Source organism: Stylophora pistillata, chromosome 2 (assembly GCF_964205215.1).
Source record: "Stylophora pistillata chromosome 2, jaStyPist1.2, whole genome shotgun sequence".
Classification (NCBI taxonomy): Eukaryota; Metazoa; Cnidaria; class Anthozoa; order Scleractinia; family Pocilloporidae; genus Stylophora; species Stylophora pistillata.
In genome coordinates this window covers 24,348,210-24,414,889 of record NC_142520.1, presented here as the reverse complement: position 1 = coordinate 24,414,889, position 66,680 = coordinate 24,348,210, and the positions used below count along the sequence as shown (strand labels likewise).

Sequence of the window (66,680 nt, the reverse complement as noted above, 5' to 3'; positions counted from 1 at the left end):
TTAGCAATTTCTAGATCACGTTGATGGTACCCGATTGCTGTTTTGAACTGTCCTAGACCTTGATAAGCGCAGCCGAGATTGGCATAACTTCTTCCCTCTCCGGCCTTGTCTCCCACTTCTTTAGCAATTTCTAGATCACGTTGATGGTACCCGATTGCTGTTTTGAACTGTCCTAGACTGTCATAAGCACAGCCGAGACTGGCATAACTTGTTCCCTCTCCGGCCTTGTCTCCCACTTCTTTAGCAATTTCTAGATGACGTTGATGGTACCCGATTGCTGTTTTGAACTGTCCTAGACCTTGATAAGCGCAGCCGAGATTGGCATAACTTCTTCCCTCTCCGGCCTTGTCTCCCACTTCTTTAGCAATTTCTAGATGACGTTGATGGTACCCGATTGCTGTTTTGAACTGTCCTAGACCTCGATAAGCACAGCCGAGATTGGCATAACTTCTTCCCTCTCCGGCCCTGTCTCCCACTTCTTTAGCAATTTCTAGATGACGTTGATGGTACCCGATTGCTGTTTTGAACTGTCCTAGACTGTCATAAGCACAGCCGAGACTGGCATAACTTGTTCCCTCTCCGACCTTGTCTCCCACTTCTTTAGCAATTTCTAGATGACGTTGATGGTACCCGATTGCTGTTTTGAACTGTCCTAGACCTTGATAAGCGCAGCCGAGATTGGCATAGCTCCCTCCCTCTCCGGCCTTGTCTCGCACTTCTTTAGCAATTTCTAGATGACGTTGATGGTACCCGATTGCTGTTTTGAACTGTCCTAGACCTTGATAAGCGCAGCCGAGATTGGCATAGCTACCTCCCTCTCCGGCCTTGTCTCCCACTTCTTTAGCAATTTCTAGATGACGTTGATGGTACCCGATTGCTGTTTTGAACTGTCCTAGACCTCGATAAGCACAGCCGAGATTGGCATAACTTTTTCCCTCTCCGGCCTTGTCTCCCACTTCTTTAGCAATTTCTAGATCACGTTGATGGTACCCGATTGCTGTTTTGAACTGTCCTAGACCTTGATAAGCGCAGCCGAGATTGGCATAACTTTTTCCCTCTCCGGCCTTGTCTCCCACTTCTTTAGCAATTTCTAGATCACGTTGATGGTATCCGATTGCTGTTTTGAACTGTCCTAGACCTCGATAAGCACAGCCGAGATTGGCATAACTTCTTCCCTCTCCGGCCTTGTCTCCCACTTCTTTAGCAATTTCTAGATCACGTTGATGGTACCCGATTGCTGTTTTGAACTGTCCTAGACTGTCATAAGCACAGCCGAGACTGGCATAACTTTTTCCCTCTCCGGCCTTGTCCCCTACTTCTTTAGCAATTTTTAGATGACGTTGATGGTACCCGATTGCTGTTTTGAACTGTCTTAGACCTTGATAAGCGCAGCCGAGATTGGCATAACTTTTTCCCTCTCCGGCCTTGTCTCCCACTTCTTTAGCAATTTCTAGATGACGTTGATGGTACCCGATTGCTGTTTTGAACTGTCCTAGACCTCGATAAGCGCAGCCGAGATTGGCATAACTTTTTCCCTCTCCGGCCTTGTCTCCCACTTCTTTAGCAATTTCTAGATGACGTTGATGGTACCCGATTGCTGTTTTGAACTGTGCTAGACCTCGATAAGCACAGCCGAGATTGGCATAACTTCTTCCCTCTCCGGCCTTGTCTCCCACTTCTTTAGCAATTTCTAGATCACGTTGATGGTACCCGATTGCTGTTTTGAACTGTCCTAGACCTCGATAAGCACAGCCGAGATTGGCATAACTTCTTCCCTCTCCGGCCTTGTCTCGCACTTCTTTAGCAATTTCTAGATGACGTTGATGGTACCCGATTGCTGTTTTGAACTGTCCTAGACCTCGATAAGCACAGCCGAGATTGGCATAACTTCTTCCCTCTCCGGCCTTGTCTCGCACTTCTTTAGCAATTTCTAGATGACGTTGATGGTACCCGATTGCTGTTTTGAACTGTCCTAGACCTTGATAAGCACAGCCGAGATTGGCATAACTTTTTCCCTCTCCGGCCTTGTCTCCCACTTCTTTAGCAATTTCTAGATGACGTTGATGGTACCCGATTGCTGTTTTGAACTGTCCTAGACCTCGATAAGCACAGCCGAGATTGGCATAACTTCTTTCCTCTCCGGCCTTGTCTCCCAATTCTTTAGCAATTTCTAGATGACGTTGATGGTACCCGATTGCTGTTTTGGACTGTCCTAGACTGTTATAAGCACAGCCGAGACTGGCATAACTGCCTCCCTCTCCGGCCTTGTCCCCTACTTCTTTATCAATTTCTAGATGACGTTGATGGTACCCGATTGCTGTTTTGAACTGTCCTAATCTGTTATAAGCGCAGCCGAGATTGGCATAGCTACCTCCCTCTCCGGCCTTGTCTCCCACTTCTTTAGCAATTTCTAGATCACGTTGATGGTACCCGATTGCTGTTTTGAACTGTCCTAGACCTTGATAAGCGCAGCCCAGATTCGCATAACTGCTTCCCTCTCCGGCCTTGTCTCCCACTTCTTTAGCAATTTGTAGATCACGTTGATGGTACCTGATTGCTGTTTTGAACTGTCCTAAACTGTTATAAGCGCAGCCGAGATTAGCATAACTCATTTCCTCTCCGACCTTGTCTTCCACTTCTTTAGGAATGTCTAGGTGACGTTGATGGTACCCGATTGCTTTTTTGAAGAGTCCCTGGTCTTGGTATCCACAGCCGAGACTGGCATCACTGTTTGCCATAACTTTTATTTTAGCATTAGATTTGCTCAGTAAATGAACCAGGGGTTTGCTATTGTTTTCAATCTTAAAACTTGTCAAAGATAAATAAATTATGAATAGATTTGCGAGAATGTGGTGGAATTGTGTTATTTATCAATTTAGAATGCGAGATAGAACCTTAGGAATTGGAGCGCTAGCTCAAACTTGAGTTTTTTTTGGAGACTTGGTCTCTTTGATTATCTTAGAGTGAACTAACCAGCTCTCAAGCGCAATTATTCGCTTAGAAATGTTTGTTAAGGTGATGTTCGCCAGAGATACAGATTACGGGCCATCAGTTCGAAATTTTGCATGAATTTTTGAAATGAAATGTTTTAAAGTGAGATTTGCGCAGTAATTGAAAGAGCCCTTTGAGAATACTCCTAACAACTGCTCAGTGCGGTATCAGTGAACATCGCTTGCATTACTTGTTTAGAATCTGACTGTAACGTGTTAAATTTCTCGGAAATATTTCTTGCGTAGCCTCTTGTATCACGTTTGAAACATTCGTGAAAGGATACGGCCAATCCCATATGAAACCAGCTTCTTGCTTCTTTATACAAGGAAAGCTCGACACAAGCACTGGCTCCTAAAAAGAAGGCAGCAGTCGGTGGTGCAAGGTAGTTATTACCGTCAAGGTACAAACGTATGCAGAAAGCGATTTGATTTTTGTTTAGCTCGAAAACAAAAATTGTGATAAAGAAGAAATTATCAACAGTGGAAGAACTTAAAATGGACTCTAAGGAGCTTATACAAAGCGGCTTCCAACGAAGGTTCAATTGAAAGTTTATTGACGTTTAATAGTGCTTTTTACCTTTATAGCAGATATAAACACAGCAGATATCATGGACACCTGGGTTGATGTATCCTGCCGTGATCTACACTTTTCACTTTTGACGAAATCAAAGAAAGAGTTTTGATGAATTATGGCTGAGAACCCACCTTTTTTGATGGCTTTAATTAAAGTGGGTTCCAATTGAACAGCAACTGCTGCATCATCGAGACACTCTTGGTAGTTTCCTATGAAATTTGGGGAATGAGTTTTAGGTGGTCATTACATGCAAATGCAGAAAAGAGGCCAAAAAAAATTGCAATGGCTTAAATCGAGGTCCATCTGCGAGGATCATTTCTTTAATTGATTTTTATGCGGTGTCATGAAAAACGAAATTTATTTCATTTAATGTTGTGATCAGATTTTCTTAGGGAAAAAATAACTGTAAAAAATTTGCCTCGCTCCTAACCTGTGGTCTCCAATCCCCGCTAGTATCTGGGATGCACAGGGTTCGGCTTCTTTAATGCAATTTCTTAGATTCAGGCATGGATCCAGGGGAGGTGAAATGGGTTGATTTCCCTCCCCCCTCCCTTTTGTCAGCCCCGTTCCTTCTTTTCTTTTTCTTATCCCTCAAATATTGAAATAATATTTGATTTCTCTGATTTCTCTGATTTCTCTGATTGAGGCGGAGAATGTGCATAAGGGATGACTGGCTCTGCCAATCAATCTATTCATTTTGAACCCACAAACACACTGTCCAGCATGTAATCCAAAAACGCCTCGTTTCCATGTTTTAACGACGTTGCGTTGTCGTCGTCCAGGCCATGTCTGTCTACTCTGCCATTCCGACGACGTGCGATTTCGATTTTTAGATTCTGTTTATAATTCTTAGGTTTTGCTCCTCCATCCACAATGCAGCGCTCAATAGCTGGCTTTTTTACAATTCTAAAATAATATAATTGGCATTTGCGTTGTCTAAAATTCGAAAATGTTAATTATTCATGGGAAATCAATCATGCTGATGTACAGGCCTCAAACACCTCAACCAGGCTTTGGTTCTATCACATTATTACAAGAATTCACCCCCATTTCATTATCCTGGATCCGCGCCTGAGATTGTGGTCCACTTGCGAGAATCACGTCTTTGCTTGAAGGAGATTGTGCATTCCATTATCTATCGCTGCACGACAAATTTATAAGTTTGAAATAAAATCCTTACCCAAATGGAAATGAGCTGCTGCCCTGTTACTATAAAGCTTGGCGTTAAGCCGTTCATCTTTGCAGTTGACTTGAAGTCCTTCAGTGTAGGAGTTTATCGCGTTATTAGCTTCTCCTTGTCTGTATTCTTTGTTTCCTGTCTCGAGACATTCTTTTGCTATCCCTGAAAACAAACCGGGCTCAGGGTCGGTTACTTTGTTTATTTTTTTATTCATTTAAATACTTGTTTAAAGATTTGCACACAACTTACAATGTGCGAGTAGAGCAAACAATAAGACATCATGTCCTCTACAAGACTCGACTAACAGGCCAGCCCCATGGTAATAGCAATTTAATAAATATTTAAAAACAAGAAAAACCCTTCACCAATCCCGCAACAACAGATAAATAAGTTAATTGATTAATTAATAATTAACAAGTGCATGTACTATATAAATTTACTCTTCTACATTTGGGACGAATAATCATAGATGAAATCTTAAATCTTAATCTTTTTTCTGATGGTGACAAAGCTTGAAATCCGAGGAGTTATACTTTTTTTGTTTGTTAAGTTATTTACAGAACATAACAAAAGTTAATATAAATGTGCCAAAACTATACTGGGGCGTCTTTCAAGAATGCACTTTCACCTTGTTTTCTCACCTCTTAAAGTATCAACGTATGCACCCAATTCAGGGTCACATAGAGTTACGTGACTTTCCTCGGTCGCTGAAATTAACAAGAAATTATTTTAAACTTATCAGTGATCACAACAATATGTAATTCCAACTGAGCGAATTTTCAGATTTCCAAAACCTTCAAGTTGAAATTTTCTCAAATAACAACCCCTTCAAAATTACCGTAAAGAGGACTTTCCCTTTTTTATAAAAGCCTTTGAACTATGACTCCTCTTTTCTTCGTTTAATATATTTTCACCTATTCGAGGAATGCAGAGCGCAACATATCTTTTGTTAAGATCTCATGGAGATAAAATGGACTTTCGGTTTGCTTTCCGCGGCAAAAATTTTAAACACTCATGCGGAAACACCAATAATAAAAGCCTGGAGCCCATTACTTAAAAGCCTAGAATTCGGACCAACTCGCTAGCTAGAGAAATCTCATTCACAACCGTTGTTTGGTCTCGTCACGCCACAGGGGAGAGATCAGGTTGCGTGACGAGATCACACAGCGGCTGCGAAGGAGACTATAGTAAGCGTGGCATCATTGTAGTTTATTTCGAGTCAGAATTGTTCAGAGAACAGTGACAACAGACCACAAAATACCTGTGTGTGATCTGATTTTATATCAATGAGAAGGGTCTTTTTTGCTCTTTCTCGTGAACTATGTTCTTGTTGGAAACTTTGAAAGTGATCTTTTTCTTGAACAAAAAAGGAAAAAAAGTGTCCCATCCGAACCCACTTATCCAAAAATAATACCTCTTGTATGCGTTGCAAGCCTATGTTTCTCACCTGTGGCCAGGAACTCATGTTTTACATCCAGTTCTTCTCCCGTTGTTGGGAGGGTACTTTCCGCCATAGCTGGAAATAAAATAGAATCGATTGTACTGTGCTAGAAAACATGGTTAAAAATCAAAAGAGGAGAGTCACACAAAAGTAATTTCAAGAGAACGTCGAACACATGTATATTTAATTATAAAGAAAGAACGAGAATCTCAAAGTTCTCATTATCACACTATTGTTGCAGCACACTATTGATATCGCAAAACTAAGGAGAACTTTGAAAATATTAGTAGACGCAACGCTGAAAAAGAAAATATGTTGCTGTATAGTTTTGAAGAAGATATTTTGGAAATTTCTATTAGCTGGTGAGGTGATCTCGTCTCTTAGAATCAGATTCTGCACCATCATAAGCATTCATTGAGCCCACGTTTTAACCTTTTAGCTTACGACATAAATAAACAAGCTCAATATGTACCAAATTCAGTCTGTTACTGAGCAAAAGATATATCTACCAAAACGGAACTCCAACTGAAAACCAGTCCGATATAACTTGACTAACCACCTTGTAGATACGTAGTTCGAATAGTTGAAGACAAAAGTCTAGTTCCCTTGCAAAACCACATTAATAACGGGTCAAGTTCGAATGATGTTGGCAAGCCTTCAAAGGAAAAATATTTAATCGCGACGTTAGCGAGGTTTCGTTTTCATACGTGATCAAGATTCATCGGATTTAGAAAAAAATAAACAGGAATCGAAGGAAGGAAGTAAATGTTATACCCATACCTATATCTCGAATTAATGACACGTTCAGTATCCGAGTTAAGAAACCCAAATGATTAATCGTGACGTTGGCGAGGATTCGTTTTCATACGTGATTAAGAATTTGTAGTCATTGTGGTTTCTAGGGTAAAAATTTCACTTTTGTTAGGTTTGTCACGTTTATCAAATATTCCTTGTTTTAAAGCGTTGGAATCTGCGAGCGCGGAGCAATATTAGGCGAATCCTGTGCTCGCACCGGCTACCAAGGAGGACAAAGTGAGTCGTCTTTTAATTTGATTCCTACTTAGATTACGCAAAAAAGGAAAAAAAAATTGCTTTTAGCCGATTTAATACCTCGTGTAATGTCTAATGACACCACTTTGTATTTATGTGACATGAAAAAAATGTTTTTTGACAGTTTTGGCTACAACGGAATCACAGTTACGTCTCTCGTAAAAACAAAGAAAATCACGAAGAGACTCGCAGATTCATGTAGTAATTCCATGGAGCGTGTAAATATTTTTTTTCATGCAATAAATTCTTTATTGACCAAGCTTTCGTCTCGGTTCTTCAAAATAGAGTGAAGGAACTTAGCCAATACACAGCCTTCTTAAACTCACATTTGGCCAGTAATGACATAAAGAGGCTATTACATAGCTGCACTTGGATACGAATTTTCATTTATCATCGAATGTAGATCATATCTTTAACTCCTTCAAACAGAAATCTTAAACTAGGGGGAAAAAAATTCGTATTAAAAAGCGAACGTATATGATATTGTTTATTTTGTCGATATTGATTGCAAATTTGAATCAAAGACAATTTTGAAACACATTCGAAGAGCACTGAATGCACAGATCGCTATGTATGAATGGCGACTTTATCAAGGAATGAAAATTTGCAATTCATTGATCAACCTGACAAAGTGGCGCGAAAGGCGAGTGACGCGTCAGCAGCTGATTGGCGATATCAATCAATGCAGCTTACATGAAAGATATTTTTCCATCATCTTTCTCCTTCAAACAGAAATCTTAAACTAGGGGGAAAAAATTCGTATTAAAAAGCGAACGTATATGATATTGTTTATTTTGTCGATATTGATTGCAAATTTGAATCAAAGACAATTTTGAAACACATTCGAAGAGCACTGAATGCACAGATCGCTGCATCGAAAACTCAGCTCGCCCGAAAACCACTTTAACTTTCGGCATAAAAAATATAACGATTTCTCATTACAAGGACTATTTCCTTTAAAACATATTGGGTTCAGTCTTAGAATCGCCCGTTGATGTAAACAAAAGCCTTGCATGGAAAGTGAAAGCGTTATGTTGATAAATCTGGTTGTGGTAACGAAATTGACATCTTTATATGTGACGATATAAATGGTACCCTTACTGCGTGCGATGAAGATGCCATGGTTTCGAAACAAGAAGAAATATTGAAATGTTTGTATTTCATCGACAACTACATTACCGTTATTATCACTATAGATCGTGGATATTACGAAATCAAGACTGTTGCTGTAATCTATAGACATGGAGCAGGTACGCAGGAATTTTGTGACTTCTTCCTTTTTTAACCTAAGGCTTTGTTTGACACTTCGCTTCATTTTTGAGAAATATTGTTTGGTTTTGACATTGACGTGAGTTCTAATCAAAAATAAAACGTCATCTAGCTCTGTCACGCGCTCCGCATCACGCGCTTTTGCTGCATACTGATCACGTGCAGTTAAAGCTTTAACTCCTAAGATCTGATTGTTAATTCTCCGCTCTTGCTGCTACATGTTTCCTTCTAAATTACTCACGTGAATTTGGTTTTATATTAAGATAACAACTTTTACCTGATAAGCTTGAGTATTCTCACTACCTGTTCGCTGGAAAATGTATGGATATTGCAGGGAGAATTTACATGTTAATCACTTCTGGGAGTTAAAGGTTTAAGGAAATTAAAACGCGCGCAGACTATTTAGAAGTGAATTAAATGAGAGAAACCAATAAAAATTTATTTTCGTGATTTTTGTGAAACATTTTCCGATCTGAAAACAATAAACCAGGAAAATCTGCTGAAATTATATTTAATTCAGTTGTCAGGGGGTAGAAACATATGAATACGCGCTTCCATAAATAACATGAGCTTTAAACAGCTATCATAAATTCCAAAATAAAAATTCATTTGTACCTGTCAAACCGTTATCCTCTGAATCTCTCTATTCTCCAAAAGATGCCATTTGTTATATCTACGTGCCTGAAAGTAACCAGAATTAAAATTTTGCTTTTCAACAATTTTTATTCCTATTCATATATTTCTGTGCGTTGCAAAAATATTTGAAGCTTAATAGCCTCGAGTTTACATCGTAATAAATATATTTTATTAGACGTTTTGTTGTGTAGTATCGCTGAGTATTTTTACGAGTTGTGCCGTATTGTGCATATTGCCATATGGCCATATGGCCATGTGGCAATCTGCGGTCTTTTCTTACACTTAAGTAGCACGGAAAGCCGTAAAAATCTTGATCAAAAGCTCATCTTTCAAACCGGCAGTCTAAATCCCGCAGGGATCAACGAACGCTTTCCATTCCACTAATTTATTCTTGTTTTTCTCGTTGCCATGTTCCCACCAATAACGTGGCTCCATTTTCTGCCTTTAAAAGCACACACAACCCACAATACCTCTATTCGCTCCGACGATGGGCTAACGCTCGAAACGTCAGCATTTGTAATCGTTACGGTGGCCAATTTACTACTTCAACTTTGTTGATATATCCAAATTATTTCGTTACTCCCACCGACGCAGCCCCAAACAGTTTCTTTCGAAACTATCAGCCTTTATTATTTTGTTTACTATGTATGAATGGCGACTTTATCAAGGAATGAAAATTTGCAATTCATTGATCAACCTGACAAAGTGGCGCGAAAGGCGAGTGACGCGTCAGCAGCTGATTGGCGATATCAATCAATGCAGCTTACATGAAAGATATTTTTCCATCATCTTTCCATGAAAATGCATTACTTTTTTTTCCAAATTTTCAATTTTCGCTTTCACCGTTACAACGTTATAAATCTTCTAAAATGATAAAGGTGAACTTTTTTCTCATCAATAACTCCCGCCGATGCCGCACCAAATATGTTTGCAGCCAAAAGTGAAAAGTCTCCAGTGAAATTCAGTGGCGCTATAGATCTCATGCCAATGCAATCAGGTTTAGAATGGTAAAATCTGTTCTCTCCGATTATGAGAATGATTTTGATTTGCATAATTAAAAATTTGGTTTTTTTCGTTCGTAATCGAGTCCCGAGAAAGATTGAACGGACATCAATATTATTTATGTTCATTCGCTGACTACCTCTCACATGGAAGGAGAATTTGGTGTGACATCAAAATACTTCCCTTAAGAGGTAACTTTCTAGGTTCTCAACGATCACAATTTTTTTGTTGGTGGAATCAGTTGCATTGATTTCTAATCTGTGAGAACAACCTACACATGTTCATCATCGGAGGGAAACGTAAAGCAAAAAAACATCCTATCCACAATATAGTAGCCTTTTTGTATACTTTTTTTGCACAATTTTCCGATTTTTGATTATAACATGCCCTATATTACTTCACTTTCTTTCCTTATCCAAAGAGTGCCGCAATTAATCTCCAATAAAACTCTTTTGCCAAGGATACTTGACTTCTCGTCGTAACTAAAGGAAAAGAGATTTAAAAAATCGTTACCGCTGAAGTTATTCAAGTGTTTTTTTTTTATCTGTGTGTGTGTAGAAACCCTCGGTGTATCTTACAGGAGTTTTTATGAATAAATTGTCATTGAACCACTTGAAAATGGATTTTAAGTCCCTCTCTCTCTTTGATCCACCTTTTTTTTCTTGTGTTAAGATGCAGTAAGGGAGTTCATATATTATGGTTCATGTAAGACAAGCAGTGCGCATGACACTGGAATCAGTAATGTTGCATTTCATAGATCCTCGTGGACAAAAAAGTCAGCTACTTCAAGGTCCATTAATATATTCTTAATGTCAGCATTGAGAAATAAATTCTGTTGGTTTAAATGATATGAGAGATGGGCAATCTTTTTAAAAATTCTTTTTACATCTGTCACGATGGAGCTCGAAATATGTTTGCTTTCGTTACATAATTTTTATACATGACACTTTCAACATTGATGATTGCAAATTTGAATCAAAGACAATTTTGAAAGACATTATCAAAGAATTAATACAGAGATCTGCTGCATCGAAAACTCAGGTCGCCCGAAAACCACTTCAACTTCTTTGGACATAGAAATTCAACAGTTTTTCATTACAGGGACTACTTCCTTTAAAACATGTTCAGTTCAGTCTTAGAAACGTCCGTAGATGTAAAAAAAATCTTTGCATGGAAAGTAAGACCGTCATTTTGATAAATCTGGTTGTGGTGACGACATTGACATATTTACGGGTGAAAGTACAATTGGTACCCTTACTGCGTGCGATGAAGATGTCATGGTCTCGAAACAGAAAAAAATGCTGGCATTTCATCGACAACTACATTACCACTATTACTATAGATCGTGAATGTTGTGAAATCAACTGTTACCGCTATCTTTAGATATACATCAGAGACGTGGGCATTTTGCATATTTTTCTCTTTTCAACCTAAGGCTTTGTTTCACACTTCACTTCATTTTCGAGATATATTGGCTGGTTTTGATGTTGAACAGAGCTAAAATTAAATAAGCGCGCAATCTAGTTCTCTCACGTGCTCATCACGCGCTTCTGCCGCATACTGATCACATGCAGTTAAAGCTTTAACTCCCAAGATCTGATTGTTAATTCTCCCCTCTTGCTGCTACATGTTTCCTTTTAAATTAGTTATGCCAATTTGGTTTTAGATCAAGATAACCGCCTCCCGGTTAGCTCAATTGGTATAGCGCTGGACTGTTGTGCGGGAGGTCGAGAGTTTGACTCCGGCCGGATCAACACTCAGTGTCTTTAAATAACTGAGAAGAAAGTGCTGCCTTTGTAATAATATCTGCAAATGATTAGACTTTCTAGTCTTCTCGGACAGGGACGGTAAATGGAGGTCCCGTCTCACAAGCCCTTATATGTGATAAAGATTGTGGGACGTTAAAGAACCCACGCACTCTTCGAGAAGAGTAGGGCACGTAGTGCCCGGCGTTGTGGTCTATCCTTGTGTAGTGTCTAATCTAGGGTGAATTGGGGAGGGAAGGTGAGATCAATACATGGACTGAAGTGGCTGCATGGTGACGTCCGATCTCACCTTAACTGATTGTAAAGCGCGACTGATTATCTATATAATAGTTTGCGCTATATAAATGTTAAATTGTTGTTGTTGATAACAAGTTTTACCTGATAAGTTTGAGTATTCTCATTACCTGTTTGCTGGATAATGTATGGATATTGCAGGGAGAATTTACATGTTAATCATTTCTGGAAGTTAAAGGTTTAAGGAAATTAAAACGTGCGCAGACTTTGTTTTCGTGATCGAAATTGCTGTTTTACCCGAAGAAAGTTATTGTGGTTTTTTTGTTGTTTTCTATTTTTCATCTTTATGATTTGTTTACATTTTTCTGCATGACGAGTGATTCATTGTGCGATGTAGATTCAGCTATTTCCCTTTCAGCGGAAAACACTTGAAATCCGTGAAATTCTTTTTCTCTTCAGAGCAGGACGTACACTGAGTCGAAAAGGATGAATTCATTCCGCGAGTTAAATTTCACCAATACAATTTCTCTTGGAGTAATTAACTCGATATATCGCTCGTTCGCTCCGCTCTCGGAAAATTAAATTAAAATAAGATTAAATGGACGTCCATCTATCCGATGGTTTCATTCGGTGACTGCCTCCCGCCTGGAAAGAGAATTTGGTGCTACATCAAAATACTTCCCATAAGAGATAACTTTCTCGGCTCTCAACGATCACAATTTTCTTTTGACTGAATCAGTTGCATTGATATCTACTCTGTGAGAACGATCTACACATGTTCGTCTCCAGAGGGAGACGTAAAGCTGAACAACATCCTATCAACAATAAAGTGGTCTTTGAGTGTATTTTTCTCACAATTCTCGAATTCAATATACTACTTCAATATCTTTCCTTACCCAAAGAGTGCCGAAATTAAACTCCAATAAAGCTATTTTCCAAGGATACTTGACCTCTTGTTGTAACTGAAGGAAAAAGAGATTAAAATCATTTCCGCTGAGCGTATTCAAGTGTTTTGTTATTTGTGTTTGTGTTTAGAAACCTTTGGCGTTACTGAACCAGTTGTAGGCTGGGACCATGAAGAAGAAATCTAAGCACCTCTCTCTCTCTCGTTGATCCCCGGAGCTTTTTGCTGCGGCTGGGATGCAGCAAGGGAGGCCATATATTATGGTTCATATAAGACAAGCGGTGCACATGATACTGGAAACAGTAATGTTGTAGCTCTATAGATCCTCATGGGTAGAAAAATTCAGCTAATTCAAGGTCTGTTATTATATTCTTAATGTCAGCATCGAGAAATAATTCTGTCATTTTAGCTACATGTGGGAGAGCTTCAGATCGTACAATCCGAAGGCCTAAGACTCGAATTCTCGAGAGGAAAGACGATGTTTTTCTCTCTCCCACGTTCGTCACGAGTAACTAAGATCGATATTTTCTCATTCGTTCGTCTTATGATCCAAATCATTTATATTTGTATATCTAGTCAATATCCTCTTATCTCATTCACTGACTCATTAAGTTCTCACCTTAACTCCTGTGATATGGTGATTTGTCCCACAAGTGTATAACAGAACAGTGTACTTGCTCACACCAGCAGTAACGAGGAAGCTGAATATCGAACTCGAAACAGAAAATCTGGTATCATTTGTTTATTTCGTGGTACATGATTATTTTTTATGATTACACTGTTTCACTATTTTTACGTCAAGTTAGAACTGGGCGACGTAACATTTTTCAGCTTTTCATTTTCATTAATCCGGATAACATAATAATAACAATAACAATAACAATAACAATAACATAAACTTCCCACTTAATATTATTCAATTTTTTTTGTAGCCCTCTGGTTATTATTCTATTTTTTTTTTTTTTGTTTTTTCTTCTTTGAGGTGGTCGTTAGACTTCCGCTTAGTTAGGCTGATGTGGCTACGAATCAAACAAACTCAGCGTCAGTAATACACATAAAGGTGGTATTACATGGCCGTACGTGTGGATATGAGTTTTTATTTGCCATGGAGGGTAGATCATATCTCTAACTCCTTCAAAGAGAAATTTTAAACTAGGTGAGATAAATAAGTATTAAAAAGCGAACGGATATCATCTTGTTTATTATGTAGACGTTGATTGCAAATTTGAATCAAAGGCAATTTTGAAGCACATTTTAAGAGCACTGAATGTAAAGATATGCTGCGCCAAAAACTCAGCTCGCCCGAAATCCACTTCAACTTTGAAGATAAGAATGTAACAATTTCTCATTACAAGGACTATTTCCTCTAAAACACATTACTTTCAGCCTTAGAAACATTCGTTGATGTAAACAAAATCTTTGCATGGAAAGTAAAACCGTCATGTATGTTGATAAATCTGGTTGTGGTGAGGCATTGACATCTTTACATGTGAATATATAAATAATACCCTTACTGCGTGCGATGAAGATGTCACGGTTTCAGAACAGAAAAAAATGTTGGTATTTCACCGACAACTACATTAACGTTATTATTACCGTAGATCGTTACTGTTGCGAAATCAATGCTGTTTCCTCCATTTATTGATATAGAGAAGAGACGAAGGCATTTCGTAATTTTTTCACGTTTTTTAACCTCAGGTTTTGTTTCAAACTTCGCTTCATTTTCGAGAAATATTGGTTGGTTTTGATCTTGCAAGGAACTATAATTAAATGTAACACGTCATCCAGCTCTGTCACGCGCTGATCACGCGCTTCTGCCGCACACTGATCACGTAGAGCCTGAGTTAAAGCTTTAACTCCCAAGAGAACTGAATTCAGAGATCTACTGCATCGAAAGCTCAGGTCGCCCGAAAACCACTTTGACTTTGGAAATAAAAAATTCAACAATTTCTCATTACAAGGACTATTTCCTCTAAAACACATCAAGTTCAGCCTTAGAAACATTCTTTGATGTAAACAAAATCTTTGCATAGAAAGTAAAACCGTCCTGTTGATAAATCTGGTTGTGGTGACAACATTGACATCTTTACATGTGAAGATATAAATGGTACCCTAACTGCGTGCGATGAAGATGTCATGGTTTCAAAACAGAAAAAAATGCTGGTATTTCACCGACAACCACATTAACGTTATCATAACTATAGGTAGTGAATGCTGCAAAATCAAAACTGTTGCCGCGATTTTCAGATATAGAGTAGAGACGTAGGTATTTCGTAATTTTTTCACGTTTTTAACCTCAGGCTTTGTTTAATTTTCGAGAAATATTGGCTGGTTTTCATTTTGCAAGGAACTATAATTGAATGTAACACGTCATCCAGCTCTGTCACGCGCTGATCACGCACTTCTGCCGCATACTGATCACGTACAAGATCTACTGCATCGAAAACTCAGGTCGTCCGAAAACCACTAACTTTGGACATAAAAAATTTAACAGTTTCTTATTTCAGGGACTATTTTCTTTAAAAAAATATCAAGCTCAGTCTTAAAAGCGTCCGCAGATGTAAACAAAATCTTTGCATGGAAAAGAAAACCGTCATGTTGATAAATCTGGTTGTGGTGACAACATTGACATCTTTACATGTGAAGATATAAATGATACTCTGACTGCGTGCGATGAAGATGTCATGGTTTCGAAACAGATAAAAATGCTGTTATGTCACCGGCAACTACATTACCGTTGTTATCGTTATAGATGGTGAATGTCGCGAAATCAAAACTGCTGCCGCAATCTTTAGAAATACAGGAGAACCGTAGGCATTTTGTTTTTTTTTTTTTCTCTCTTTAACCTAAGGCTTTGTTTTACACTTCGCTTCATTTTCGAGGAAATTTTGGCTGGTTTGATGTTGACAAGAGCTAAAATTATATAAAGCACGTAATCTAGCTCTGTCACGTGCTCATCATGCGCTTCTGCTGGGCTTATACTATTTTGCAAAACGAAACGAAACGAAATTTTGCGAAATGGCGTTTTTTCGCCTTTATTTAGCAAATATGTCCTCTTCGTCCGAAACAAAATGTTTCCACCAATAAAATGATCAATATTTCTAAGAGCCTGCTCACCTCTCATTTTATTGAGCATAACAGAACTCGTTTCGCAAAGTAGTAATTTTGACAGAATTACTATTTTGCGAAATGGCGTTTTTTCGCTTTTATTTAGCAAATATGTCCTCCTCGTCCGAAACAAAATGTGTCCACTAATAGAATGATCAATATTTCCAAGAGCCTGGTCACATCTCATTTTATCGACCAAAATAAAACTCGTTTCGCAAAGTAGTAATTTTGACAGAATTACTATTTTGCGAGATGGCGTTTTTTCGCCTTTATTTGACAAATATGTCCTCTTCGTCCGAAACAAAATATGTCCACTAATAAAATGATCAATCTTTCTAAGAGCCTGGTCACCTCTCAATTTATTGACCATAATAGAAACTCGTTTCGCAAAGTAGTAATTTTGAGAGAATTACAATTTTGCGAAATGGCGTTTTTTTTACCTTTATTTAGCAAATATGTTACAAATATGTTAAAAATCAGGCCTGTACGGGACTCGAACCACTGACCTCTGCGATACTAGTACAGCGCTCTACCAATTGAGCTAACAAGCCAACTGGGAGCAGGCCGTTATGTTGATTCGTAATAAACCCGTGAAAGTGATAAATGAGATGCAATGAATATATGAAGTTCATAAATAACGCTATCTACTGCGATGATCGCACATCATACGTATCTAATACCGCAGTTCAAAATATATGAACTTCATATATTCATTGCATCTCATTTATCACTTTCACGGGTTTATTACGAATCAACTTAACGGCCTGCTACCAGTTGGCTTGTTAGCTCAATTGGTAGAGCGCTGCACTAGTATCGCAGAGGTCAGTGGTTCGAGTCCCGTACAGGCCTGATTTTTTTCAGGTCTGATTTTCGCTATTGCATAAATAGCGCTATCTACTGCGATGATCGCACATCATACGTATCTAATACCGCAGTTCAAAATATATGAACTTCATATATTCATTGCATCTCATTTATCACTTTCACGGGTTTATTACGAATCAACTTAACGGCCTGCTCCCAGTTGGCTTGTTAGCTCAATTGGTAGAGCCCTGCACTAGTATCGCAGAGGTCAGTGGTTCGAGTCCCGTACAGGCCTGATTTTTTTCAGGTCTGATTTTCGCTATTGCATAAATAGCGCTATCTACTGCGAGGATCGCACATCATACGTGAAAATTTACATGTTAATCACTTCTGGGAGTTAATGTGTTAGGGAAATTAAAACGCGCGCAGACTTTAAATTCCATATAAATAAAAACTTGAATGCTCCAGTCAAACTAAAAGCAGCAGGTGTATATGGACATGTAAAATATAAGTACAATAACAAAATTAATGTACATTTCACTAACACGAGATTGGTACTCTTTTGAAATTTTAAAATTCCTAACCATTATATTCCTGACTAGCACTCATCTTCCTCGAGTTTAGTTGCGTGAAAAGTCTGAATGAATTCCATGACTGTTAGGGGATTTTTATGAACTGCACTAACCCAGTATTAAGGACCTTAAACCTCTACTAACTATGCTTAAACAGAGGCGGATCCAGGAAATTTTGATTGGGGGGGTTCAAACTTTGGTTCACAAAGGACTGTTGGACTCTTTGAGGCAAATTACTTCTCCCCCACACACCCTCCCACCAGTCGCGGTTGCATGTTATAATTCCTTGGCCGCTTACCGTTTACTTGGATTAAGTTAAAAAAATCAGCCAGTTAAAAGTGATATACGATCCTGTCTTAAAGTTGTAAGCGTCAGGTTTGATAGGGGAGGGGGGGTGTCCAGACCCCCCGACCTTCCCCCTGGATCTGCCACTGTTAAACAGATAACAACAGTCACAGTAACAAGGAGGTGAAACAAAAGATTTGATGAGTAGAAAAATTGCTCGGCTTATGCATTTTCAAACTTTCTATATTTCTTGGCTTCCCTCTACACAGCAGCAAGAACATGAAATCAACTACATTTGCATGGGCTGAGAACTGAAACGCAAGCAGCAAATTATTTATGTTTCCATTTGGAACACAAGCTGCTCACATAAGTTACGCTGAAGTTGAGGTGTGGTGATGCAAGAGACGGTAAAGACACACAGCCATTTGCGAAATTGCAGCTTATAATATACATTAATTTTTTATTTACTAATTCTTAAATCCTCAGCATTTCTTGTCCTTAGTGCTTAAGTTCCTTATTAGAATTATATTTTCAATTGCCTAAATCAAACGTACGTGCTAACAGTATTAAGTTAACAACAATGACTGCAAAGTGCAACGAATCTTGTCCTTTGGTGATTGGGTTCCTCATAGTTCAAATCCTGTCCAGGAACCAGCTTAAACTTGAACAACTTCAGAAACCGTGACATGAGTACCTTGACCTCAAATTCAGCAATAGCCTGACCGATACAGTGTTGTGGGCCAAGTGAAAAAGGAATGTGGTAAAAGTGTCAATGTCCTACTTCATTTTCATCATATAAGGTTGAAAATCACTCAGGATTGAATCCCTCGGGGTCGTGCTGTACTTGTAGTACTTGGGGCTGTTGTGTAAAGTAAACACACCAATATTTATCAATATTCCTGCTGGTATTCTGTGCCTTCGTAATTCACAATTCTTATCCATTACTCAGGTGAAACCAGGGATGCTGGGGTGAAGCCAACGCGTTTCTTTCATGGCAAGACCTGTATAACCTAGTTTGCCGTGGTCATCGCATGAAACATACTGACGAGAACCAAAGATATCATCAACCTCTTGCACTAACCTGTAACAAATTTGAAAGGATTTTATCCCTGATTATTACACAATGTAGAAATTGTTGAAATGTGGTGGTATGATGACTGTGTACTAGATGGAGAAGAGGTCTGTGTAATACTTAACTCACTTGTTCTCAACTTAAGGATTCTTTGCTGTTTCAGCCAACATAAAGGACAAAGCTGCTGAAGTGGTTTCCTCACCTAAGAAAAAGAATGAAAATATTGAACAATTTGCAGTATTCAGATGCATGAAACTACCTGTGCGCCAAATATTTTCTGGGTTTTCTTCCCCTTGAATGGGGCGCGATGCCTTGAGATAGATTACTATATCTGATACATGTAACTAAAGTAGAGAGGAAATTATAGTTGTTACTGTGCTTTTCCATGACATGTCAGCTTTGAAATTTTAATTCATGTTAAATTAGCACACAAAATGTAGTTAAGTTTTAAGTGTGGGAGGGGACAAAATTGACTTTTTTGCAGTGAACAGATCCCTAGACACATGAAATTGGCTGTCCAAGGTTCTGTCACTGAGAGGAGTCTTTGGCAAGCTGGGCCTTCGACTGAGTTAATCAACGAGTGACAGTGTGTTGTCCTGTATATGGCTATGGTCAGCAATTTTGCAAGCACCATGTTTAGTAAAGAGTAAGAAAGATAATAAAATTACCAAGAGACTTTTGAGGATTTTGGCTAAAATATTGAAAACAAAACTGCTTAAGAGGACACTGGAACAAGCTTTTGATTTTTATTATACATAATTTGATTTCAAAAGCTGTTCCAAGCATCATTTTAATTTCAAACTGTGTCATAGCAAACAAGCATTTCCTACAATGTACATGTTATGCAGTGCTTGAAATTAGCGGTTGCCTGGTTGCCTGAGACAAATAAAACTTCATTCATTCATTCACGCAATCAGACTTTAGAGTAAGTAAAGGACAGGTTGCCCCAGAAGAATTCGCCAGACAACCCAGGAAAAAATTGAAGTACTTACATCACTTTGATGCCTAACAGAATAAAGCGTAGAAGCTATAAACTTGAGAGATAAAAATAGCCTAAAATGTGAGGTTTATCCCTGATACTGATGGATGGATCTAGCCAGAAAGGTTGTGGAAATTAATTAACGCAGTTTGCTTGATTCAATAAGTAAGGATGGGCTGATACTGATACCAAATATTTGATACCAACGATACCAAGGTCAGATCGAAAATTATCAATACTAGCGTAGAGTATCAATTCTTTCAATACTGCATGCGAGATACCCGTGCTTAATCTATCACAAATAACCACTGACAAGTAGCCGAAGGGCTCGAGATCATGCATGAGCACAACCAAGTTCTCATCAGGGCAACCAAAGTCAGGGGCTTGGTTGTCTGGCAATTGCCAGAAGGGCGACCTGGATTTTTCCTAATTTAATGAGCACTGGTTATGGTATTGTTAGTCATGTTGTACCTGCAATAAAAACGCGAGAAAATGGTCCAACATCTCTTCATAATCCAACTGAGTGTCTTCAGGAACTGACTTCAGGATATAGGTGAGAATATCTGATGGAACATCATCGCCATTCAATACTGCCTTTCTTCTCTCATCTATAATCTTCTTGCCAGTATCCTGTAAAAAATGAACCGCTGCCACAACTGTGTTTTGATAGCCATAGGTTGTGAAGTCAATAGCATGAAGAGGATGGGATAAACACCAAATTGGAGCAACTAAACACTCTTTAAAGGCTTCTGGGAACAAGGAATCAGAATCATTGACAGCGTTTAGATCAATTCCAAATGCCACCTAAAAAGGAGAGAAAGTACAAGCTTTACACTATACATCATCATGCAGAAAGGTCTCTAGTGTTATTGGCGCAACTCCAAAAAGATACTGAGTGGACTAGAAAAAAATTTTAGATGGGTCAGCCATGGGCTGAAAAAATAACAATGTATCCAGGGGTTTCATTAAGGGCCAGGCACCGGGCAAATTGACCGGTTGTGAGGACGGTTTTGCCCACCTGATTTGACGGTCTGGAGGAAAGTTATAATCTAGTAAAGAAGTTCAGTTCAAAGAGTTTTGCCCGCCTGTGAAAACCAGTTGCCCTCCTGCAGAAAACATTAATGAAGCCCCTGTGTATCTGTACCAGTAGACAGGCCTCCCATGGGGGGAAGGTACTTGATTCAATTTTTGCTGGGTGCAGTGTATGTGCTTCTGGTCTCTCAGTTCTGCTACCCTATTAAAGTCTATTCTGTGGCCAATTACAGACCCTTCTTAGTTACATTTGGAAATAAGGTAAAAACTTTTTAACTGTGAATTTCCCCAATTCTATTTCCTTTGTTAATTTCCGGGTGGGCACAAATAAAAAAAAAGTATACCTCACTATTCGTTATTGGGTAGAGTGGTGAGTGCATTTGTATCTCCTAAATGTCATTCGTATCCTAAAAATTCAGTTGCATCTTAACTGCGAAATACACCCCTTACCTTCCCTATTAAATCCAAAGTTATCCGGTTAAATTCATCTGCCATTTTCACTTCAGTTTTACCATTAGCTAACCCAGTCAGTCTTGCCAAAAACACATCACAGCTCAAGTTAAACTGTTCCATAAGCTCCTTTAAATACTTCCTGTGAAATGCAGGATTGATCGGCAGCCGTTTGGATTTCGATTTTCCAAGAACAGTCTCGGAAACAAGACCTTTACCCATAAACCTCTCCTTGAAGAGGAAACCGAGCTGATCGTAAGACCAAGCATCTTTGGGGAGATTGGAGGTTATCAGCACTTCTTTGATTATTAAAGATCTGAAACGTAGAAAAACGGGATGTGAAAAATCCAGACGATTATTACAGGGCCGTACTCTTGGGAAAGAAACTTAAAAACTTCGAAGCCGTTGGTGAATCCATGCTGTTTTTCAAGCGTTCGATTGTCTGTATGTTTCCTCGGAAAAATTCATCTCGTTTAGGGCCTGGAATGTGGTCAAGTGTCTTGTGTTTATGTTGCAGATAAAGCACGAAGCAAAGAACAAGGGTAAATACAGTCATACACAAAGTTATAAAGATTAATGGCGAACAGCGAACTAAAAGGACGCCATTTTGGTTTTCTGAAGAATCCTTGTCAACAGTAGTAGGGGGAGGAGAGTTATTCTCGTAATTTCAGACCATTGAAAATGAAATAAAGTCAAGCAAAAAAAAGCTCTGGGTCTATCACTGCATATTAGAAGTCCTGGTTCTATTTATAAAGATAAAAGGACCAAGATTCCTCGCTTTTGAGATCATAAAACGCAGACGAAAACAAACAAAAAAAACAAAACAAAAAAAACCGAAAAAAAAAAAAATGGGTAATGCACCCACTCCCTGATAGTAAAAGTCTTGACAACTCGCCCCAGTGCCTTTGCGTGAACCAATATGGCGAATGGCGGGCTATTCGGGTTTAGTGAAGACGACGTTAAGAAACTTTACACCAAAGTAATTGGCAGAGAGAATGAAATCGATACACTTTTAACTCTTTTTGGGCAAAGGAAGACATTCTCTTGTCCAGCGATCTTCATTTGTGGACACATCGGTACAGGGAAATCATTTGTTGTGCAGACTTTGCTAAAAGATTTTGAGGTGAGTACAAACGAGTATAATTTGAGAGAAATCACATCAACTGATTGTTGCTAAGAAAGAAAAAGCTTTTCGTAATATTGATTTTGTGTGTTTTGACGCGAAAACAGACTGTGCTATCTTATGGAGGGTAACTAGAATTTTAACAAGCATAAATGTAATCTCCATTACTGTTCTTTATGCATTTCCTAAGGCACTGACAAAGAGAATTTGTTGAACAATCAAGAGCATCTTGCAATTGGTGATCATTTTCTTTTTTCTCTTGACCTTCATATGTGATTCAGGGGTGATATTGTAAGGAGAAATTAGATTCTAGTCACTCTTTGGTGTCATAGGGTTATTGACTGAGATACTCAGAGAGGCTGCTGGAGGCTCATGACGGCCGGGTAACCTTTTATCATTTGACTACCCACACAGCTGTCATTGAATGGTCCAGCTGTATGCTCTTGATTTGAATGCAGAGGTGCATTTTGTATACAGGCCATACTGTTTTATCTCAAGCACTTGTGCGTAATCTCGATCACCAGGATGCGACAGTATCAGTAATGGTAGCCAACTAGCCACAGACTAGTAGAAATTCAGTTTGGGCGAGTGGTTTTCGATTTACACTAGCCAGTTTGGCTAGTAAACAAACTGAAATTGTTGTAACCAACCACTTGGTTAGTAAGTTCAAGAGTTTGTGCTGAGCCCACATCAGATTGTGAGCCATTTGTGATACTTTGTATTACTGTCTAAAATCTTTTGAAAATCTTGAAAATCCAACAAGTAAAAGAAGTGGTCCAACAGTTTGAAAAATTTCTTTCACCTGTTGTGCCTAAAATATGAGAGAGCACTGCTAATCCCTCACATACAATCACACTACACAATTGCCTCTTAATCCTTGGATCAAACCATCAACTGATAGTAACTCTCTCTCTCTTTTTTTTTTTGTTCCTCTGATATAACAGCTTCCACATGTGCTAGTTAACTGTGTTGAGAGTTTTACAGCAAGACTGATATTTGAGCACATCTTATACCGGCTACAAGATCTAGATGAAGATGACAATTGGAATGCCCCTCCTAAATGTGAAAATTTGACGGAATTTTTACGCCACTTACATTCTTTATCAGCAAAGGAACTCATGAATGAAACATTCTACATTGTGCTTGACAAAGCAGAGAAACTTCGAGATATCGAGGCAAATGTTCTTCCTGCCTTTTTAAGACTTCAGGAACTAACTCAGCTAAATATTTGTGTCATCTTGCTCAGTCAAATTGTTTGGGAAAAGTTTCAAGTTGGTACTGGATTCTGTGAGCCCTTTGTCATTCTCTATCCTGACTATTCAAAGTCTGAATTGCTGGAGATCATGGCAAGAGACAGCCCATCTTCATATCCAGTGGAATTTTTCAAAGCATACTGCCAGCTTCTCCTGAGTGTGTTCTATTCTGTGTGTAGGGATTTGAATGAGCTCAGACATCTGGTAGGTGGAGGATTCCTCTAAAGGAGAAGCACTGTGGTGTTATTGAGTAGGAATCTGCATATCAGAATTAAATTCCTCTCTCTGTAAAGGTTAAGAAAGAAATGTGCACAGTCACCATAAATTTTTTTTTTTATAAAGGTGGCTGTGCTCATAAAGTTGGGATTTTGTTTTTATAACCTTACACAGAGGTGAATCTTTACAAATGCAGATTACATGTCAATTTTGTTGGAACCTTTTTTCTGGGGGGAGGAACAAATTTACCTAGTTTAACAACATTAGAAATCATCATCACCTTGCTCAAGTTGGAAATTGGAAGGAAATGGTTATTAATTAATTTTTTTAAAGTTACTTTTCAAAAGAATTAAATTCTTACTGTTGTGATACGTGTAGGCTCTTCTTCATTTTCCAAAATATTGTGAACCAATAACATCTGGTGAAGCTCAATTGACAGACAGTCACAAGCTGTGGCGAAACATTGAGCCTCATCTCAAGAAAGCTCTCCACACAGTCTACCTTAGGGAGGTGTCCAGTTACCAGTGGGAGAATATCATTGGACAGGGAACACAGACAGGCAATGAAAACTTTGGAGCCTTGGGTAGGAGATTGTTTTCATTAATTCTGTGTTTCTATAATTTGTCATTTCTAAATTGAAAAAGTAAATACAGCTCTGTATTTGGCTGGTGCTGCTCATCTCGGTCTAAAATAATTTGGAATTAACCTTTCCATTGCAGTGTAAAGGATGTTTGATCATAGGTCGTAGAGGTGGGGTTTAAAGGAACTTTTGAAGACCAGTAGCTTGATTGCTAAATTTTGCGTCAGATATTTTTCTACTATGCAGCAAAATCCCTAACAACTACAGATGTCTAATCCAAGAACTGCGATTTTTGCAGGAATTTCTGTTCGTTGCCACATGGAGCTACCATTTTATGCCAAGTATCTGTTGATCTCAGCATATTTGGCATCGTATAACCCAGCTCACACAGACAGAAGGTTTTTTACCAAACAGGGGAGAAAAGGATTAAGTAACCGAGCAAAAGCTGCTGCAAAAGGGAAGAAATCCAACACTCAGCTGACAGGTTAGAACTTTTCTAGTCTGAAGCGTGTGGTTGATAGATGTTTACAACAGAGGGGTTTTATTTTTTTCGTCGGATCTGTACATCCCCACTTAACCTTATACGAGAAAAAGTTTCGTTCAGCATCGTGCTGATTGCGTTCATCGGTAACCAGTCATTTAGAGTAGAGTAGACATCTATATTTATACAGGATAGCCCCTTCAGTGTAGTGAACACTGGTATCAACGGGGGTCCTGTTACCCACCCATCCCACCCCAGGGGAGGACATCCATCACGCAGTAATCTCGTGCATGGGAAATTAACGTCTCCTGCCCCTAACCCTGCAGGAGACGGGACCTCCATGTATTCGTCCCTATCCGAGAAGACTAGAATACCTAATCATTTCTTGATGTTATAGAAAGGTAGCATATTCTTCTCAATTATTTTAAGACTCTGAGTGTTGGTCAGGCCGGGGCTCGAATCCTCGACCTCCCGCACAACAGTCCAGCGCTCTATCCATTGAGCTAACCGGGAGGCCAACGAGTCAGTTAGCCAACGCTACAACACCTCTTTCTAAATGATCCAATATTCGCTCGTGAAGCAAGATATCAGAAGAAAATGTTTGATTTATAAAATGGAAAATGGAACCCGTGAGAGAGGTGAATAAAACAGTCAAACTTGCTCCTCTGTCAAGATGTTGGATGGAAATGTGTATCGTTTGACCGGTCTCTTTAGAACTACACTACCCTGGAAGATTCTTGAAGCCATTGAAGGCTTTCCCAATCTTTTTTTATGTTCCTGAAACTACAAAATGAAGTGAACTTCATTTAATAACCGGTCAAGTCACCCGAAAGTCATCTCGCCCGAAAGTCATCTCGCCCGAAGTCATCTCACCCGAAAGTCATCTCACCCGAAAGTCATCTCGCCCGAAGTCATGTTGCCCGGAACCGGTCATGTTGCCCGAAACTCATAGTCATGTTGCCCAATACTCTGAGTCATGTCGCCCAAAGTTTTCTCGAGTGTTTAAACTTGAAGAAAGGTAACATCCTAGGTAAATTGCAAAGAATAAACTCTTAAAATGTTGACTCGTAAACTGTTTTCGTCCGCTAACCTATGCAAATATGAAGTTAAAGAAAGACTCAGATAGCGCTGTTCATTTCAGCGTTGTCCGTTGCTATGAACTAAACTGATCATTCTACAGCACAGATTCTAGTAATTATAAGCGGAACACTTTCAGTTATCAGAATTTTTCGCACATATCAGAAAAATACATCCTCAGCCACCTCAATCCGAGATAATCAGCTCGCTGAAACACGAGATTGTTACGCGTACGCAAAAGAAATATACAATGAGCCATCATCCCTGTATCGAGTGCGAAAATGAAGTTCGAGCGCGCCAGCAAGCCCTTCAGTGCGACAATTGCGGTTTTTGGCAGCATCGTATCTGTAGGACTGGTACCGACCAAACCACCTACCGTTTGGCTCTGTAATCAGAGGAAGAATAGATTGGTTGTGCGTTGCATGTTCTCTTGCGGCATCGAACTACAAGTCGAAGGGGATTTGTTCGACTGCTCTCAAATTTTGACAGTAGCTAGTTTTACATATAAACAACAAAAATGTGTCTCCGAATTTTTTATTTCTAAATACTTTTTTTTCAAGAGCGATTTTTATACGATCACTCCACATTTTTTTAATCCTATTTCAAAAATGTTCTTTAACTTTTCACTGAAATTGAACATGGCAAATCGCAGACACGTTTTTGTAGCGCTTTGGTCCCGGAAACGGAGGAACAATTTTTAAATAAGCGAAAAACAAAATTCGCTCCGACACATAATGTTCAAAAGGTGATTCGGACGCTCGCATTTAGAAGTCGTGAAAAATTCGTCAATTAATTTTTTTTCAAAATTTTTGGTATAGTCTGTTAGCCAGTCCTATAAGCCTTAAAGGCTGATAGTTTCGAAAGAAACTGTTTGGGGCTGCGTCGGTGGGATTAACGAAATAATTTGGATATATCAACAAAGTTTAAATGGTAAATTGGCCACAGTAACGACTACAAAAGCTCACGTTTCGAGCGTTACCCTTCGTCATTTTTTGTAATCGTTACGGTGGCCTATAAGCCTTAATTTGATATAAGGGTTTAGATATCTACAGTTTAAACCGGACGCGCTACATCGCTTGCACACGAGACACCCCTGAAGGTGCACGGTAACCTTGAGGAAGCTTGAGACTACAGCTTTCCGCATGTTCCTTAGCACTGAGTTTATTCCTTGCGATTTACTTAAGAATTTACTTAAGTTACTTTTCTTCAAGTCTAAACACTCGATAAAATTTCGGGCGACATGACTAGGAATTTCGGCTAACATGACTCAGGTTCGGGCGAGATGACTTTCGGGCGACTTCACCGTAAACCTAACTAGACACCAACCGATAACGACACAGGGCGACCGAAGACTAAGAGTACGATCCTCGATGCTTACTTCCTTTAACGAAAATCCAAAATCCGTAATGAAGTTTTCAACGTTCAAGCGATCCAGGGTATTTTTGCATCCGCCTTAGAAAAACGTGTGATCCAATAAAATTTCAGTGAAAGGCATCATAACTTAATAATATTAATTAGCCATATTCCACCCCCTCCCCCCGCTATTTCTTTAGTCCAATCCAACTGGCCCAAAATTGTTTTTAACCGTCAGTAATCTCTTTTTCGTTTTGTCCTGTTAGGTCCTAAGAATTTTCAAATGGACAGACTAATGGCCATATTTTACAGTATTGTGGAGGATAAAGTCGCTCCAACCGCGAACATCCTTTGTCAGATATCATCCCTTGTGTCGCTAAATCTCTTGGCGCAAATTACAGCAGATGATCAGATAGATTGTCCTAAATACAAATGCCTCGTGAGCTTCAGCACCATCTCAGAGATCGCGAGACAACTTGAGTTTGATATTATTCAGTACTTGTACGACTTTGTTTGACAGACCTCCTTTCCCCCCCCTCCCCCCCTTGTCTAATACTTTTGCCAGTATAACGGACGCCAAGTTAGAGATTGGTTAAATATATTTTCCTGCGATAAACGAGAAGCGGTATTGAACATTATCCAGAAAGTATTGAGATATAATAGATGCATCATCCACGTTTTAAGTTCTCCCCTTTCGTCAATGAACCCGCATTCCACCTTCTAAAATCCAGTCTTTCTTTACTGGGGAAGGGGTTAAGGCTCATTTTTCCGACCAATGGCTGATCATCAAGCCCTCGTAAATACGAATTGTCAGTTGTAGTCATTTAACGATTTGATGTATAGGCATCCATAGGCCAACACAGCTCATCATAGCCCCACACAGGTAATCGCGATTTACCTCGTTGGCGAGCTTTCACCATGATAAAAGCGACCATTTTGTTTATTTGTGCGCTGCTGTCGCATGAAAATCATGCGTAATAAGGATGTACAATTAAATGAATATTGTAGTATTACCTAAGACTGGATAGTCGTAACAATTAACACTCGATTCATATCGTGGAAAACTTTATTTTTATAAGACTGCAAAAGTGCAAAATCTCTTTTCCATATAAAAATTCCCGAGTACACAAAGCTCGTAAGGGATATCAGTTATTTACAAGGATATTAGCTTATTAGCGAGTGTGTATTTCGGCATGAGGTTGGTTGAAAATGTCCGAAGGAAAAGTGTCCTTACCCGCGAACTTTCGTCGAATTGGACGAAGAGGGGACGAATAGTTTGATCCCACCGGAGGTGCACGTTCACTAAGAAATTTGAGACGTGATATTACTGGTAACGCTCGGTCGAGTCTGAACTTATTAATACTATATCAGTTGCGAAAAAGTTAGCTTTGGAACGATACTTTTCCCACAAGCCTGCATTTAAATAGTGGTTTAAAAAATACTTTGAAGATTTTTTCAAATCATTTGAACTACTGAAGAAAATAAACACGGTGAGAGGAAGATTTTGCTGCTTCTAGCTCTTATAGGACAAATATCTTAAATAAAGTAGACAATTGCTACGATTAACTCTTTTAAAAGTAAACCTGTGTCATCAAATGTTGTCATGAGCGTAAGCATGTATCCAAAATCATGGTATAAATAATTCATCTATTCAAGAGATAAAAAAAAGTCTTCATAATTCCTTGATCTATTCCATTAGGCCTTCTAAGTTTCTTCCACACAATTTTTTCGTGTTAGTTATTCATATATTAAATAACTTTCGAGATAACATTAAACCAATTAGTGGAGTCTATAATACAATGAGCTCTCGTATTTTCGAGTCCTGGGACTTGGGTCGTGTCTCAGAGAGTAAACATGTAGATTTCAGGTAATGAACTTCCTTTAAAATATTGAGCTGCTAAATCATCATAGAGAAAAGGCATTTCCCTTGCGTGTGAACAAGCTGCCGTTTTAGAAACCCAAGTATGTGCTGGGGCTGCGACTTCTTATCAGGGCCCTATCTATCGAGTCGTTTCGGTCATATTGCGCTAAACTTTACTCAAAGTGAGTCTTTTCAAAATGTCGGAGGAAGTCTTGTATCTGGAACATCATCTGGTTCAAGGTCACCTAAGAGACTCTCAGAAACTTTCCCTCTCAAACGGCCAGTGTGCTGCAGGAAGAAAGACGAGTATTTAGAACATTCTGAATCCAGAACTTGAATCGTAAAATTGAGTGTCGAAAGTAATCCGGGAACCTTTGTTTTTGCTTTACCTTTCTCTGTGATTGGTCCAGAAAACTCATCCTCTCAACCAATCAGACACAAAACAAAAACCAATCGTAGTCAGCCGCGTTTTCCCGCGCTTTTGGTTGCTTGCCTGGTTTAAATATTAGTTCTCATAGGCAACTAATGATGAAAGCCTTTATTGCGAGTTGCTGTAGTGATTAGATTGATTTTAGTTTTTCGACAGTCAGATGAAAACTGCTTCTATTGCTCCTTTTTGCTGTAGTTGTTTCGGATGGAAGCTTTTATTTTCTTTTAGAACAAACATTTACTGTGACATGTTCTTTAATGGGAAGCTATTATCATTATTCATCTCGATTCTGAAGGTCGCAATGACTTGGGCAAAGAATATCGTTCACTAATACTTACAGTTTTTGGCCTTTGAATTTTGGGAGGCGGTGAATATGAACCACTCACTGGAAAATCAAGAAAAATGTGAATTAGATGCTATTCATTCGATGAAATCACAAGACATATCTTTGTAAACTATCGAGTGAAAAGTGTTGTTCCCACCTTCTCAAACATGTCAAAGAAAATATCAAGCAAACCTATTGCTAGAGTAAATATGTCTCACCAGGGTCTGGTGTGGTGGATTGTCTCTGTGGAAAAACAACAGGGGGTGGCCAAAAACCTCCTCCAGCTACTGGCTGCACTACATTGACAGGCTTAGATGGACGGGAAGATGGAACGAACAATGGAGACGCGGCGTAAGAGTCGGGCACGTTCCGGTAAGAGGACAAGGGGCGTTTGTCTGTGCGAGATGCGGATCTCGAGCCTGTGAAGAGTGACCAGACTAAAAATTCGTCTCATGATTCTTGTGCAGTTACTAGAACGTCAGCACTGAGACTTTTTCATTTTGTCACACTTGTCCTTTTGTTTTGCCCTCGGGCTAAGTGGCTGACGTTGCCACATTACGGTGATTATCCCGTTTCCACAGTGAGAATCAACTAGGAATGAATCTATCTAAGTTATTTCTCCCCCCCCTCCTTTTTTTGCCATGTCCCCTATTTGCCACAGTCTCATTGAAATCCGGATATCGAAGCGCAGAAGATTCACTCCTAGCATGATCATTTTATTCTCTGGCGGCTTCTAACCTCCTTCAAGGATACGGATAAAATCCAGAGCAGGCGCTTCAAACCAATTTACAGTTATAGTAAATTTGTATTCAAAACTGACCATTTAGTCAATTCAACTTAGAATGCGGGGACTAGCGATTCTTACGGAGAGTAATCTTGCACGTCAAAATAGCAACAATATTGGCATCACGGACTTCCTTTTAACTCGTATGTTTTTTGTGTGCATGCCATAAACCATACCTGCTCTAGAGCCTGGCCTTGATAGACCGCTGGTCAGATGTTGCTCGTATTCATAAATCTGAAAGGAAAAAAAAATAGAATATAAAGAGGAGCACAAAATCAACTAGTGTACAGCAGAATGTCTTTGAAATGCTATGTTATCTGAAGAAAATAAGAAAAAACAAAAAGGGATGAACCTGTCTCTGAAGATCTTCCACGCGTTCAAAAGCGTCGAGTTTCAAGTTTCGTTCATGATCCAGTTGCTGCATGATTTGTTTTAGGGCCTAAGAAAGTGAAATAAAAGTCAGAGGTAGAAAACGAGGGGAAAATTGGGAGATAGAAAAAGAGTGGGAGTGTTTCTTTATCGCATCGTTTGTTCCAGGATTCTTCCTGTGGATTGCAGCTTCTCTTTTGTTCACTCGTACTGCGTCCCGTAAAAAGAACGAAAAGAAGGGGGAGGGAGGAGTGGGGAAGGGGAAATTCAGATTCAAAATACCTTCTTGGATTGCTCTTGCGCGAAAAGATTTCTTCGTTGATCTCTATCCAAGTTTTCTATGTAAAAAAAAGAGAATCAGATGACATTCATTAAGTCTTAAAATTGAAAAGAAATCAAGAGAAATGGAGCGAAATAAAATGAAAGGATACAAATCAAAGGACATTAAAGGATAACTTACGCGTAAGAAGACGAAGCTGTAGTTCTTTCTCCTCCAGATCTGCAATCTAGAACCAGAGAGAGCAGTTACAATCAATTTCCTGAACTGCTTGCATGAAAATCGTTTCGAGTCCAAATAGATGTTATGAAAAAAAGAAAAATCCTTAATAACTTTCAATCTCTGCTTGAATGGAATATCATCGCTTCAGCACGCTCATCCGCGGGAAAGTTTGAGTCTTTTAGCAACGTGAGTAGACGGAAGGTCCGCAAGGGATCTCATTATTGGTGCCAGACCCCCGGAAAACCTCATCCTGACTCGTCTCTAATCTTTCCGCGGGCAGAAAAGCGTTTACAATGAGGACCTCCTCGCAGGCTAGTGCAAGAACGAGATCAAAACTCACCATCTTTGTAATTCTATTTCAAACCTTTTATGTTAGTATCATTTTTCATAATGAAATCACTTTGTATGCTGACGAAAAAAAAACCTAGATCATTAATCCACTCACTAGTTTATCGATGTTTGTAGACTTGGCCAGCTCCAGTTGTCTCATACTGTGAGCTTCTTGCATCTGAGCATGCATCTTCTGAAGCTTGGTCTTTTGCTGAAAACACAAAACACCCAAACACTTCAAAATCATCCTAGTTAAAACCACGTCAAGTCAAACCAACCTAGTGTCTGCAGTTCAGCCCCTTTTTTAAAAGTTGTGACTTGAACGTGTCTGTTCCAATAACGTTACACACCCTAACATCAGCATGTATGTTCTCCATACTGGTCACTATACATTTCCTAAGGTGCTGACAAAGAAAATTTGTTTAACAATCAAGAGTTTCTTTAGTTGGTGATCACTTTCCCTTATTCTTGTGACCTTAATGCGTGATTCAAGGGTGATATTGTAAGGAGAAATTAAAGGCTAGTCACTCCTGTGGATTCAAAGGCTTCAGAATATTTGTCTGTTTTCTTCGAGACTACAATCACTTAATTAACGCAGCTAACTGTGGCCATTTAGTACTCTTCACTCTTTAGTCCCCACGGTATAATTCCTAATTCTTTCTTAACGCTGCCACCAGCTTCGTATTTCGTAAATAAGTGAAGCGAATTTGGTGATTTACTATTATGTTTTTAATTCATTATTTATTTATTTATTGTAAACAGACATGACATGACACTTAGCATAATGACGCACTACCCACGAATAGCAGAGCTATTTGAACTATGCATGAGAACGACTCGCAGTTGATGAGACTATTCTTGTCACATTTTTGCTTGCTTAGTGCCGAAATTAAGAAGATAAGTTACCGGTCAATACTTCTGGAACTGAAAGTGTTCATTTATAGCGGAGCTCGCAACACGCGCACAGCGTTACCCCATACTTAAAAAAATAGTAATACTGATAGCAATCGATTAAGCCGAAGTCCTTTCCTTTTCTTTGTTGGCGCTATGTGCGCGAAAACCAAAACAATAATTCAAGCAAGTTCTTGAAATGTCCTACCTCATATTGTAGCTTTTTACGCAGTTTCTGGCACTCTCGCTCCACCTCTGAAAGAGCCTGTAAAAGATGATGATGATATTGACAATCATTATGTAAATAGAAGTAATAATAGGAGTAGCCTGCCAGAAGACTCAAAAAGGAAGGTCTTGTTTATCTTTAAATTCGTCTTTAGAGTTTGATCCACTTTTGAACCGGAGACTCCGTACTCACGATTAGACTGAAAACCAACAAAGGCTGAGGTTGTCTCCTGGCTGAAGATATTTATTCATTATTAATTTATTACTACCGTTGGGGACGGGAACTGATGCCAAAATCCCTCACATAAACACGCTCAAAGTTTAAAAGTTCCACGTGCCACTAAAAAGGATAGCCACCATATTTAGAGTGCTACATACGAATAAAAGGTAAAATCTGTTTACGAGCCTAGTGGCCCATTAGGCCGGTGCTTAACTCCGGTTTCTGCTACGTACGAATGCTGTTTGATTTATTCAGTCACCTTTTGAATCTAAACATAATTCATTTGAAAAAAAGTCAAATCTATACGTGTGATTTTAAAAGTAACTGCTGACAGTTATATGAAATTTATGAACCTCATATATTTCATTGTATCTCATTTATCACTTTCACGGGTTTATTGCGAATCAACTTAACGGCCTGCTCCCAGTTGGCTTGTTAGCTCAATTGGTAGAGCGCTGCACTAGTATCGCAGAGGTCAGTGGTTCGAATTCCGTACAGGCCTGATTTTTATCAGGTCTGATTTTCGCTATTGCTTAAATAGCGCTATCTACTACGAGGATCGTGCATCATATGTAACTGCTGACAGTGTCACAATGGACAGAAACCCTTTTGGATTAGATCAATGACCTTTCTCAGTGCTGCTTGTTCTTGTTTAAATAGCACTTCTTTCTCTTCCGCAATCTTTTTAACTCCTAAGCACTCTCGTTTAGCTTTGTCAGCCTCATCTCGTAAACTCTCAACCTTTAAAACAAACAAAGAAACGCGTAATAAAATAAAAACCGTCAAAATCAGTCCCAAAGAGCAGTTTTCAGCGAAGAGTAGAAAAACCCAAAACCAAAGTAAATGTATTTATGCAAGGTAACCAACACAACCAAGCTGATGGGTAGGGCGAATAGCATTACGTGGGTTTTTGATTTGATGGAAGATTCATCCCCCGGCATTTTATAAACTTGAAAGTTCTCCGGTACCCCTTAAGGCAGTTTCGCTTTTTTTCAAACATCAGTTCTTTTGTGTTGTACCTCCCATTCTTATTCACTGGTTCCCTTGGAGATTCTTCCTGAACAAGCTTCAAGTGATTTCTTTCTTTTCTTTTCTCTTCACAAATATGTAAGCCTGAGAAAACTAGAGTTCCTTAAAAGCAACTTTTTGTTAAGCTTTATGCGGTTTCAACAAAAAAGAAAATTCAATCACGCCTTTTTGAACAACTGTGATGACGAATATCATTGTCAATAAGTAAAAGTACAGACCACTATTAAACTAATGTCGATTTGTTGATCTTACCGAGTCGTGATACCGGATAAAGAGACGGGTCCGCTTCCAGTTGTTCATAGTCTTTATCTTTAGAAACTGGGAAAAAAACACCAGTGACAAGAACAAATTCAGTACCTTTCGGAATCGGTTTTATTCATTGTCACTGATACCACATAATAAAATAATGATATAAAAAGGTAACCTCAAAGATCTTGCAGTTAAAAAATTCAAAATTTGAAACAAAAGAAACTTAGTGAACAAAAGGTAATTTTCTGTTAGCTCAGCCATGTAAACATTTTTCAGGTGAAATAGCATCGTCTTTTTTAGACTTTGTTCGGTTTGTTTAATTTCATTCTCTATGATCTCGTCTTTTATTTGTTTTTTTTTTCTTAAGACTCTAAACAGAAAAAGAGGATCCAGGCCGGGTTAATGTGAAAATGAGATTGAAGCACTACCGTTGATTTTTGAAGCACCACCTTCTACTACATAATAATTTGGATATATCAACAAAGTTGAAATGAGATACAATGAAATATATGAAGTTCATATATTTTGAACTGCGGTATTAGATACGCATGATGCACGATCCTCTCAGTAGATAGCGCTATTTAAGCAATAGCGAAAATCAGACCTAAAAAAAAAAACAAACAAAAACAAAAAATCAGGCCTGTACGGGATTCGAACCACTGACCTCTGCGATACTAGTGCAGCGCTCAACCAACTGAGCTAACAAGCCAACTGGGAGCAGGCCGTGAAGTTGATTCGTAATAAAGCGGTGAAAGTGATAAATCAGGTACAATGAAATATATGAAGTTCATATATTTCATTGTATCTGATTTATCACTTTCATAAGATAGCTATTGCTTAAATAGCGCTATCTACTTGCGAGGATCGTGCATCATACGTATCTAATACCGCAGTTCAAAAATATATGATCTTTATATATTCATTGTATCTCATTTATCACTTTCACGGGTTTATTACGAATCAACTTAACGGCCTGCTCCCAGTTGGCTTGTTAGCTCAATTGGTAGAGCGCTGCACTAGTATCGCAGAGGTTAGTGGTTCGAGTCCCGTACAGGCCTGATTTTTTTCAGGTCTGATTTTCGCTATTGCTTAAATAGCGCTATCTACTACGAGGATCGTGCATCATGCGTATCTAATACCGCAGTTCAAAATATATGATCTTCATATATTCATTGTATCTCAATCAAGAGCATCTTGCAATTTGTGATCATTTTCTTTATTCTCCTGACCTTAATGTGTGATTCAGGAGTGATATTGTAAGAGAAAATTAGATGCTAGTCACTCTCTGGTGTTGAAGAGCTATTTACTGAGATACGCAAATAGGCTGCAGAAGGCTCATGGGAGGTAACTTTACATCATTTAACTACCCACACAGAACAGAGCTGAATAATGTTTGTGCACATGCTAAGTTTCGCCGCAGAAAACAGACTTTGAGTCATTTGCATGGTTGATTTCCTATTCTGTTGCCTCAAGGCCTTGTTTTCATCGCCTCTTTTCTTTAACAGAACAACCTCCAAAAACATTGTACACTTTCTTAAACTTTTCGAAAATTAATTTTCTCCTTAAAAACTCTGGAAATAAGAAAATGCCTTACACAACAACAAAGTGCCTAGGTTTTAAATGTCAGCCCTTATTATTTACCACTAATTTCATTAAATTTTAGACCTCGCACACTTGAGCCGGCGTTGTCAATCAGTTACCTTCTAATGTAGCATTTCATTATTCAGTCCTGTTGCCACACAGCTTTCACTGAATGGTTCAGCTGCATACTCTTTACTTGAATGCATTGCCATTTTGTATACAGGCCAATTGCTGTTTCATCTCAATTACTTGAGATGAACAGATATTGTCAATCACATTGTGAGCCTGCCTGTATTAGGGAAGGCTCTAAAAGAGACTGTTGTTAGTGACTGAGATTGATGGTTTGATAAGCTGAGCAGATGTCATCAGGAGAGCATCAGAGTCAATTAATGACCAAACTAATTTGTGAGTTGAATTTTATGAGTTTGAGTTGTTGTTTCATCATTGCTCACTTGTGAGAGACATTAATTTTTGCTCAGGCTGTCAAAAACCTGGTTGAAAATGGCAGTCCTTTCTGGGACTAACCCTGTATTCTCTCTTTCAGACAGTGCTGGTAACATTTACCATTTGTGGTACCTTGTATTACTGTCTAAAATCCTTTGAAATTCTTGAAAATTCAACGGGTACAAGAATTCCTGTAATGGTTTAAATATTTCTTTTACCTGTCCTGCCTAAAATAAGGAAGAACACTGCTAACCCCATGCAAACATTTACACAACATAATTGTCTAGTGATCCTTGGATCAAACCATTTACTGATAGTAACTCGTTCTTTTGTGTTTTTTTTCCCTCTGATATAACAGCTTCTACATGTGCTAGTTAACTGTGTTGAGAATTTTACAGCAAGACTGATTTTTGAGCACATCTTATACCAGCTACAAGATCCAGATAAAGACAGCAATTGGAATGCCCCTCCCAAATGTGAAAATAGGAAAGACTTTTACGTCACCTTAAACATACTTTATCAGGGAAGGAACTCATGAATGAAACATTCTACATTGTGCTTGACAAAGCAGAGAAACCTCGAGATATCCAGGAAAATTTTCTTCCTACCTTTTTAAGGCTTCAGGAACTAACTCATCTAAACATTTGCGTCGTCTTGCTCAGTCAAATTGTTTGGGAAAAGCTTCAAGTTGACACTGGATTCTATAAGCCCTATATCATTCCCTTCCTGACTATTCAAAGACTAAGTTGATGCAGATCCTGGCAAGAGAAAGCCCATCTTCATATTCAGTGGAATTTTTCAAAGCATACTGCCAGCTTCTCCTGAGTGTGTTCTATTCTGTGTGTAGGGATTTGAATGACCTCAGACATCTGGTAGGTGGAGGATTCCTTTAAAGGAGAAGCACTGTGTATTATTGAGTAGGAATCTGCATATCAAAATTACATTCCTCTTTCTGTTAAGGTTGAGAGAGATATGTGCACAGTCACCATTATTATTATTGTTTTTAAATAAGGTGTCTCTGCTCCTAGAGTGCTGATATTGTTTTTTAAAAACCTTGCAGAAAGAAGAATCATTACAAAATGCAGATTGCATGTCAGTTTTATCGGAACTTTTTTTCAGAAAACAAAGTTAGAAGGCTTAACATTATTAGAAATCATCATCACTTTGTTTAAGACATAAATTGAGAGGAGATGGTTATTATTTAATTTGTTTTAGTTACTTTAGCAACCAGTGGAAGAATATCATTGGACAAAGAACACAGACATGCAATGAAAACTTAGAGGGTAGGAGGTGGTTTTCATTCTTATTATAATTATTGTCATGTTTTTATTAATTTTAAATAGAAAATGTAAAGACAGCTGTGAATTAAGCTGGTGTCGCTCATCTCATTTTCAAATAAATGTAGAATTAACCCATCATTGAGTAAAATCTTGCATTCTGATTGGTTAATAAAGCAAGGTATTTAGTGTGGAATTTGGAGTTGAAAACGAGGCTATGTAATATTGTTTCGCATCTACGTAATATTTTTTCGCATCTACGTATACATAACAATTATAAGTAATGCTGTTTTCTTTTTTCCTTATTTTAATTCAATCATTCAAGGAAAATCCATTACTTGAGTGGTGAATTGTGGCTTCAATTGCACTTGAAAACTAATAACGCCCTCATCGATTTGCAATTTGGGCGATATTGGTTTTCGCATGCAATTTATTGCGGAATTCCTTCGTTGCTTAGCAGTCGTTTCGTATCCATAGATCTTTCGTACCCAGACGATTCGAACCCAGGCTCAGACGACACAATTCTCTCTACATTTCCTTTGTTATAGACAAGGAGAATTTGTCGATCAATCAAAGCCTCTTAGGTTGGAGATCACTTCCTTTATTCTGTTAATCCTAATTGATGATTCAGGAGTAGAACTGAAATAAGAAACTAGATGCTGGTCGCTCTGACTTGTGGTTTGATCCTCTGATCCCTAAAAGTGAGCAGCATCTAATTTCTCCTTACAATATCATCCCTGAATCACACATTAAGGTTACGAGAATAAAGGAAATGATCACCAAATAAACAAGCTCTGGATTGTTAAACAAATTTTTTCACTGCCTTGGGAAGTGTTCAGAGAACAGTATGTTCACTATGGTTTACATAGACTTTTAAAAGTCAGTAGTTTGATTTGTGAATTTTGCAGCAGATAATTTTATGTGAAGGTGTAGTCTGATCGTCCGGGTGAGTGTAGTCCTGAGAAGGACTGTTGTCGGTGGCAGTGACTGACGTTTCGACAACCTGTGCGGAAGTCATCATCAGAGTCAAGTGAGTCATTGTTGTCAAACCATTTACTGCAGATAATTTTATACTATGCAGTGAAATTCCGAACAGCTGCCGATGTCTAATCCAAGAAATACGATTTTTGCAGGAGTTTCTGTTCGTTCCCACATGGAACTGCCATTCTATGTCAAGTATCTGTAGATATCATCACATCTGGCGTCATATAACCCAGCTCACACAGACATGAGGTTCTTTACCAAACAGGGGAGAAAACGATTAAGTAACAGAGCAAAAGCTGCTGCAAAAGAGAAAAAATCCAACATTCAGCTGACAGGTTAGAGCTTCTCTAGTCTGCAGAGTGTGGTTGATAGACGTTTACAAGAAAGGCGTTTTATCTTTTTCGTCTGATCTGTACATCCCCTCTCAACCCCAGTTATACGAGAAAAAGTTTCGTTTAGCATCGTGTTCATTGCGTTAAACGCCAACCGATCGTTTCGCCAACGTTACTGCCAATTTTAAATAACATCTCTGAGAGAGTCTTGTTTGACCAATTATCGGTATATTTCAAAGACATATTGTCTGACTTCATTTCTGCATATCACAAGAATTATAACTATGAGACCACACTGCTGTGTTTAACAGAAGATTGGAGGGCTGGCTTAGATAATAAAGAACTCGTTGCTCTGATATCTTTAGACCTTTCAAAGGCCTCTGATTGTGTACCACAAGAGTTGCTGCTACTTAAGTTGAAGGCGTATGGGGTAGCCTAGCATGGCGTTGCTCTGTTGCGAAGTTATTTGTCTAGAGGATCGCAGAGAGTAAAAGTGGGCGACAAGTTTTCTTCTTGGCTGCCGGTTATAAAAGGAGTACCTCAGGGATCCGTCCCTTGGACCCCTTTTCTTTAATGTATTTATGAATGATCTCTTTTACTTCCTGAAAGGAGTCTGTATCAATGCTTATGCTGATGATGCACAAATTTATGCCTCGGATAAAGATCCAGTGAAGTTAGAAATGAAACTTCAATGCCAACTCCTCGAAGTTGACCAATGGTTTGGTATAAATGGCATGATTTCAAATCCTGACAAATATCAAGCAATGATTTTAGGGAATATAAACTGCACCTTCAGTTTTACAGTGAATGACACTAATATTCCGGTAAAAGATAACCGTGACCTCTCAGGAGTGAACATTGACAAGAATCTGCAGTTCAACAGCCATGTTAAAAACATTTGTACAAAGGTCAACAATCAAATTAATGTAATTTCCCATTTTCGGTAAATAGTACCGACGGATGTGAAATGTAAACTTTACAAGGCATTTATTGTTCCATATTTTAGATATTGCTCAGCAGTCTAGCACTTTTGCAGGGCTCGAAATGGAAATAAATTAGAGCATCTGAACAAAAGGGCGCTCAAGATTGTTCTAGATGAGAAGTCTCTGCACTACCAGGAGCTACTGAGCAAAATTAATTGTAGTGATCTGTACAGTATTAGGTGCCAAGACACGATGAAAATAGTTTTTAAGACAATTCAGTGCGAAACAATGCCGAAGTACATACATGGTCTTTTCCAAATGAGGAGATACAACCTACGAGGATCAAGGAAACTTGTTATCCCATAATTATGTCAATACAACCACTTATGGTCTTCACTCCTTCAGATTTAATTCTCAGTGCAAACATGTGGAACAAACTAACAGAGGACCTGAGGTCATTGACGTCGTTGAATGAGTTTAGAACTAAAATATGTCAAATTTCTTTCCAACATAAATGCAATTATTACTTATGTAAATAGCAGTGTAATTTACTGTATATAATATACGATTCTATTTGTTTTTATATATTTTATTTACTTATTTATTTATCTATTTATTTATTTACTTGATTAATTTTTTCTATTCCTCTTTCTCGGAGAAATTAGCTATACAGCTCAGTACTCTTGTAAATCCGAGGTGAAATAAAGATGATGTATGTATGTATGTATATGTATGTATGTAACGAGTCAATTCGCCAACGCTACAACACCTCTTTCTGAGTGATCCAATATTTGCTCGCGAAGTAAGATATCAGAAGAAAATGCTTGATTTACATCCTGTGAGAGAGGTAGGTAAAACGGGCAAACATGCTCCTCTGTCAAGATGTTGGATAAAAATGTGTATCGTTTAATCGGTCTCTTTAGAACTACGCTACAGAGTAAGGTTCTTCAAGTCACTGAAAGCCTTCCCAATCTTTTTTACATTCTCCAAGCTACAAAATTAGGTGAACTAGACACCAAATCATAGCGACCAAGGGCGACCGAAGACAAACAGTGCAATTCTTGATGTCTACTTCCAAACAAACAAAATCCTAAATCCGGATTAAAGTTTTTCACGTTCAGACGATCCAAGGTGTTTTTTAATCCGCATTGGAAAAACGTGCGATCCAATAAAAATTCAGTCAAAGGCGTATGTACCTATTATTATTAATTATTTCATAGGGAATAATTGTTTTGTTAGGTCCAAAGAATTTCCAAATGGACAGACTAATGACCATATTTTGCAGTATTGTGGAGGATAAAGTCGCTCCAACCGCTAACATCCTTTTCAGATATCATCCCTTGTGTCACTTAATCTCTTGACGCAAATCACAGCAGATGATCAGATAGATTGTCCTAAATACAAATGCCTTGTGAGCTTCTACACCATCTTACAAATTGCGAGACAACTCGAGTTTGATATTGTACAGTATCTCTACGACTTTGTTTGACAGACCCCTCTTGTCTAATACCTTTGTTAGTAGAATTTGAAGACAAGTTAAGGGATTGGCTACATATTTTTTTCCTGCGAAAAACCAGAAGCGGTAGTTAACAATTATTCCACGAGCGCGCGTTGGATATGAGATGATAGATAGCCAACTCGGCGCCTCGTTGGCTATAGTCATCTCATATCCAACAAGCGCGAGCGGAATAATTGTTTTATTAAAAACGTTAAATTAAATTATTAAATTTTATTAAATTTTTACCTCCCTTTTAATTTTAAGCTGACACGTACGCTCGCCATATTTGTAGATTATGGTATATTGGCTGATCTACCATAATGGCTAAGCCAATAAAAATTGTTGAATTGCATTATCCAATGATCTAGTTTTTAATAATGAGCATTATCCGGTAAGTATTGACATTAAATGTATGCATCATCCGCGTTTTAAGTTCTTCCTTTCACCAGATTTAATAGGCTATGAACTCTGCTTCATAAATGAACCCGCATTCCACCTCCTTAAGTTCAGTCTTTGTTCCTTGAGGAAGGAGTGAGGTATCATTTTCCGACCAGTGGCTCATCATTGAGCCCTCGTAGATATTAATTGTCATAGTCATTAATGAATGATGGAACAGAGAATTAACACTGAAGTGTAAATTAAAGTGCTAAATCAAACCCATAAAAAACTCTCTGAGTGTTAGCCCTAGTGAAGGTAGCTTAGTAGGCAGAGCAACGGTAGATCTAATTCGGAGGTCGTGGGTTCGATTCCAACACCGAGGTCACAAGGACATTTTCTTTATCTCGTGTAGTTCCCTGATACCCTTCACTAGGCTAACGCTCAGAGGGTTTTTCATGGGTTTCATTTACCACTTTAATTAATTTACGCTTCGGAGTTAATTCTCACCTACAGTTTCGATTATGTATAGTTCTTCAAAAATCATTTTACCGTCTGCATTCAAAATATTGGTTCATAAAAACCTTTTAAGATGTTTTGATGTCATTTTTACCACTAAAGACAAAATAAACATAATATAAGGAAATTTTGCTGCAACTAACTCCTCCACTTGACAATTCTCTACAATCGATTTTTTTAAAAGTTAAAACCTCAGCAAATGTTTTCATTAGCATAAGAATGTATCCATAATCACGGTATAAATAACTCATTTATTCTAGAGGTAAAAAAATACTTTCCACTAGTTGATCTATTCTATTGGAGCTTTTAAGTTTCTTCCACACAATTTCTTTGTGATGATTATTCATATATTATGTTATATTCAAGATAATATTAAACTGATCACTCGAGTCAATAATACGATGAGGTCTCGTATTTTCGAGTCCTAGGACCCAAGTCGTGTCTCTGGGAGTAAACTTGTAGATTCGAGGTAATAGACTTCCTCTGAAATAGTAAGCTGCCAAATCATCAGAGAAGAAAAGCATTTCCCTAGCGTGTGAACAAGCTGCTTTATAAGAAACCCGAGTATGTGCTACGGCTGCTAGTTCATCTCTCCGGGGCCCTTTCAAGTCGTCTCGGTCGTATTGCGCTAAACGTAGCCCAATTAGTGAGTCTGTTTTGCTCTCAACAAAAAAGTTAAAAATGTTAAAGGAAGTCTTGTATTTGGACCATCAGCTGGTTGAAGGTCACCCAAGAGACTGTGCGAAATTTTCCCTCTTAAACGACCAGTGTGCTGCAGGAAGAAAAACGAGTATTTAGAACATTCTGAAACGAGAATATGAATTTTAAAATTGAGTGTCGAAAGTAATCCGGGAGCCTCTGTTTTTGCTTTACCCTTTTCTTTCATTCGTCCAGAAACCTCGCACCATCCGCTCAACCAATCACAGGCAAAACGAAAGCCAATCGTGGTCAGCTGCGTTTTCCCATGCTTTTGGTTGCTTGCCTGGTTTAAATATTAGTTCTCATTGGCTAATAATGATGTAAGCCTTTATTGTGATTGGCTGTGGTGATTAGATTGATTTCGGTTTTTCTACAGTAAGTTGAAAACTGCTTCTATTGCCCGTCTCTTGTGGTTGTTGATGTTATCTCTTATTCTTTTTTTGTAACAAATATTTGCGGAGTCCTTTAAACTCAAGGCAGTTATGTGCAACATGTCCTTCAACGGAAAGCTAGGATAATAATTCATCTGGATTCGAAAGGACGTAATGCCTTGGGCGAATAACATCGTTCTCTAAGTACTTACAGTTTTCGGCCTTTGAATTTTGGGAGGCGGTGAATACGAGCCACTCACTGAAACATCAAGAAAAATGTGAACTAGATAAAACTGATACAATCAGATGACGTATCTCTGACAACTAGGGTGGAAAGCGTTAATCCCGTCCTCTCTAAATTGTCAAAGAAAATAACAAACAAATAAAAAACTAAAGAACCATCACCTATTGTTATGACTCACCAGGGTCCGGTGTGGGGGCTTGTCTCTGTGGAAATACTACAGGGAGTGGCCATAAACCTCCTCTAGCTACTGCCTGCACCACTTTAACAGGCTTAGCCGGATGGACGGGCGGATGGGACGAACAGCAGAGACGCTGCGTAGATGTCCGGCACCGTCTGGTAAGAGGACAAGAGGCGTTTGCCTGTGCGAGATGCGGCCCTCGAGCCTATAAAAAGAGACCAGGATAAGAGTTCGTCTCATGATTTTTGTGTAGTTACTATAACGTCAGCACTGAGAATTTTTTTTAGTTTTGCTCGCAGGCTAAGTGGCTGACGTTGCTACGTTACAGTGATCATCGCGTTTCGACAGTGAGAAGCAACTAAAACCGAGTCCACCGCGAGTTATTCCCCACTCCCTCCAAGAATTTGCCAAGTCCCCGAAAATTCTCCAAAATCCATTTATAATCCAGGATGGAGAATAGAATGTCGGTAAAATATATGGGTAAAATGTCTTGCTCTAAAGTGCAACGGAATGCACCCAGAGCTTCCAATTCGGAGTAAATTGCACCAACCCTTGGTTCGGAGTTTTAGCAGTCCGGTTTCATAACATAGAGACGCTATATCAAAAGCCCAAAGTCTCATTGAAATTTGGAAATCATAAGCACAAAAGATCACTTATTGCTAAGGTAATTATCTTTGTTCTCTAGCGGCGTCTAACCCTCTTCGAGAAGAAAGGACGCGGATAAAATCCAGGGCAAGCGGTTCAAACCAATTTAAAACAGAATATACACGTTAATTCAATTTAGAATGCAAAGGCTAGTGATTCGTTATGGGGCGGTGGGGGGGGGGGGTTAAGAGAGAGTGAAGCGGTATGTGTCAACAGTATCCTTCCATATGTCAAACAAAAATTAAAACGTTTAATAACGTCAGATAGTCGTGGATAGTCACGGATTTCTTTATAACTCGAATTATTTTTAGTCTGCGTGCCATAAACCGTACCTGCTCCAACTCCTGGCCTTGATAGATCGCTGATCAGATGTTGCTTGTATTTATAAATCTGAAAGGAAGAAAAAAAAATAGAAATACGGAGATTAGAACAAAACCACCCAGTGTACAGAATAATGTCTTTAAAACGCCACCTTATCTGAAGAAAATAGAAAAAACGCGATGAACCTGTCTCTGAAGATCTTCCACGCGTTCAAAAGCGTCGAGTTTCAAGTTCCGTTCGTGATCCTGTTGCTGCATCATTTGCTTTAGGGCCTAAGAAAGTGAAATAAAAGTCAATCTAAAGTGCAATCATTACGTTAGTCTCCAGAGGTAGAGAACGATGAAGAAATTGGATGATTGAAAAAAAGTGGGAGTGTTTCTCTATCTCACCGTTTGCTCCAGGATTCTTCCTGTGGGTTGCAACTTTCTCCTCAGTTCACCCGTACTGCCTACGCGAGGTAAAAAGAAGGGGGGAGGGGGTATGGAGGGGAGGGGGTATGGGAGAAGGGGGAGGGGGTATGGGGGGAAGGGGAAATTGAGACTCAAAATACCTTCTTGGATTGTTCTTGCGCAGAAAGATTTCTTCGTTGATCTCTATCCAAGTCTTCTACTTAAAGCGGTTATAGTGAGGACTTCCTCGCAGGCTAGTGCAAGAACAGAAAATCGCGTAAGCTACACTGATCACTGAGCGAAATTCGAAACGAACTTTTGTTCAGAGAAAGACGTTTTTTCGTCTTGTCACGAGCGTATCAAGAAAAAAGGTGAGTCCCGATCAAGAAACACAATCAAAAACTACTCTAGTGCTCTAAGTTAGCCCTGATTTAGTTGTTTTTCTTACTTTAGCATGTGAAAGAACTAAATAAAACAGAAGGGAAAGAGAAAAGCTGAAGTTATTTGATGAAATATTGATTTTATGAGGTTAAGTTCTCTGATAACTATCTTCTTCACATTTGTTTGTCCTAGGGATCCAATTTGATTGACACATTCTGCCAAATACTTGATGGCCTCACAGATATGATTCAGGCATTCATCGATAACTGTCATACAGCTATAAATTATTATATTCTTATATATATTATTATATATATATTCCATTCAAGGCAGTTGCTGCTTGCAGGTTGCTAGAGACTTTTCTTCATTTTGTTATTGACTTCCCCTACCCTTCCAACAAAAAGTCCAACGATTTGTTTCATTTTTTGACATTCGAACGTTATTTTATTGTACTAATACAATAGGTAAACAAACCAATTAAAGTGACTAAATAAAATCATTTGGCTCCTACTCCCTCGCAATTTCTGTGCTTCTTTCAATGCTTCGTAGGACACGTAATTTTATGCTGGTCGGTAACAAATTAAAAAAAAATATTCGTTTTGCCTTTGGACGATTAGTTTAAACAGCATCCTAAAAATACGTTGAAATGCTTATACAAAAAACACAGTTTATCACATTCAAACGTAAAGGAGAAATCTTAAAAAAATAAATAATCCTAAGACTAACTTCCGGCCATAAAGGTCAGAATCTGTTATTTTCCCGGAAATTAAAATAACATTGACTTAAGCAATGACTTAGTAAAAATCTTCAAACCGCTAATCACAATTTCCTTCGAACATAAACTATGATCATGGAGCAATGGGGCAACTGACTACCCTCTAAGTTCAATGGAAATTCTCTGGACATGCATATGGCTATGATAGCCTTACATCCCTCCTGAGAAAAAATGATCGAGAAAACCTGTCAGAAAACGCTGGCAACGTTTTCCAGACGTTCTAACCTCGAAGTAAATGTTACGCCCGAGATCCTGTTAATAGATTAAGTTAGATAAAAAATGTTACTTTTTAGACAGCTAGTCGTGATAATTTTAAAACTTTCTCATTAAAAATATGTATAGAAATAAGTTTAAGCAAGAGATCAAAGATCAAAACACTTAAAAGTTCTCCTTTTGAGTGTCGAAAGTTCTACATGCTCGTCACAGCAGTTCAACTTTTTGAGTCAATGGAAATCTTTAATGCCACTTGTTGAATTAGACGTTGGCCGTCTTTTGGTTGTCTCTGCTTTGCAAAGAAGACTCTTGACGTAGATGTCATCGGTATCTTCCTGGTTTTTGCTCCAAATATCAACATTTGTAGATAACTACAAACTCCTCTGGATTCCAATGCTCACTGCCTCAGCTGTTAAATAAAATAATCTAAATTTAGAATAGATCGTTGAGTTGCAATAAAATTTTTCCCTAGACATGAAGAGATACACTACACAACAAGATTTTCATATAAGATATTTGGTTTTAGCAAGTATCATCTTTTCTTAAAAGATTGTTGTAATCGTAGGTTTCTCCACGCGATTGTACCGCATCTCAATTAGCTGGGGCAAAAAGATAAACTTTTAACCCGATTAGAAGCAAAACAATAGCAAAAGCAACACTGCTCAAATATAAACAATAAATTATGATTCAAAGTCACTTTTTATGTTTTTGAGTAAAAATTATAAACAGAATAGTTGCTTACTTCAGCGTCTAAACATCGTTGAAATCCAGGCTGACGTCATCCCCAATGAGTACAAATGGTGCCCAGTACTTCACCTCCTTGAACTTTCCAATTTCTCTCATACACTTCATGGCCTGATTGAGAGCTTCACTTGCCTTCTCTCCTTTAGCAAGCGCATCGTAGAAGAAACTCATGAACTCCAGGGTTCCCTCGTCGTCAATCGCCCACAAGGTTACCACAACAGATCTAGCACCTGCACCCAAAAGTGCTCGCGCGATGCCTACCACACCCTCAGCCATAACCTCCCCACGAGCTGTGTGACAGCAACTTAATACAACAAGTCGTGCTCGCAGTCCAGATTCTGCCACATCATTCATTGTCATTAGGTAGTCTTTCTCTTGAGGTTTTGGGTTTTCTCTTGTGGTGTTTGGTGCCAGAAAAATTTCTCCACTTTCCATTTTACCATGCGCTGCGATGTGTACCAACGCCACCGATGACATTCGGTTTAACACTTCATCTTTTGTTGCCATTTCTCCAGTGAGAGGGGCGATATTGAGGAAACGTCCGATCATCTCCACCTCTTTCCGTGCTCCTGGAAGTTGCCGCAAACGTTTTCCCTGATAGATGATATCTTTGAAACATGGGTCTCCAACAAGCAATGCACCAGTCGTCATATGAAATTGAGTTGAGCAATCAGGAATTAATTGGAGGGTCGTCAAGGACGGAAGCACACGAATTGTAAAAGAATCACTTAGATAAGTTGACTTGGAGTCCTCCAATGCTGCGAAAGGTACAAGGCAAAATGGCCCCTCAGGAACAAATGTAAGCTCTCTACCCTCGATCAAATCAGCAATGGGAGTAACGATGATTTCATAAAGCTTCTGTAAAGCCCTTGATTTCGAGTACAACACATTAATTGGGATGCCATCACTCGCCATTGCCTCCCGTTTCGGCGAATCAAGCGAAGGATTCTCGCGCCTAACATTTACTTTTGCTCCAATCTCCTCAAGAGCGGTTTTGTTCAGGTGCTCAATAAAAATTTCCAAATCATTCTCATACTTGAAACTATTTACGTGTACCTTTCTCATCTGGATGTTATTGTTGCTGAGTATTACCCAGAGGTAAACGCAAGGACCATTTATAGCCATAAAAACTGTGCTCGATGGAACAGCACTCAGAAACGTATTGTTCGAAGAGCTGTTTGTTGAAGAATCTCCAGGCTGATATCTTGTGTCCATGAGATCTCTCAGAGACTGCGCACGTCCTTTTTCTGCGGCAAGAAGAGCCTCTACGACGTTACCTTGCTGTAGATTTGTACGCCACAAACCTTTGTACGCCGTTTGGTGTTGATCACGATAACAAATCTTCCACTGATCGTTGAGTTGAAGACTGGCCCTGATATCATCATACACCTCTACACTCGACTGAAAGGAGACAAACGCCTTCAAAATATTTCCTAGGCACTCAAAACTTTCACCAAGACCACGGAGTGAGCATGCCTCTCCAGTCTTGTCTCCGACTTCTTTAGCAATTTCTAGGTGACGTTCAAAACCCTCGATTGCTGCGTTAAAATCTCCTTGACTTAGACGAACTCTGCCAAGGAGGCAAAAGCTTCTTCCCTCTCCGGCCTTGTCTCCCACTTCTTTAGCAATTTCTAGATCACGTTGATGGTACCCGATTGCTGTTTTGAACTGTCCTAGACTGTAATAAGCATTGCCGAGATGGCTACAGCTTTTTCCCTCTGCGGCCTTGTCTCCCACTTCTTTAGCAATTTCTAGATGACGTTGATGGTAACCCATTGCTGTTTTGAACTGTCTTAGACTGTCATAAGCATTACCGAGATTGCCATAACTTCTTCCCTCTCCGGCCTTGTCTCCCACTTCTTTAGCAATTTCTAGATCACGTTGATGGTACTCGATTGCTGTTTTGAACTGTCCTAGACTTTCATAAGCGCAGCCGAGATTGCCATAACTTTTTCCCTCTCCGGCCTTGTCTCCCACTTCTTTAGCAATTTCTAGATGACGTTGATGGTACTCGATTGCTGTTTTGAACTGTCCTAGACTTTGATAAGCAATGCCGAGATTGCCATAACTTCTTCCCTCTCCGGCTTTGTCTCCCACTTCTTTAGCAATTTCTAGATGACGTTGATGGTACAAGATTGCTGTTTTGAACTGTCCTAGACCTATATAAGCAATGCCGAGATTGCCATAACTTCTTCCCTCTCCGGCCTTGTCTCCCACTTCTTTAGCAATTTCTAGATCACGTTGATGGTACTCGATTGCTGTTTTGAACTGTCCTAGACCTTCATAAGCGCAGCCGAGATTGGCATAACTTTTTCCCTCTCCGGTCTTGTCTCCCACTTCTTTAGCAATTTCTAGATCACGTTGATGGTACCCGATTGCTGTTTTGAACTGTCCTAGACCTTTATAAGCAATGCCGAGATTGCCATAACTTATTCCCTCTTCGGCCTTGTCTCCCACTTCTTTAGCAATTTCTAGATCACGTTGATGGTACCCGATTGCTGTTTTGAACTGTCCTAGATTGTCATAAGCGCAGCCGAGATTGCCATAACTTCTTCCCTCTCCGGCCTTGTCCCCCACTTCTTTAGCAATTTCTAGATCACGTTGATGGTACCCGATTGCTCTTTTGAACTGTCCTAGACCTTGATAAGCAATGCCGAGATTGCCATAACTTATTCCCTCTCCGGCCTTGTCTCCCACTTCTTTAGCAATTTCTAGATCACGTTGATGGTACCCGATTGCTGTTTTGAACTGTCCTAGACCTTGATAAGCGCAGCCGAGATTGCCATAACTTCTTCCCTCTCCGGCCTTGTCTCCCACTTCTTTAGCAATTTCTAGATGACGTTGATGGTACCCGATTGCTGTTTTGAACTGTCCTAGATTGTCATAAGCGCAGCCGAGATTGGCATAACTTTTTCCCTCTCCGGCCTTGTCTCCCACTTCTTTAGCAATTTCTAGATCACGTTGATGGTACCCGATTGCTGTTTTGAACTGTCCTAGATTGTCATAAGCGCAGCCGAGATTGCCATAACTTATTCCCTCTTCGGCCTTGTCTCCCACTTCTTTAGCAATTTCTAGATCACGTTGATGGTACCCGATTGCTGTTTTGAACTGTCCTAGATTGTCATAAACGCAGCCGAGATTGCCATAACTTCTTCCCTCTCCGGCCTTGTCCCCCACTTCTTTAGCAATTTCTAGATCACGTTGATGGTACCCGATTGCTGTTTTGAACTGTCCTAGACCTTGATAAGCAATGCCGAGATTGCCATAACTTCTTCCCTCTCCGGCCTTGTCTCCCACTTCTTTAGCAATTTCTAGATCACGTTGATGGTACCCGATTGCTGTTTTGAACTGTCCTAGACCTTGATAAGCGCAGCCGAGATTGGCATAACTTCTTCCCTCTCCGGCCTTGTCTCCCACTTCTTTAGCAATTTCTAGATGACGTTGATGGTACCCGATCGCTGTTTTGAACTGTCCTAGACCTATATAAGCAATGCCGAGATTGGCATAACTTTTTCCCTCTCCGGCCTTGTCTCCCACTTCTTTAGCAATTTCTAGATGACGTTGATGGTACCCGATTGCTGTTTTGAACTGTCCTAGACCTATATAAGCAATGCCGAGATTACCATAACTTTCTCCCTCTCCGGCCTTGTCTCCCACTTCTTTAGCAATTTCTAGATGACGTTGATGGTACCCGATTGCTGTTTTGAACTGTCCCTGGTCTTGATAACCACAGCCGAGACTGGCATCACTGTTTGTCATAAATTTTAGTTTAGCATTAGATTTGCTCAGTAAATGAACCAGGGGTTTGCTATTGTTTTCAATCTTAAAACTTGTTAAGGATAAATAAATTATGAATGGATGTGCGAGAATGTGGTGGAATTGTGTTATTTATCAATTTAGAATACGAGATGGAACCTTAGGAATGGGAGCGCTAGCTCAAACTTGGGTCTCTTCTGGAGACTTGATCTCTTTGATTATCTTAGAGTGAACTAACCAGCTCTCAAGCGAAATTATTTGCTTAGTTTTGGTTGTGAAGGTGATGTTCGCCTAGAGATACAAACTAGGGGCCATCAGTTCGAAATTTTTTAATGAATTTTTGAAATGAAATTTTTTAAAGTGAGATTTGCGCAGTAATTGAAAGAGTCCTTTGAGAATACTCCTAACAACTGCTCAGTGCGGTATCAGTGAACACCGCTTGCATTACTTGTATACGAATCTGACTGTAACGTGTTAATTTTCTTGGAAATATTTCTTGCGTAGCTTCTTGTATCACGTTTGAAACATTCGTGAAAGGATACGGCCAATCCCATATGAAACCAGCTTCTTGCTTCTTTATACAAGGAAAGCTCGACACAAGCACTGGCTCCTGAAAAGAAGGCAGCAGTCGGTAGTGCAAGGTAGTTACTACTGTCAAGGTACAAACGCATGCAGAAAACGATTTGATTTTTGTTTAGCTCGAAAACAAAAATTGTGATAAAGAAGAAATTATCAACAGTGGAAGAACTTAAAGTGGACTATTAGGAGCTTATACAAAGCGGCTTCCAACGAAGGTTCAATTGAAAGTTTATTGACGTTTACTAGTGCTTTTTACCTTTATAGCAGATATAAACACAGCAGATATCATGGACACCTGGGGTGATGTATCCTGCCGTGATCCACACTGTTCACTTTTGACGAAATCATAGAAAGAGTTTTGATGAATTATGCCTGAGAACCCACCTTTTTTGATGGCTTTAATCAAAGTGGGTTCCAATTGAACAGCAACTGCTGCATCATCGAGACACTCTTGGTAGTTTCCTATGGAATTTAGGAAATGAGTTTTAGGTGGTCATTACATGCAAATGCAGAAAAGAGGCCAAAAAAATTACAATGGCTTAAATCGAGGTCCATCTACGAGGATCATTTCTTTAATTGATTTTTATGCGGTGTCATGAAAAACGAAATTTATTTCATTTAATGTTGTGATCAGATTCTCTTACAGAAAAAATAACTGTATAAAATTTGACTCGCTCCTAACCTGTGGTCTTCTATCCCAGCTAGTATCTGGGATGCACTGGGTTCGGCTTCTTTGATGCAATCTCTTAGATTCAGGCAAGGATCCAGGGGAGGTGAAATGGGTTAATTCCCCCTCCCCCCCCCCCTTTTCTGAGCCCCGTTCATTCTTTTTTTTCTTATCCCTCAAATATTGAAATAATATTTGATTTCTCTAATTTCTCTGATTGAGGTGGAGAATGTGCATAAGGGATGACTGGTTCTACCAATCAATCTATTCATTTTGAACCCACAAACACACTGTCCAGCATGTAATCCAAAGACGCCTCGTTTCCATGCTTTAACGACGTTGCGTTGTCGTTGTCCGGGCCAGGTCTGTCTACTCTGCCATTCCGACGGCGTGCGATTTCGATTTTTAGATTCTGTTTATAACTTTTAGGTTTTGCTCCTCCATCCACAATGCAGCGCTCAATAGCTGGCTTTTTTATAATTCTAAAATAATATAATTGGCATTTGCGTTGTCTAAAATTCGAAAATGCTAATTATTCATGGGAAATCAGTCATGCTGATGTACAGACCTCAAACACCTCAACCAGGCTTTGGTTCTATTATATTATTACAAAACTTCACCCCCATTTCATTATCCTGGATCCGCGTCTGAGATTGTGGTCCACTTGCGATAATCACGTCTTTGCTTGAAGGAGATTGCGCATTCTTTTATCTATCGCTGCACGACAAATTTATAAGTTTGAAATAAAATCCTTACCCAAATGGAAATGAGCTGCTGCCCTGTTACTATAAAGCTTGGCGTTTAGCCGTTTATCTTTACAGTTGACTTGAAGTCCTTCAGTGTAGGAGTTTATCGCGTTATTAGCTTCTCCTTGTCTGTATTCTTTGTTTCCTGTCTCCAGACATTCTTTTGCTATCCCTGAAAACAAACCAGGCTCAGGTTCGTTTGCTTTGTTTATTTTTTATTTAATTAAATACTTATTTAAAGATTTGCACACAACTTACAATGTGGGGGTAGTGGAAATAATAAGACATCATGTCCTCTACAAGGTTCGACTACCAGCCCAGCCCCATGGTAGTGACAATTCAATAAATATTTAAAAACAAGAAAAACTCCTCACCAATCCAGCAACAAAAGATAAATAAGTTAATTGATTAATCAATAATCAACAAGTGCATGTACTATATAAATTTACTTTTCTACATTTGGGACGAATAATCATAGATGAAATCTTAAATTATATTATTTTTTCTGACAAAGCTTGAAATCCGAGGAGTTATACTTTTTTTGTTTCTTAAGTTATTTACAGAACATAACAAAAGTTAATATAAATGTGCCAAAACTATACTAGGGCGTCTTTCAAGAATGCAATTTCACCTTGTTTTCTCACCTCTTAAAGTATCAACGTATACACCCAATTCAGGGTCACATAGAGTTACTTGACTTTCCTCGGTCGCTGAAATTAACAAGAAATTATTTTAAACTTATCAGTGATCACAACAATGTGTAATTCTAACTGAACGAATTTTCAGATTTCCAAAACCTTCAAGTTGAAATTTTCTCAAATAACAACCCCTTCAAAATTACCGTAAAGAGGACTTTCCCTTTTTTATAAAAGCCTTTGAACTATGACTCCTCTTTTCTTCGTTTAATATATTTTCACCTATTCGAGAAATGCAGAGCGCAACATATCTTTTGTTAAGATCTCATGGAGATAAAATGGACTTTCGGTTTACTTTCCGCGGAAAAACTTTAAACACTCATGCGGAAACACCAATAATAAAATCCTGGAGACCATTACTTAAAAGCCTAGTATTCGGGCCTACTCGCTAGCTAGAGAAATCTCATTCACATCTGTTGTTTGGTCTCGTCACGCCACAGGGGAGAGAACAGGTTGCGTGACGAGATCAAACAGCGGCTGCGAAGGAGACTATAGTAAGCGTGGCATCAATGTAGTTTATTTCCAGTCAGAATTGTTCAGAGAACAGTGACAACAGACCACAAAATACCTGCGTGTGATCTGATTTTACATCAATGGGAAGGGTCTTTTTTGCTCTTTCTCGTGAACTATGTTCTTGTTGGAAACTTTGAAAGTGATCTTTTTCTTGTACAAAAAAGGAAAAAAGGTGTCCCATCCGAACCCACTTATCCAAAAATAATACCTCTTGTATGCGTTGCAAGCCTATGTTTCTCACCTGTGGCCGGGAGCTCATGTTTTACACCCAGTTCTTCTCCGGTTGTTGGGAGGTTACTTTCCGCCATAGCTGGAAATAGAATAGAATCGATTGAACTGTGCTAGAAAACATGGTTAAAAATCAAAAGAGGAGAGTCACACAAAAGTAATTTCAAGAGAACGTCGAACACATGTATATTTAATTATAAAGAAAGAACGAGAATCTCAAAGTTCTCATTATCACACTATTGTTGCAGCACACTGTTGATATCGCAAAACTAGGGAGAACTTTGAAAATATTAGTAGACGCAACGCTGAAAAAGGAAATGTGCTACTGTATAGTTTTGAAGAAGATATTTTGGAAATTTCTATTAGCTGGTGAGGTGATCTCGTCTCTTAGAATCAGATTCTGCACCATCATCAGCATTCAATGAGCCCACGTTTTAACCTTTTAGCGTACGACATAAATAAACAAGCTCAATATGTATCAAATTCAGTCTGTTACTGAGCAAAAGATATATCTACCAAAACGGAACTCCAACTGAAAACCAGTCAGATATAACTTGACTAACCACCTTGTAGATACGTAGTTCGAATAGTTGAAGACAAAAGTCTAGTTCCCTTGCAAACCACATTAATAACGGGTCAAGTTCGAATGATGTTGGCAAGCCTTCAAAGGAAAAATAATTAATCGCGACGTTAGCGAGGTTTCGTTTTCATACGTGATCAAGACTCATCAGATTTAGAAAAAAATAAACAGAAATCGAAGGAAGGAAGTAAATGTTCCACCCATACCTATATCTCGAATTAATGATACGTTCAGTATCCGAGTTAAAAAACCCAAATGATTAATCGTGACGTTGGCGAGGATTCGTTTTTATACGTGATTAAGAATTCGTAGTCATTGTGGTTTCTAGGGTAAAAATTTCACTTTTGTCAAGTTTGTCACGTTTATCAAATATTCCTTGTTTTAAAGCGTTGGAATCTGCGAGCGCAGAGCAATATTAGACGAATTCTGTGCTCACACCGGCTACCAAGGAGGACAAAGTGAGTCGTTTTTTAATTTGATTCCTACTTAGATTACGCAAAAAAAGAAATAAAAATTGCTTTTAGCCGGTTTAATACCTCGTGTAATATCTAATGACACCACTTGGTATTTATGTGACATGAAAAAAAGGTTTTTTGACAGTTTTGGTTACAACGGAATCGCAGTTACGTCTCTCGTAAAAACAAAGAAAGTCACGAAGAGACTCGCAGATTCATGTAGTAATTCCATGGGACGTGTAAATATTTTTTTCCATGCAATAAATTCTTTATTGACCAAGCTTTCGTCTCGGTTCTTCAAAATAGAGTGAAGGAACTTAGCCAATACACAGCCTTCTTAAACTCACATTTGGCCAGTAATGACATAAAGAGGCTATTACATAGCTGCACTTGGATACGAATTTTCATTTACCATCGAATGTAGATCATATCTTTAACTCCTTCAAACAGAAATATTAGACTAGGGGGAAAAAATTCGTATTAAAAAGCGAACGTATATCATCTTGTTTATTTTGTCGATATTGATTGCAAATTTGAATCAAAGACAATTTTCAAACACATTCGAAGAGCACTGAATGCAGAGATCGCTGCATCGAAATTCAGCTCGCCCGAAAACCACTTTAACTTTGGGCATAAAAATATAACAATTTCTCATTAAAAGGACTATTTCCTTTAAAACATATTGGGTTCAGTCTTAGAATCGCCCGTAGATTTAAACAAAAGCCTTGCATGGAAAGTGAAACCGTTATGTTGATAAATCTGGTTGTGGTAACGAAATTGACATCTTTAGATGTGAGGATATAAATGGTACCCTAACTGCCTGCGATGAAGATGTCATGGTTTCGAAACAAGAATAAATATCGAAATGTTTGTATTTCATCGACAACTACATTACCGTTATTATTACTATAGATCGTGGATGTTACGAAATCAAGACTGTTGCTGTAATCTATAGACATGGAGCAGGTACGCAGGAATTTTGTGACTTTTTCTTTTTTTAACCTAGGGCTTTGTTTGACACTGCTTCATTTTTGAGAAATATTGGTTGGTTTTGACATTGACGTGAGTTCTAATTAAAAATAACACGTCATCTAGCTCTGTCACGCGCTCCGCGTCACGCGCTTTTGCTGCATACTGATCACGTGCAGTTAAAGCTTTAACTCCTAAGATCTGATCGTTAATTCTCCGCTCTTGCTGCTACATGTTTCTTTCTACATTACTCACATGAATTTGGTTTTATATTGAGATAACAACTTTTACCTGATAAGCTTGAGTATTCTCACTACCTGTTTGCTGGAAAATGTATGGAAATTGCAGGGAGAATTTACATGTTAATCACTTCTGGGAGTTAAAGGTTTAAGGAAATTAAAACGCGCAGACTATTCAGAAGTAAATATAAATGAGAGAAACCAATACAAATTTATTTTCGTGATTTTTGTGAAACATTTTCCGATCTGAAAACAATAAACCAGGAAAATCTGCTGAAATTATATTTAATTCAGTAGTCAGGGGGTAGAAACATATGAATACGCGCTTCCATAAATAACATGAGCTTTAAACAGCTATCATAAACTCCAAAATAAAAATTATTTGTACCTGTCAAACCGTTATCCTCTGAATCTCTCTATTCTCCAAAAGATGCCATTTGTTCTATCTACGTGCCTGAAAGTAACAAGAATTAAAGTTTTGCTTTTCAACAATTTTTATTCCTATTCATATATTTCTGTGCGTTGCAAAAATATTTGAAGCTTAATAGCCTCCAGTTTACATCATAATAAATATATTTTATTAAACGTTTTGTTGTGTAGTATCGCTGAGTATTTTTACGAGTTGTGCCGTATTTTGACGAGCCCGTTGGGCGAGTCAACATACAAATAACGAGTAAAAATACTCAGCGATACTACATAACAAAACGTCTAATAAGTTATTTATTATCCAACACGCCAAACTGTTATTTCCGTGCGGACGAATTTCGCGGATATTTATTTCGCGGTATGCGAAGCGGAACGGAATTGGCGCTTTGTCGCGTTGCTGTTTCTATTTTGTTCAATAAATGAAGAAATTTCCTGATCGTCTAGCTGTTTTTCTTCGTTCGATTCATCTCAATAAACTTGGATCTATATTTGCCAGGCATTCTGACTCTTCGTCGTCGGAAATATGATTCAAATTGTCTGCCAATTATTTTTTCGCATCGCTCGCGCGATGCGAGAAAACCTGTCTAATCGGTACTCTAGATTACAAATTCCGCGTGATATTTGTACTCGTCTATGGTGTTATTCGTACTCTAAGAAGTGTAGTTGGATGATAATTGCTCGTATTGATAGTCATTGTGGTTTCTGGGGTAAAAATTTCCCTTTTGTTAGCTTTTTGTCACGTTGTTCACAAATATTCCTTCTGTGTCTTTGTTTTTCTAAAGTGGTGGGATCCGTAAGCGAGCAAGATTCGGCGAATCTTGTGTTGCGATTGGCTACTCAAGAGGACCAAATGTGTTGTCTTATGATTCCTGCTTAGGTCACACAGATAAAAGGAAAATTTTTTTTTTTTATTAAAAACTGGATCACTGGATAATGCAATTCAAGACTTTTTATTGGCTTAGCCATTATGGTATATGAGCTAATATACCATAATCTACAAATATGGTAAACGTACGCGTAAGCTTAAAATCAAAAGGGAGCTAAGAAATCCGATTTCTTCTTACAAAATAATAATTTCTTGGGGGCGTTTTTAATAAAACAATTATTCCACTCGCGCTTCTTGGATATGAGATTATTATAGCCAACTCGGCGCTATGCGCCTCGTTGGCTATCTATCATCTCATATCCATATATCTATATATATCCACATATCCATATATCTATCTATCTATCTATCATCTCATATCCAACGCGTGCTCGTGGAATATTGTTCATTAACTAAACCTGGATCATTGGATAATGCAATTCAAGACTTCTTATTGGCTTAGCCATTATGGTATATGAGCCAATATACCATAATCTAATATCTGTATATTGCAACATCCGGTTTCTTCTCACAAATTAAAGTCAAGAAGATTTCCTTAATATCTTGGGGGAGTTTTTTTTTTTAATAAAACAGTTATTCCACTCGCGCTTGTTGGATATGAGATGATTATAAACAACTCGGCGCTACGCGCCTCGTTGGCTATCTATCATCTCATATCCAACACGCGCTCAATAATTGGTCTTAAGAAGCGAACGGATCTCATCTTGTTTAGTATGTAGATATTGATTGCAGATTTTAATCAAAGACAATTTTGAAACATAATTTGAGAACTAAATGCAGAGATCTGTTGCATCGAGAACTCAGCTTGCCCGAAAACTACTTTAACTTTGGACATAGAAATATGACAATTTCTCGTTACAGGGAATATTTCCTTTAAAACATATTAAGGTCAGTCTTGGAAATGTCCGTAGATGTAAACAAAATCGTTGCATGGAAAGTAAAACCGTCATGTTGATAAATCTGGTTGTGGTGACGACATTGACATCTTTACGTGTGAAAATATAAATGATGCCCTTACTGCGTGCGATAAAGATGTCATGATTTAAAAGTAAAAAAGAAATGGTGGTATTCACCGACAACTACATTAACGTTCTTGATACTATAGATCGTGAATGTTGCAAAATCAAAACTGTTGTCGCGATTTATAGACATAGAGCAGAAACGTAAGCATTTTGTAATTTTCTTACCTTTTTTAACCTCAGATTTTGTTTCATACTTCGCTTCATTTTCGAAAAATTTTGGCTGGTTTTGATGTTGACAAGAACTATAAATAAATATAGCACGTCGTCCAGCTCTGGCACGCGCTGAACACGCACCTCTGGGAAGAGGAATTTGACGCTTCGAATTGATCACGCAGACACGGAGAATTCACAGAGAGTCTAGTCCCCGTCATGTGTTACATTGTGGGATTGCTTTCCAGGTTTCGCTCATTCTGGCAGTAGTCACACTAGAAGCATAACTCTGTTTCGTTATTATTTCACAGGTTTCCTATGTATTTTGATCACGTACGGTTAAAGCTTTAACTACCAAGAGAACTCATTGCAGCGATCTGCTGCATCGAAAACTCAGCTCGCCCGAAAACCGCATGAACTTTGCACATTAGAATGCAACAATTTCTCACAACAGGGACTCTTTCCTTTAAAACATATTGGTAGAGCGCTGCACTAGTATCGCAGAGGTCAGTGGTTCGAATCCCGTACAGGCCTGATTTTTTCAGGTCTGATTTTCGCTATTGCATAGATAGCGCTCTCTACTGGGAGGATCGTGCATCATACGTATCTAATACCGCAGTTCGAAATATATGAACCTCATATATTCATTGTGAAACATATTAAGTTCAGTCTTAAAAGAAGTCTGTAGATGTAAACAAAATCTTTGCATGGAAAGTAAAACCGTCATGTTGATAAATCTGGTTGTGGTGACGACATTGACATCTTTACATGTGGAGATAGAAATGGTACCCTTACTCCGTACGATGAAGATCTCATGGTTTCGAAACAGAAAAAAATGCTGTTATGTCATCGACAACAACATTACTGTTATTATCAATATAGATCGTGGATGTCGCGAAATCAAAACTGTTGCCGCGATCTTTAGACATTCAGCAGAGACGTAGGCATTTTGTATTTTTTCCTCCCTTTAATGAAAGGTTTTGTTTCATACTTCGCTTCATTTTCGAGAAATTTTGGCTGGTTTTGATGTTGACAAGAGCTATAACTAAATAAAGCGCGTAATCTAGCTATGTCACGTGCTCATCATGCGCTTCTGCAGCATACTGATTACGTTCAGTTAAAGCTTGAACTCCCAAGATCTGATTGTTGATTCTCCCCTATTGCTGCAACATGTTTCCTTTTAAATTAGTTACGCTTTGTTTTAGTGATCAAAATTGTTGTTCTACCTTAAGAAAGTCATTGTGCTTTTTTTGTTTTTGCTTTTTAGTTTTTATCTTTATTATCTGTTTACACTTTTATGCATGACGATTGATTAATTGTGTGATTTAAATTCAGCTATTTCCCTTTCAGCGGAAAACACTCGTAATCCGTAAAATTCTATTTCTACTCAGAGCAGGACGTACACTGAATCGAAAAGGATGAATTCATACCGTGAGTTATATTTTGCCAATACAATTTCTCTTGGAGTAATTAAATCGATACATCACTCGTTCGCTGCGGTCTCTCGTGAGATATCGAGATGATGACGAGAGAGTAATTCCATATCTACAAGCCACCATGTATTAAATTGTTTGGATATATCCACAAAGTTGAAGTGGTAAATTGGCCACCGTAACGATTACAAATGCTGACGCTTCGAGCGTTAGCCCTTCGTCGGAGCGAATAGAGGAATTGTAGGTTGTGTGTGTTTTTAAAGGCAGAGAATGGAGCTACGTTATTGGTGGGAACATGGCAACGAGAAAAACAAGAATAAATTAGTGGAATGAAAAGCGTTCGTTGATCCCTGTGGGATTTAGACTGCCGGTTTGAAAGATGAGCTTTTGTTCAAGATTTTTACGGCTTTCCGTGCTACCTAAGTGTAAGGAAAGACCGCAGATTGCCATATGGCCATATGGCCAGATTGCCATGGCCATATGGCAATCTGCGGTCTTTCCTTACACTTAGGTAGCACGGAAAGCCGTAAAAATCTTGAACAAAAGCTCATCTTTCAAACCGGCAGTCTAAATCCCACAAGGATCAACGAACGCTTTCCATTCCACAAATTTATTCTTGTTTTTCTCGTTGCCATGTTCCCACCAATAACGTAGCTCCATTCTCTGCCTTTAAAAGCACACACAACCTACAATTCCTCTATTCGCTCCGACGATGGGCTAACGCTCGAAACGTCAGCATTTGTAATCGTTACGGTGGCCAATTTACTACTTCAACATTGTTGATATATCCAAATTTTTTCGTTACTCCCACCGACGCAGCCCCAAACAGTTTCTTTCGAAACTATCAGCCTTTATTATTTTTTTTACTATGTATGAATGGCGACTTTATCAAGAAATGAAAATTCGCAATTCATTGATCAACCTGACAAAGTGGCGCGAAAGGTGTGTGACGCGTCAGCAGCTGATTGGCGATATCAATCAATGCAGCTTACATGAAAGATATTTTTCCAATCATCTTTCCATGAAAATGCATTACTTTTTTTCCAAATTTTCAATTTTCGCCTTCACCGCTACAATGTTATAAATCTTCTAAAATGATAAAGGTGAACTTTTTTCTCATCAATAACTCCCGCCGATGCCGCACCAAATATGTTTGCAGCCAAAAGTGAAAAGTCTCCGGTGAAATTCAGTGGCGCTATAGATCTCATGCCAATGCAATCAGGTTTAGAATGATAAAATCTGTTCTCTCCGATTATGAGAATGATTTTGATTTGCATAATTGAAAATTTGGATTTTTTCGTTCGTAATCGAGTCCCGAGAAAGATTAAACGGACATTATTATTTATGTTCATTCGCTGACTGCCTCTCACATGGAAAGAGAATTTGGTGTTACATCAAAATACTTCCCTTAAGAGGTAACTTTCTAGGTTCTCAACGATCACAATTTTTTTGTTGGTGGAATCAGTTGCATTAAATACTACTTTGTGAGAACAATCTACACATGTTCATCATCGGAGGGAAACGTAAAGCAAAAAAACATCCTATCCACAATATAGTAGCCTTTTTGTATACTTTTTTGCACAATTTTCCGATTTTTGATTATAACATGCCCTATATTACTTCACTTTCTTTCCTTACCCAAAGAGTGCCGCAATTAAACTCCAATAAAACTCTTTTGCCAAGGATACTTGACTTCTCGTCGTAACTAAAGGAAAAGAGATTTAAAAAATCGTTACCGCTGAAGTTATTCAAGTGTTTTTTTTTTTATCTGTGTGTGTGTAGAAACCCTCGGTGTATCTTACAGGAGTTTTTATGAATAAATTGTCATTGAACCACTTGAAAATGGATTTTAAGTCCCTCTCTCTCTTTCATCCACCTTTTTTTTCTCGTGTTAAGATGCAGTAAGGGAGTTCATATATTATGGTTCATGTAAGACAAGCAGTGCGCATGACACTGGAATCAGTAATGTTGCATTTCATAGATCCTCGTGGACAAAAAAGTCAGCTACTTCAAGGTGCATTAATATATTCTTAATGTCAGCATTGAGAAATTAATTCTGTTGGTTTAAATGATATGAGAGATGGGCAATTTTTTTAAAAATTCTTTTTACATCTGTCACGATGGAGCTTGAAATATGTTTTCTTTCGTTACATAATTTTTATACATGACACTTTCAACATTGATGATTGCAAATTTGAATCAAAGACAATTTTGAAACACATTATCAAAGAATTAATACAGAGATCTGCTGCATCGAAAACTCAGGTCGCCCGAAAACCACTTCAACTTCTTTGGACATTACAGGGACTACTTCCTTTAAAACATGTTCAGTTCAGTCTTAGAAACGTTCGTAGATGTAAAAAAAATCTTTGCATGGAAAGTAAAACCGACATTTTGATAAATCTGGTTGTGGTGACGACATTGACATATTTACGGGTGAAAGTACAATTGGTACCCTTACTGCGTGCGATGAAGATGTCATGGTTTCCAAACAGAAAAAAATGCTGGCATTTCATCGACAACTACATTACCACTATTACTATAGATCGTGAATGTTGTGAAATCAACTGTTACCGCTATCTTTAGATATACATCAGAGACGTGGGCATTTTGCATATTTTTCTCTTTTCAACCTAAGGCTTTGTTTCACACTTCACTTCATTTTCGAGATATATTGGCTGGTTTTGATGTTGAACAGAACTAAAATTAAATAAGCGCGCAATCTAGTTCTCTCACGTGCTCATCACGCGCTTCTGCCGCATACTGATCACATGCAGTTAAAGCTTTAACTCCCAAGATCTGATTGTTAATTCTCCCCTCTTGCTGCTACATGTTTCCTTTTAAATTAGTTACGCCAATTTGGTTTTAGATCAAGAAAACCGCCTCCCGGTTAGCTCAATTGGTATAGCGCTGGACTGTTGTGCGGGAGGTCGAGAGTTCGACTCCGGCCGGACCAACACTCATGGTCTTTAAATAACTGAGAAGAAAGTGCTGTCTTTGTAATAATATCTGCAAATGATTAGACTTTCTTGTCTTCTCAGATAGGGACGATAAATGGAGGTCCCGTCCCACAAGCCCTTATATGTGATAAAAATTGTGGGACGTTAAAGAACCCACACACTCTTCGAAAAGAGTAGGGCAAGTAGTGCCCGGTGTTGTGGTCTTTGTGTAGTGTCTAATCTAGGGTGAATTGGGGAGGGAAGGTCAGATCAATACATGGACTGAAGTGGCTGCATAGTGCGCCTGATGAATTCTGACGTCCGATCTCACCTTAACTGATTGTAAAGCGCGACTGATTATCTATATAGTAGTTTGCGCTATATAAATTTTAAATTGTTGTTGTTGATAACAAGTTTTACCTGATAAGTTTGAGTATTCTCATTACCTGTTTCCTGGATAATGTATGGATAATGCCGGGAGAATTTACATGTTAATCATTTCTGGAAGTTAAAGGTTTAAGGAAATTAAAACGTGCGCAGACTTTGTTTTCGTGATCGAAATTGCTGTTTTACCCGAAGAAAGTTATTGTGGTTTTTTTGTTGTTTTCTATTTTTTATCTTTATGATTTGTTTACATTTTTCTGCATGACGATTGATTCATTGTGCGATGTAAATTCAGCTATTTCCCTTTCAGCGGAAAACACTTGAAATCCGTGAAATTCTTTTTCTCCTCAGAGCAGGACGTACACTGAGTCGAAAAGGATGAATTCACACCGCGAGTTATATTTCAGCAATACAATTTCTCTTGGAGTAATTAACTCGATATATCACTCGTTCGCTCCGCTCTCGGAAAATTAAATTAAAATAAGATTAAATGGACGTCCATCTATCCGATGGTTTCATTCGGTGACTGCCTCCCGCCTGGAAAGAGAATTTGGTGCTACATCAAAATACTTCCCATAAGAGATAACTTTCTCGGCTCTCAACGATCACAATTTTCTTTTGACTGAATCAGTTGCATTGATATCTACTCTGTGAGAACGATCTACACATGTTCGTCTCCAGAGGGAGACGTAAAGCTGAACAACATCCTATCAACAATAAAGTGGTCTTTGAGTATATTTTTCTCACAATTCTCGAATTTAATATACTACTTCAATATCTTTCCTTACCCAAAGAGTGCCGAAATTAAACTCCAATAAAGCTCTTTTCCAAGGATACTTGACCTCTTGTTGTAACTGAAGGAAAAAGAGATTAAAATCATTTCCGCTGAGCGTATTCAAGTGTTTTGTTATTTGTGTTTGTGTTTAGAAACCTTTGGTGTTACTGAACCAGTTGTAGGCTGGGACCATGAAGAAGAAATCTAAGCACCTCTTTCTCTCTCGTTGATCCCCGGAGCTTTTGCTGCGGCTGGGATGCAGCAAGGGAGGCCATATATTATGGTTCATATAAGACAAGCGGTGCACATGATACTGGAAACAGTAATGTTGTAGCTCTATAGATCCTCATGGGTAGAAAAATTCAGCTAATTCAAGGTCTGTTATTATATTCTTAATGTCAGCATCTAGAAATAATTCTGTCATTTTAGCTACATGTAGGAGAGCTTCAGATCGTACAATCCGAATGCCTAAGACTCGAATTCTCGAGAGGAAAGACGATGTTTTTCTCTCTCCCACGTTCGTCACGAGTAACTAAGATCGATTGTTTTCTCATTCGTTCGTCTTATGATCCAAATCATTTATATTTGTATATCTAGTCGATAACCTCTTATCTCATTTACTGACTCATTAAGTTCTCACCTTAACTCCTGTGATATGGGGATTTGTCCCACAAGTGTATAACAGAAAAGTGTACTTGCTCACACCAGAAGTAACGGGGAAGCTGAATATCGAACTCGAAACAGAAAATCTGGTATCATTTGTTTATTTCGTGGTACATGATTCTTTTTTATGATTACACTGTTTCACTATTTTTACGCCAAGTTAGAACTGGGTGACGTAACATTTTTCAGCTTTTCATTTTCATTAATCCTGAGTATGGTACAATAACATAAACCTCCCACTTAATATTATTATATTTTTTTTTTGTAGCCGTCTGGTTATTATTGTATTTTCTTTTTTTTTTTTTTTGTTTTTTTCTTCTTTGAGGTGGTCGTTAGACTTCCGCTTAGTTAGGCTGATGTGGCTACGAATCAAATAAACTCAGCGTCAGTAATACACATAAAGGTGGTACTACATAGCCGTACGTGAGGATATGAGTTTTTATTTGCCATGTAATGTTTTTTATTTGCCATGTAGTGTAGATCATATCTCTAACTCCTTCAAAGAGAAATTTTAAACTAGGTGAGATGAATAAGTATTAAAAAGCGAACGGATATCATCTTGTTTATTATGTAGACGTTGATTGCAAATTTGAATCAAAGGCAATTTTGAAGCACATTTTAAGAGCACTGAATGTAAAGATATCCTGCGCCGAAAACTCAGCTCGCCCGAAATCCTCTTTAACTTTGAACATAAGAATATAACAATTTCTCATTACAAGGACTATTTCCTCTAAAACACATTACGTTCAGCCTTAGAAACATTCGTTGATGTAAACAAAATCTTTGCATGGAAAGTAAAACCGTCATGTATGTTGATAAATCTGGTTGTGGTGAGACATTGACATCTTTACATGTGAATATATAAATAATACCCTTACTGCGTGCGATGAAGATGTCATGGTTTCAGAACAGAAAAAAATGTTGGTATTTCACCGACAACTACATTAACGTTATTATTACCGTTGATCGTTAATGTTGCAAAATCAATGCTGTTTCCTCCATTTATTGATATAGAGAAGAGACAAAGGCATTTCGTAAT

General features: G+C 38.5%; 3 protein-coding genes, 2 long non-coding RNA genes and 3 pseudogenes across 7 annotated transcripts; 2 read left to right on the top strand and 6 right to left on the bottom strand.

Moving 5' to 3' along the window:
- The window catches only part of LOC148737963 (uncharacterized), an 8,113-nt pseudogene extending 1,855 nt beyond the window's left edge, over positions 1–6,258 (bottom strand).
- Positions 6,259–18,248: 11,990 nt separating this feature from the next.
- Positions 18,249–22,138, bottom strand: LOC148737962 (cholesterol 24-hydroxylase-like; annotated as a pseudogene). The gene is made up of 5 exons (XR_015996796.1): positions 22,127–22,138; positions 21,349–22,006; positions 20,355–20,670; positions 19,017–19,107; positions 18,249–18,896 (listed from the first exon to the last, which is right to left on the bottom strand). The product of XR_015996796.1 is annotated as a cholesterol 24-hydroxylase-like (transcript).
- A 56-nt stretch (positions 22,139–22,194) lies between these two features.
- Positions 22,195–28,444, top strand: LOC148737961 (origin recognition complex subunit 5-like). Of its 2 annotated transcripts, none has more exons than XM_088751410.1 (5): positions 22,195–22,471; positions 23,416–23,928; positions 24,319–24,523; positions 24,819–25,004; positions 25,431–25,661. In XM_088751410.1, the coding sequence occupies exons 1-5, from the start codon at positions 22,268–22,270 to the stop codon at positions 25,559–25,561; spliced, it is 1,239 nt and encodes a 412-aa protein (XP_088607536.1). In that variant the 5' UTR covers positions 22,195–22,267; the 3' UTR covers positions 25,562–25,661. The 2 variants fall into 2 exon arrangements, with proteins under 2 accessions (XP_088607536.1, XP_088607535.1); XM_088751409.1 differs by lacking the exon at positions 25,431–25,661 and adding an exon at positions 27,698–28,444 and having other exon boundaries at positions 22,253–22,471.
- A 35-nt stretch (positions 28,445–28,479) lies between these two features.
- LOC148737960 (uncharacterized) lies at positions 28,480–30,663 on the bottom strand. Its single transcript, XR_015997453.1, has 3 exons — positions 30,266–30,663; positions 30,061–30,107; positions 28,480–29,580 (listed from the first exon to the last, which is right to left on the bottom strand). It is a non-coding gene; the product is annotated as an uncharacterized LOC148737960 (long non-coding RNA).
- A 252-nt stretch (positions 30,664–30,915) lies between these two features.
- On the bottom strand, positions 30,916–34,707 carry LOC148737959 (coiled-coil domain-containing protein 162-like). The gene is made up of 8 exons (XM_088751418.1): positions 34,647–34,707; positions 33,993–34,106; positions 33,129–33,185; positions 32,145–32,240; positions 31,661–31,706; positions 31,483–31,538; positions 31,184–31,270; positions 30,916–31,065 (listed from the first exon to the last, which is right to left on the bottom strand). The coding sequence occupies exons 1-8, from the start codon at positions 34,692–34,694 to the stop codon at positions 30,931–30,933; spliced, it is 639 nt and encodes a 212-aa protein (XP_088607544.1). The 5' UTR covers positions 34,695–34,707; the 3' UTR covers positions 30,916–30,930.
- A 2,018-nt stretch (positions 34,708–36,725) lies between these two features.
- Positions 36,726–41,673, top strand: LOC148737958 (origin recognition complex subunit 5-like; annotated as a pseudogene).
- A 4,560-nt stretch (positions 41,674–46,233) lies between these two features.
- On the bottom strand, positions 46,234–54,959 carry LOC148737957 (uncharacterized). The gene is made up of 7 exons (XM_088751419.1): positions 54,734–54,959; positions 53,929–53,994; positions 53,295–53,456; positions 52,256–52,333; positions 51,835–51,902; positions 47,535–51,358; positions 46,234–47,201 (listed from the first exon to the last, which is right to left on the bottom strand). The coding sequence occupies exons 1-6, from the start codon at positions 54,798–54,800 to the stop codon at positions 47,543–47,545; spliced, it is 4,257 nt and encodes a 1,418-aa protein (XP_088607545.1). The 5' UTR covers positions 54,801–54,959; the 3' UTR covers positions 46,234–47,201; positions 47,535–47,542.
- A 7,553-nt stretch (positions 54,960–62,512) lies between these two features.
- Positions 62,513–66,065, bottom strand: LOC148737956 (uncharacterized). The gene is made up of 3 exons (XR_015997409.1): positions 65,619–66,065; positions 64,992–65,057; positions 62,513–62,585 (listed from the first exon to the last, which is right to left on the bottom strand). It is a non-coding gene; the product is annotated as an uncharacterized LOC148737956 (long non-coding RNA).
- Positions 66,066–66,680: the final 615 nt, after the last annotated feature.

Excerpts from the sequence above, each read along its gene's own strand:
- LOC148737961 (XM_088751409.1), top strand. The coding sequence starts at position 22,268 with ATGGCGAATGGCGGGCTATTCGGGTTTAGTGAAGACGACGTTAAGAAA. Across the intron at positions 23,929-24,318 it reads TGAATGAGCTCAGACATCTG|GCTCTTCTTCATTTTCCAAA; the intron begins GTAGGTGGAGGA and ends TGATACGTGTAG. Across the intron at positions 24,524-24,818 it reads TGAAAACTTTGGAGCCTTGG|GAATTTCTGTTCGTTGCCAC; the intron begins GTAGGAGATTGT and ends CGATTTTTGCAG.
- LOC148737959 (XM_088751418.1), bottom strand. The coding sequence starts at position 34,694 with ATGAACAACTGGAAGCGGACCCGTCTCTTTATCCGGTATCACGACTCG. Across the intron at positions 31,539-31,660 it reads ACAGCTTCGTCTTCTTACGC|AAAACTTGGATAGAGATCAA; the intron begins GTAAGTTATCCT and ends TTTTTTACATAG. Across the intron at positions 31,066-31,183 it reads TGGAAGATCTTCAGAGACAG|ATTTATGAATACGAGCAACA; the intron begins GTTCATCCCTTT and ends TTTTCCTTTCAG.
- LOC148737957 (XM_088751419.1), bottom strand. The coding sequence starts at position 54,800 with ATGGCGGAAAGTAACCTCCCAACAACCGGAGAAGAACTGGGTGTAAAA. Across the intron at positions 51,903-52,255 it reads GATTAAAGCCATCAAAAAAG|GAGCCAGTGCTTGTGTCGAG; the intron begins GTGGGTTCTCAG and ends CCTTCTTTTCAG. Across the intron at positions 51,359-51,834 it reads GGTTTCATATGGGATTGGCC|ATTGAAAACAATAGCAAACC; the intron begins GTATCCTTTCAC and ends ACAAGTTTTAAG.